This window comes from Vigna umbellata, chromosome 6 (genome assembly GCF_029865625.1).
Source record: "Vigna umbellata cultivar VRB3 chromosome 6, Vumbellata_1.0, whole genome shotgun sequence".
In the NCBI taxonomy this organism is placed as follows: Eukaryota; Viridiplantae; Streptophyta; class Magnoliopsida; order Fabales; family Fabaceae; genus Vigna; species Vigna umbellata.
Window position 1 is genome coordinate 11,432,186 of NC_142170.1, and position 71,303 is coordinate 11,503,488.

The 71,303-nt window shown below is 31.3% G+C and overlaps 7 protein-coding genes and 1 long non-coding RNA gene across 17 annotated transcripts; all 8 read left to right on the forward strand.

Annotated features, from left to right (window-relative positions):
• The first annotated feature begins 684 nt into the window (after positions 1-684).
• LOC148196791 (cytokinin riboside 5'-monophosphate phosphoribohydrolase LOG1-like) lies at positions 685-4,158 on the forward strand. Its single transcript, XM_088092677.1, has 7 exons — positions 685-902; positions 1,346-1,443; positions 1,531-1,561; positions 2,357-2,456; positions 3,380-3,450; positions 3,610-3,753; positions 3,869-4,158. Exons 1-7 carry the CDS (start codon positions 783-785, stop codon positions 3,932-3,934), a joined length of 630 nt encoding a protein of 209 aa, XP_087948803.1. The 5' UTR covers positions 685-782; the 3' UTR covers positions 3,935-4,158.
• Positions 4,159-6,930: 2,772 nt separating this feature from the next.
• LOC124821694 (uncharacterized) lies at positions 6,931-14,096 on the forward strand. Of its 2 annotated transcripts, none has more exons than XM_047293617.2 (15): positions 6,931-7,115; positions 7,942-8,051; positions 8,181-8,289; positions 8,379-8,540; positions 9,544-9,648; positions 10,069-10,152; positions 10,257-10,372; positions 10,465-10,566; positions 10,660-10,773; positions 10,873-10,929; positions 11,044-11,110; positions 11,236-11,289; positions 11,844-11,918; positions 13,550-13,585; positions 13,798-14,096. In XM_047293617.2, the coding sequence occupies exons 2-15, from the start codon at positions 8,041-8,043 to the stop codon at positions 13,897-13,899; spliced, it is 1,194 nt and encodes a 397-aa protein (XP_047149573.1). In that variant the 5' UTR covers positions 6,931-7,115; positions 7,942-8,040; the 3' UTR covers positions 13,900-14,096. The 2 variants fall into 2 exon arrangements, with proteins under 2 accessions (XP_047149573.1, XP_087949041.1); XM_088092915.1 differs by having other exon boundaries at positions 7,980-8,051.
• A 4,202-nt stretch (positions 14,097-18,298) lies between these two features.
• LOC148196792 (UDP-xylose transporter 1-like) lies at positions 18,299-21,211 on the forward strand. Its single transcript, XM_088093050.1, has 9 exons — positions 18,299-18,439; positions 18,651-18,723; positions 19,005-19,130; positions 19,249-19,433; positions 19,587-19,654; positions 19,742-19,874; positions 20,029-20,190; positions 20,331-20,606; positions 20,828-21,211. Exons 3-9 carry the CDS (start codon positions 19,010-19,012, stop codon positions 20,930-20,932), a joined length of 1,050 nt encoding a protein of 349 aa, XP_087949176.1. The 5' UTR covers positions 18,299-18,439; positions 18,651-18,723; positions 19,005-19,009; the 3' UTR covers positions 20,933-21,211.
• An 11,811-nt stretch (positions 21,212-33,022) lies between these two features.
• Positions 33,023-36,916, forward strand: LOC148196793 (E3 ubiquitin-protein ligase WAV3-like; the record flags this gene model as incomplete). Its single annotated transcript, XM_088093516.1, has 2 exons — positions 33,023-33,109; positions 34,674-36,916. Coding segments are annotated over 2 exons (2,007 nt in total), but the record flags the coding sequence as incomplete, so codon positions are not given.
• A 3,038-nt stretch (positions 36,917-39,954) lies between these two features.
• LOC148196794 (receptor-like serine/threonine-protein kinase NCRK) lies at positions 39,955-45,267 on the forward strand. 9 transcript variants are annotated; one of them, XM_088093439.1, is made up of 11 exons: positions 39,955-40,043; positions 40,610-40,705; positions 41,107-41,186; positions 41,389-41,499; positions 42,043-42,156; positions 42,538-42,780; positions 42,904-43,145; positions 43,254-43,550; positions 43,823-44,056; positions 44,274-44,504; positions 44,682-45,267. In XM_088093439.1, exons 2-11 carry the CDS (start codon positions 40,677-40,679, stop codon positions 44,940-44,942), a joined length of 1,842 nt encoding a protein of 613 aa, XP_087949565.1. In that variant the 5' UTR covers positions 39,955-40,043; positions 40,610-40,676; the 3' UTR covers positions 44,943-45,267. The 9 variants fall into 9 exon arrangements, with proteins under 9 accessions (XP_087949565.1, XP_087949566.1, XP_087949568.1 ...); XM_088093440.1 differs by having other exon boundaries at positions 40,028-40,043; positions 40,610-40,761; XM_088093437.1 differs by lacking the exon at positions 39,955-40,043 and adding an exon at positions 40,072-40,398.
• A 607-nt stretch (positions 45,268-45,874) lies between these two features.
• Positions 45,875-46,532, forward strand: LOC148196795 (uncharacterized). The gene is made up of 2 exons (XR_015780036.1): positions 45,875-46,152; positions 46,276-46,532. It is a non-coding gene; the product is annotated as an uncharacterized LOC148196795 (long non-coding RNA).
• Positions 46,533-48,522: 1,990 nt separating this feature from the next.
• LOC124821699 (protein CNGC15c-like) lies at positions 48,523-52,180 on the forward strand. The gene is made up of 7 exons (XM_047293625.2): positions 48,523-48,935; positions 49,126-49,672; positions 49,786-49,998; positions 50,222-50,520; positions 50,828-50,939; positions 51,024-51,260; positions 51,404-52,180. The coding sequence occupies exons 1-7, from the start codon at positions 48,745-48,747 to the stop codon at positions 52,055-52,057; spliced, it is 2,253 nt and encodes a 750-aa protein (XP_047149581.1). The 5' UTR covers positions 48,523-48,744; the 3' UTR covers positions 52,058-52,180.
• A 12,587-nt stretch (positions 52,181-64,767) lies between these two features.
• LOC124821696 (cytokinin riboside 5'-monophosphate phosphoribohydrolase LOG1-like) lies at positions 64,768-68,267 on the forward strand. Its single transcript, XM_047293619.2, has 7 exons — positions 64,768-64,987; positions 65,431-65,528; positions 65,616-65,646; positions 66,442-66,541; positions 67,465-67,535; positions 67,695-67,838; positions 67,954-68,267. Exons 1-7 carry the CDS (start codon positions 64,868-64,870, stop codon positions 68,017-68,019), a joined length of 630 nt encoding a protein of 209 aa, XP_047149575.1. The 5' UTR covers positions 64,768-64,867; the 3' UTR covers positions 68,020-68,267.
• Positions 68,268-71,303: the final 3,036 nt, after the last annotated feature.

The following is a 71,303-nucleotide window of genomic DNA, read 5'->3' on the forward strand; positions in this document are numbered from 1 at the left end:
GTGATAAAGTACTAGATTACAAGTCAACCCAGATGAAGATGCTCTGATTTGGCTACTCACAAGACAGTGTGAAGAAGCAAGAACGGTGGAGGAGCGGGAAAGGGTTTTTTTCACGAGCTCATCAGAAACAGTGCATTCCAAACTCTGTGTTAAGAATTAAAAGAATCAACATATCTATTAGATTTATGACAACGTTGAACCAATATTTGGTCAACTTTCTATGTCCAAGTTACATCTCAAGGTACTAGACAGGCCGGCAATGCCTCTATTGAATGGCCTCGGATAATTATGTGTGTTTCTCTTCAAACTGACATTTGAAAATTCTAGGATATCCTTAACGGCTTGGTGCTGTCATTAGTCATTGAAATTTGAATCGCAACGCAACAGGGCATCCATTTCCATGCCATCAAAATTAATAAAAATAAACCCACAAGCTACCACAATCATCTCATCTTCACATAGGATAGGACCACGGGTTGTTTTTATTTTTATTTTTCATTTTTTGATTTTGTTTTTGGTTTTTTTTTTCTCATTGGTGGTAGAGAGGGGACCATGGTAAAGTAGAAAGAAAATACACACATCATTGGATGAAGTCTCCCTCAGTCTCTACGTACAAGTTGTGTGAGTCAGCGTCATCATCGGTGATGAGTGAAGACGTGTGCGAGCCTTTGCCTGTGTTGCTGTTATATATAGCATAGGCGCGCGTTTACACCATCAAGCGCTCATCCATTCTGTCCAGTGTGGAACATAGAACCTGTTCCCTCTGTGTGAGAAAAAGAGAGATGGAGAAAGAAACAGAGATGAAACAATCCAAGTTCAAGAGGATTTGTGTCTTCTGTGGTAGTAGTCCAGGGAACAAAACCACTTACAAGGACGCTGCTATTGAGCTTGGAAGAGAATTGGTAAATGCCCCTTCTCACTCTCCTATTTCTTCTCTTTCCTTTTCCACCAACTCTCCTCAAACATATCCTATTCTTTTCTATTACCATCTAACTTTTCTTCCCATCTTTTGGATTTCTTCTCATCTCCTGCTTTAACATTCTTTTTCCTTATTTTATCTTTGAATTACGTCAACCTCTCTCTTTTGCTTAATTTGTCTTATTTTTCTTTCCATTTTTCAATTTTTCTAAGCTTACAACTTTTTACTACAATACTAAGATTTACAATCCGACAAACAGTAAACCCGTGTCTTCTAAGCTAGTTTTCACATCAACTTCTCTGCCTTTCATGAATTCTCCAGTTTTATATTTCTTTGCTGTTTATATCAAGCACGTATCTTTCCTAGTTTCACAGAACTAGAGCTATTCTATTCACACATATACTTGTATTGTTTGGTATTGAAAAGGTGTCAAGAAATATCGATCTAGTATATGGAGGGGGCAGCATTGGTTTGATGGGGTTGATTTCTCAGGCTGTCTACGAAGGTGGTCGCCATGTAATCGGGTGAGCATCTCCTTGGTCTGGTCTAATGATGTTATATATATTTAATTTGTTGAAGTCAACTGATTTTTGTCCTGCTTTTGCGCGCAGAGTTATTCCCAAGACACTTATGCCAAGAGAGGTAATGTTAAGGAGTTTTGGAAGCATTTCCTTGGAAATAAAAAAGAAAATGACCGAACACATATGCAGGGGGGACACAGAGAATTATCTCCTTCTTTTCCCTATCTTACCACAATATATATGTTCTTGTTCTAATTCCTTGGCACACACCCTATTTCAAGTGAATTTCCACCATACTTTTGTTATCCCAATATCTGAGCTTTCACTTGTCCTTTTTTGTGATTCATGTGCGGTTCTCAGTGAGAGGAACTAGAACTAGTGTATTATTTGAGTTTCACTCACAACATTTACTTATTTATTTATTTATTATAAGATTCGGTTTATTCATCACATGAATATTGAATATTGAATAGGAATACATACACCTGGCAATCTGGGGTCTTTCCCCTCTGAACCATTTTGTCCTTCTCTCCTAGTCCCATATACCCCTTTAGATTCTCATGGCATTTGTGGTTCTGTTGGCACCCCATCTTAATTGGTATCATAGAGAAAGTAAGTGACTTTCTTGGTTGATCTGGTTCTCTATTCTGACTCTTATTTGTTGGTTGCCCGATAGCAAAAGGGTGGCCGTATGATTTTGAACTGAGCCCACTTCTCTGCCAACACTGCAACACTCATCATTGCACCGCTCCCCTTCTCCAGCTTCCTCATATTCCGTGGCATGCATTGTTTCTTGTAGTATTGAATTGTATTGTAGCCTAGCAACCCTCTCTCTCTCACGCGCAAAAGCTGTTTCCACTTTACATTTCTATGAACCTGTTTCAGTGATAATTTGGATTCATTCGTTTGGTTGCAGCTCACTGGAGAAACAGTGGGGGAAGTGAAGGCAGTAGCAGACATGCATCAAAGAAAAGCAGAGATGGCCAAACGTTCTGATGCCTTTATTGCCTTACCTGGTTGGTACAACATTCATTATCTTATGCCATTATCTTTTCTTAATCACATTAACAATTCATTAACACCACCTGCCATGTCACCCTGATTCAATATCAGTAAGATACTTGCTTGTTTTTTAGATTTCACTCATTTTTTAATGAAAACAAGCAATACATTAAATGCATAAACCTAGACACCTAAGTTACTCACGTGCGTAGCCATATCTCTAATCATAAATATCATGCTTTAAATATATTTTTTATTTTAAATTGTTAATTCGTTATAATTAATAAAAGCATTATTTACATAAAAGAATTATGCTCATATTAAACATTATGACGTCCGTACGATTATTTATTTGCTCTCACCGGTGTTACACACTACAAAATTTGTACATATGTCTGGTCAATTCGAAATCATAGTGTATGGGAAAACAAAAACCTTTTCATTGGCGGAAAAAAGAAACTTTTTATTTATTGTATTGGGACGACTCTGCAACACCGCGAATCATTTATTTTATTTTAAGTACTTTCAATTTTTAAAATACTTAAAAATGATCACTTTTTTTAAAAAAATAAACTTTGGCAAACATTTATTCATAAAATAAAACTTATGCGAGAATTGAAATAAAAAAAAACTCCAAACCTTATCAGCAGAGTTTTTAACTTAAGTGTATCACATGAGAAATTTCCAAGATTCTGGAATATCCTGTACTCCAAACGTAGGACGTGTCCAAAAACAATATATGTAACCAGAATTGTCCCTGTTTTTAAAGTACATGTTTAAAATATAATTAGTTCAGGTTTTGGCTGTCATCTTAAAAAATATTGAATGCACTCACATCTATTGCACTTGTATATTTCCTTTTCTAGACAGTATTTTGACCATAAAAGAAAAAGCAGAGACCAGTATGGTATAATGTTATCATTTTTTTATCATAAAGGTGGTTATGGGACACTTGAGGAACTCCTTGAGGTGATAACATGGGCTCAACTTGGCATCCATGATAAACCGGTACATGCTCCAAAGTTGTTGAATTTTTATCTTACAGAAAAGCTAAATTAAATTTCTATTACATCCTAGAAGAATTACTATAGTAATATTAATCATGAAAATTTTGCCTATTAACTCTTGTGTGTAGATATAAAATTAACAATGTTTTGATTTTTGAAGGTGGGGTTGCTGAATGTTGATGGATACTACAATACCTTTTTGTCTTTCATTGACAAAGCAGTGGAAGAAGGGTTCATCAGCCCCACTGCACGCCATATAATTGTATCAGCACCAACACCAAAAGAACTTGTCAAAGAGATGGAGGTGATTGTTGCATAGTTCTTCCATTAACTTAGTTATTTTTATCAGTATTTTTTCTTTCCATAACTAGCTTCCATTCTTTCGATAAAACTAATGAAATTTGGTTTCATCCTTGTAGGAATATTTCCCACAACATGAAAGAGTTGTCTCCAAGGTAAGCTGGGAGAGGGAACAGCTACATTAGTCTTCACATTGTAGAATTTAATGGAGTTTTAGACTATGATGTTGATGGAAGTTTGTGTAGATGATAGTTGTTAGTTAGAATTTCAAAGTGGAAGAGACTATTATGGTAGCCTATGACCACAATTTCCTAGAGCCGAATTCTTTGTGCTCTTCTACATTTCGTTGCTAGTGTAAACATTTGACTGAAATCTAGTTCTGAAGGTTAACTACCATCTTCAATTTCAATCCTTTTTTTTTTCTTGCTTTTAAGATTCTGTCTGTTGATTAAAATTGAAACACATGTGCTTAGAAAAATTGTGCAGAAAGAGATCATAAGATTTCTATTTTATTTTTCTTCATTTTTCCATGCATTGTAGCCTACATGTGGTCTATCATACTCAAAGGAGACAAGTGTTGATAATCAGAAATCAACAAATCACTAACATTAATATTTATTAAGCAGGTAATTTTAGTAAGAATTATTTGCATGAGTTTCTTTTTAAATAAAATAATAATTATTTTGATATAAATTGTTTAAAATAAAATATAATGTTTTTCAATTTAAAAGAATTTATATTAGTAAGACCCGCTTTAAATACTATTTTTATTAGTGAAAAACTCATAACAGTTACTAGTGTTTTACTAAATTCTCAATTTTTTTAAAATTTAATAAGGTAAATGATTAAAAGATAGTTAAAATTAAACAACTGAAATTGAGCTATTCCAAAATTAAACTACTGTCCATCCTCTAACACTAGTTGCATAATTTTGGATTTGCAAATTTTACTCTTACAATAGACAAAGTTACCAACTGTGAGATTATTGTCTTGTTGTTGATTTGTTGTTCATTATTCTTAATATTTTTTTCTAAACTGCAACTATCACCTTCAGAAAAAAAAAATCTCTAACAAGCCAACAAAATTTGTCCAATGAATTGTAAGTCCATGATGCTTGTGCCACTGCACCGTTCTGGACTTATAAGATGCATTTTGTTTCCCATTATTCTTTTATTCTATAAACATGAACAAAATAGATATTATCATATTTTTATTAAAAAAAGTTGTGAAAATAATTTATAATATGATATATTTTCATAAAAAAAAAGGCTAAACATTTTTGTTTTTCTTAGAGAGAATATCACACTTTTTTACAAATAATGAAAGCTACTTTTTAGAATAACTATCTAATTCTACTTGTACTTTTGCAATAGAATAAGTTTAAGTTTTATTTACAAAATTACTAACTGTCTATCAAAAATATTTATGAGTATAATATTTTGATCATCAAAATATGAAAATATACATTAAAAATAGTAATTTAGATAAAAAGTTGTTCGGTTTATTTAATTATTCGCCCTTATCCTTCACAATTTTTTATTTATTTTCTTTACCTTTGAATTAAATGAAAATTAGATCACTAATTATTGATACTTGTTATATTTTATAATAAAGTGATTCAATTCAAGAATCTATTTTTTTAATATTACTTTAGTGGTGATAACTTATAATAGTGTTAAGATCAGCCCAAGATAAATATGGGAATTGGGTCCACGATTTATTTATTTATTTATTCGGCTTCGAAGTGAGATAATGGGAAGTACTTGCACTCATGACACGGAATACATATAATATTCTTATTTACTATCAATTTAGAATAGTCCATATTTTTTTAGATACAATGGGTAAAGCCCAAGTTAAAAAAATAAATGAAGTGGGCCTATAACACAACTTGAACTAATTAAGATTAATATTTCATACATTTATAAGAAAATAAAATAAAACTATAAGGAAGATAATTTTTCTCACAGATTAAGAAAAAAATTATTTCTATAAATTTAAATCAATTGTTTTTATGATCTGAATGATAGAGTATCTTTAAATTAGTTATATGTCAGTTAATTTAATATTATTTTTGAATAAATATTTATTGAGAAGTTTGTTTAAATATGGTCATAAACTGTTGATTCTCTAGCAAGAGTGAATAACAATGGAATTTTGTTTTTTTATGTTGGCTTAGAAGTACAAACATGAAAGAAGAAAGTTATCTAGTGGATTAATATTTTAACATAAGCTTATATTTAAATATGAAAGACTTGAGCTGGTTTCCAAGACAAGCTTGTTGGTCAAGTGTTATTGAAATTCGAAATAGCAAAATATTGTCTATTTGTATTAAAGACTAAGATAAGAAAATGACAGAATTTATAAATTATAATTATATTACAATTTGATGATGGATTATATTATATCCAAACTACAAATACTAAGCTACAAATACAGTGCCTCAATGATACTCTTTTGTTCTTTGTTTCTGAAAGACAAGCTCAATTTGGAGTATAACTGTTGTCACCTTTGTCTTTGAACTTCAGTCTAAAACTATGATAGGTTGGTGATGCTTTAACAATGCAGTCATAAATTTGTTGAGAAAATGACAGGTTAACAGACCAAACAAATCAACTTTCATGTTATGTCGCAGTAATAAAAACTTTTATGTCATGTTTTGTTGTTATTATCATTATTGTTTGGTATACTTTTTTTTGGATAAAATTTTTAATTATGTATTATTAAATATAATTATAATTTAAGGAAGAATAAGATGTCACACAATTAAATATCTATAAATAGTTTGATTGAGAAGGAAAACTAAAGTAACTTCAATCTATTTATTGAAACATCATTAATTTAAGGAATTATAAGATGTTACACAATAAAAAGAAAATGTAAGACTGATAAGGAAAATACTATTAATTTTAATTAATATAATTAATAAGAGAAGAGGTGTTGCTGATCAATTCAAAAGAAACAATAAAGAAAAGGAGAGGTGAGCCTATAGATGCTTCTGAACCGTCTGATGGGTGGCTGGAATCCAATCCAACGGAACGAGTTGACCAGTCAAAATCAAACTCATCATGTCACGCACACGTGTCCACCATCTGGCACGCTCTCATAGGCTATTAGAAAAAATAAGCACGAGGAATAGAAAAACTTAGTCAGGGGTAGTTTCGTCAGACGAAATTGTGAGAGCGGAAATTTCAGTTTAGGCTACAGAACACAGACTCAACATCATTGACATTGAGAATGGCAGTGTCTCCATTTGCTTGCTTATGTATGATTATTCGCACCAAATAAACCGATCGCGTTTTGTTCTTTTGATCAGTATCGAATAAGAAAGCGAGCTTCAACCCTAGCGTTTCTACAGTCGATTCTGTAAGCTCTTTTTTTTCTTATTAGTGAAGGACCAGTTGTGAAATCTGTATTCCGTTCTAGTGTTTGTGGAAGCTCTTGAATTCAGTTTTTGTGTTTTCGCTGTCGTTTTACGAACACGGCAGTGTGAATAAATATTGTTTCTGGTTTTTGTTTTTGTGAGATTCAGTGACGTAGATCAATGAAGCGATTCTGATATTGCGCATTTGATATATTCTGTGGATATTTACCGCTACCTTAGTTTCATTCTGTTAGTTTAGTGGATTTTGCTTTTCGTTTTGGGGGAAACCTGCGCTGTGGTAGGTTGTGGCGTATGCTAGGCTTGTGTTTGAAAGTTTGATAGACAACGAGAATTCTGAAAATACAAATGCTCACTAATCGGTAATGCGTGCAGTGAACTAGTGACGCTAAAACCGCATTTAGGTTTTTCTTTGTTCTTTAAACTGCGTGATCTATTTGTATTTGTCTTTTTGAATGATACTGTTAGTAATAACGAGGTTTAAACTTGTGGCATCATGCAAAGTTCCTGACCACTAGTACTATCGTCGTGGTTCTAAATGCTTGATGCTGTCTGTTGGTCTCAATGTCTTCAACATGCTGCTGAAAATCTATGTTGTTTTGCATATTTATCGTCTCTATCTCTCTCAGATACTCACGTACTCCCTCACACTCATTCTGAGAATGTAATTTGGGTTTATGCGAGTGCCTCCACTTGGATGGAAAGTCTGGCAGATAGATACATGTATAGGAAATAAATAGAAAATGCACACTCAACCGGACTATTACTCTACTTGTGCCTTATACTTGGTCTCATTGTTGGTTGTTGAAGGATGTTATATTTGTGTCGGTGTTTGCTTGAGGATTTAGGGCTTTTCCGGGGGATACATACCTTCACTTGATTGTGGTCGATACTAACTGGACTGCAATAATGTATCGAAGGTAAGGATAAATTTATTTATTAGAGTAACTATTGGTATTGCCTGTCTTTACCTGGTATCTTAAACATCTTATATGTCCTGTATATGTTCTACCAAAATTTCTGAATTTAGTTTACAATATCTTTTTTAGCACATTTAAAAGATCAAATGAAAGTACCCGGATTCTCATCACAGCTATCATGGGAATTGCCTTTGGATTTTTTGTTGGTATTTCTATTTCATCTGTGCATTTGAGGAAGGTAATAAATACAACAGTAGTTTTTTTCAATATTGTGTCTCACACTTATCATCCTATTAATTTTTTTTGTTCTCTTGTTATATTTTGCAGATTAGCTTACTTTCATCACCTGTAGGGAATTCTTTTGATGTACCTGTAGCCGAAGCTGAAATAGACAGATTTTCAGCTGAAGTAGAAAAATCTCCAGCTGTTATTGATGAGTCTTCTGGAACCAAAAATCTTGAAGTGTTAGGGTCCATTAAAGTACCAAAGGTATTTCAATTCTTGTTCTTTAGAAGGATGTCAATGCTTTTATATTCCCAGAAAAGAAAAGCTGAAGCTTTAGGTCAATTAATACCTTCTAAGGGATTATCCTTTGACTGTTACTTGTTTGTTAGCACTGATATATTATGTCAAACTGTTCCTTAGAAAGGTTTGGTTAATCTATGTGTGTCATTACCATTTCCCAGCCATGGTTAATCTTAGAATATTTTGTGTTTCTAAGCTTTCTTTCACGGCTAACTGTTGGAGTTGAAAATATCATGAACTAAGCGCTTTAAATCCTATTCTATCAAAAAATTTAAGAAGTATTAATCGAAAGTCTATTTATATATAATTTAATAATATTTGTAATTTTAATTGATTTATATTTTAAAATTTATTTTTCGACGATTATTGAAGTTCGTGTTCCATAATTAGATAAAACATACCCGCAGAAATTTTGTCCCAACCTTTAATAATTCCATCAAGGAAGTAAAAATATGCTTGCTCGTTGGAAAAAATGAAAGTAAGCCTTTATTCAAATTATCTAAGCTTATATATTGCTTATAAAACAATTATTAGGTGGTAGCATTCTTGAACATATCAACATAACTAGTGAAACTGGTGCACAATTTATATAATCAGGTGACATGGTCTATTATGTGAACTATAATTTTTTTGTACTTGTTTCTAGAACAAGGAGCTGGGTGCTAGTGTTTTGAGTCAGGAGCTTATCAACTTTGGAAGTAGTCTTTTTATAATCATTGCTTAAGAAATTTAATAAACATTGAAGTTGAATGTGCTTTTACCTACGTCTCGTCCATAAGGCACTGTCAAGTTTGTTTTTTTTTTATATGATTAAACTACTCTCTAGAATTATTTTCTGCCAGATATGATTCTTGCAGCATCATGGCTATGCATTTTAGACATTATTTTATAATTGTACTTGTTTTAGATCGGTAGCATACTATTTATCAAACAAATAAAGTTTGATTCAAAGCTGCCACTTTCACAGATATTTGTTTCATCAAATCCTCGTGGAGCTGAATCACTTCCCCCCGGAATTGTTGTATCAGAATCTGATTTTTATTTACGCAGATTATGGGGTGAACCTAGTGAGGTATGTTGATAAGCAGTTATTTCTGATGCAAGAATTTATCTGTAGCTTGTAGTTGTTAAGTCTCATAGTTTTACAATTTACAAATATGAAATTTGATCAAACCCCAAAGTTCATCTATTGTTGTGGTGGTGGGTGTATTGTTGTAAAACAGAGAGCGACATGTAACAATATCTGTTTTATTCTTCAATATAAGTTTCACATGATATAAGAGGCAAAATAAAAACTATTATATTGGCTAGAAACGTGCACTTTTATCAATTGTGTATTTATGCAGCTTTATTCATGCATGAAAACATTGCATGCTAGTGTGTCAGCAGGTTTGCATGTTGATAAGCCAGTGTGGATAGGGAAGACATGTTACGTGTCTATTTCTTTGATATATTTCTTGCAAATCTTCCAATGAAACCATGAATGGTGCAGGATCTGAAGAAAAAGCCAAAGTATTTAGTTACATTCACTGTTGGTTATGAACAGAGGCATAATATCAATGCTGCAGTGGAAAAGGTTATAGAGATTTACTACTTTCAAATATTCATATAAACGTTTTTATTTGTATATTTACCATTTCATATTTTTTCCAAATTGCTGACTATCAAATTGTTCTGTAGTTTTCTGATGATTTTGCAATTTTGCTCTTTCATTATGATGGTTGGACTAGTAAATGGGATCAATTTGAGTGGTCAAAGAATGCAATCCATGTTAGCGCAAGGAAACAAACTAAATGGTATAATTAGAGACCTTATCATTCTTTGGAGTGTATCTTGTTGCTTTACTCTTTTTCTCTTATACAATTTTCTCATACTTGATGTTGTACAGGTGGTATGCTAAAAGATTTTTGCACCCTGATATAGTGGCAGCTTATGAGTATATTTTTATTTGGGATGAAGATCTTGGAGTAGAGCACTTCAATGCAGACAGGTATTATTTTCATCTGTCTAGTTTGCTCAAATTTTACATTAATGCAGTTTTTAGTTTGATTAACTAACTGTATTCTATTCACCTATTCACTAGGTATATTCGTTTAGTGAAAAAATATGGTTTGGAGATCTCTCAACCGGGTCTAGAGCCCAATAAGGGATTGACATGGGAGATGACAAAAAGGAGGGGTGACAAAGAAGTTCACATGTATTCCTTTGCTGTTCTTTTCTTTCTAAATTTACTACCTTAGTCATTGATCTAATAAGGCTCTCTTTGTCTTGACACGTTTTTGTATGTGTTGCCTAGGGTTACAGAAGAGAAACCAGGCTGGTGTAGTGATCCACATTTGCCTCCTTGTGCTGCGTATGCCCTTTCTTCCACCCTGCTTCAAAGTTGAATGTTGTATTGCAATCATATACCTAGTTTTTCTTTCCTTTGTCTACTTAGTTAATTTTATTATATCTTATGTTATTTTAGATTTGTGGAAATTATGGCACCTGTCTTTTCTCGTGAAGCTTGGCGTTGTGTGTGGCACATGATTCAGGTATATTTTATTTTCACATTTATTGGTTATAGTAACATTGCTGGATGAACAGGTAAATCTTCTCTTGCACGATAGATGCATAATCTTAGTAATTATAGTGATGGCTTTCCAATTGTCTTCCGTAGAATGATCTAGTGCATGGATGGGGGCTGGACTTTGCTCTCAGAAGATGTGTAGAGGTCGGTAATTCTATCTATTTAATTTTAACCCTCCCTATTGAAGAGTGTTTGAATCCTTTTTGTTAGCCTTGTTGGAAGATGCGTATGCTTTAGTTGGTCAAGTATGCATTCAGGTGCCAAACTGAAAAGAAAGCTATGTGAATACATCATACAATTAAAAAATCTATTTAAAGCATAAACTATTTTTTGCCTTTAGAACTTATTTAACACAGTGATCCTGGTTTTGTAAGCTTACTGTGTTTGTGTTTCTGTTCATATTAATGAATTTTGGCTTATCTTTTTTCTTAAGTTACTATATGGATTAATTTATCAGGACTATGGGCAATTGTAGCTCTTGAAATTGAAATGCATTTCATTATATTTCTGTTCTTGAATTAATTGAAGAGGCTTCCTCAGTACCACCGTTTGTTTTGTCCTAGCTTATTTTTTGAGTGTGAAGCCCGTCTAGTTTATACTGAATAGAAAATATGGGGCTACAATCTCTCTGCCCAGATATAATATTTTTAGAACAAGCTATTTGATTTACTTGGCTTTAATTTGAATCCTTTTTGCAGCCAGCACACGAAAAAATTGGAGTAATTGATTCAGAATGGATTGTTCATCAAGGAATTCCTTCTCTCGGGAGGCAGGTTAGCTCACGAGCTTACAATAGATTCAGGGCCACTTATTTTCTTTGATTATATAATTTCAATTGAGTTTGTTTTTATAAATGCATCTACATACTGCGAGTATGTGTAGGCTGCAAATGCTTTGCTTGGCCAGGCAGAAAATACAAATATACTTATTTTAATAACAAAATACGTGTGAAAAACTATACTAACCTCGTATAGTTTGGTGTTTTGTGTCATAGAAGTTGATTTGGATAAGGTTTCAATAACGAGGAGTTCCTATTGGAAAGAGATTAAACTAAGATAAAAGGTTTTTTTCTTTTATTTTAATTTTTTTTCGGAGGAGAGGGGAGAAGATGTGTTATAATTTTGAAGGGGCTTATGTAAAATTAAAAAATAACTGAAGTTGAAAATTTGAAATTCCGAGAAATAGAGTATTTCTACACTTGATGCTGACAATTCTTCTGAATCTGATGGCCAGTATTTTATCACAAGTTTTTGTGTTTTACATCTTGTTATGTTGATTATAGTGCCGGGTTTGGGTAGTACGTACAAAATTTTAGGTTCAAAATTTTTTGTTGCCATTGTACGCTTTTAAAACATGGGGAGATGTATTCAGGATAAACAGTGTAGCCATGAATTTTCCTTAATATCCTCTGCACGATTCCTTTTGGGGGGAGGGGTGGTAGAGAGATTCCTAGAAGTTGTCCCGAAATCTTATGTTGGGAATATTACATTCCCATGTTTGGTATGGAATTTTGGTAAAGGGTTCTCAGAATTTTAACATGTTTTGAAATTTGTTTTAACCGTGTTTCCAACAAAGCATTCTCATGAGAGGTATGGGAAGCCAAGATTTCATGAAAGGGCGAAAGTTTAGAGCATACTCATGAAACATTGCCAAAGATTCCCAATAATCTTTGAGAATATGAACTACATTTATAACATTCACAAAAATTGATATTTTCAAGTAACACAATTCTTAGGAAACATAATTTCTTAAAATGAAAATGATTATGCATATTAAATGCTCTCTTAAAACATCCAATTGGTATCCATGGAACCCCAATGCTTCCATCAAGCAGTTACATTTGCAAGTTTTCTTTCTTTCTTGGTGAGGAGTATTACATATACAAGGCTTTATTGTGTTAAACTTTCTGTCACTTTTCTCAGAAAGAAAAGGAATAATGAGCCTTGACGATATAGTATGGTGTTGTTGCCTTGTGACTTGGGAAGTCCGTAGTTCAAATTCTGGAAACAAGCTCTCCGAATTGTGGGAGCCTCTTGGCATTGAATTGTACTAACGTTAGAGAGAATAATAGGAAAATTTTTCCATTTATTATTACTTTTTACTTTTATACACATGATGGCATTTTCTTTCATTCTTGTTTTCTTTCTGCTTTTCACTTTTTATTTTCGAGAGGGGGGCGGGGGTTGTGGTTGCAATTGTTTCATAATTATTAAAGGTAAACGAAAAGATGAAGGTAAAAGACGTAGGGACATTTTCTAGAGTGATGATTATCTTTTTCCATAATTATTCTATTGTTGCCAAGTCCTTCTACTCCCGATGAATTAACATATGGTCTTTTACTTGTGCAATAAATTTTGTATTAATTTATAAATTTAACTTTTGGGATATTATGCATAATTTTCAGGGAGAGGCTGACAAAGGAAAAAACCCTGGGGATTTGGTACGTATAGTTTCTGTCTAAGAATGTTAGTGAATATATATACTCTATTTTTTGCTTAACATTGTTGGTTCCTCCTTCAAGTTGTTTGAGCGCTACATATGCACTCACCTATTGTAGCAAATGTAATAACAGTTATATTAGTTATATACTTATACTAAGATCCAACATTTTGCTCCCTACTGCAATAACCTTTTTCTTGAATACTCTTTCAGGTCCGAGCCAGATGCAAAAGTGAATGGGCCCAGTTTCAAGTTCGCCTAACCAATTCTGATAAGGCCTATCTTGAAGGACTTAAACGTAATGGGAAGAATTGATATATGGATCCATCTTCCTGTTGTACATTTTTTATGTACACTCTAAATGGTAGTATTTGTTTTGTTTTGTATTGTTTTCTCCCTCAGGTGCGTGCGTATTTTTCTGATCCATCTTTTTTGAGGAATTAATTTGTACCAGATGTAATTCAATCAGTTTTATGTTATTGATTAACTTTCTAATAGCCGTTAGATCGAAATCTGTTGGCTGTACATATATAATTGTATATTATTCTAAATGTTCCTTAATATGAACGTAATGTTTTCTAGTATTACAAAAAAAAAAAAGTATAAGTTCTTTCAACCTCGATAATATTTGATAAAACAATACTGTTAGATCAATAAAAATAAAAACGTATTTTATGTCAAATTATTGAAAGATGTCAAATAGTTATATTTTCCCAATTTGTACCTTTTTATTCTCTCAAAATGTTATAGTGGCTAGTTTTCTTTTTTGGTCTTTTCCATTTAGTACTTTTAGTGCAAATAAAATTGAATGAGAAGAAAATTAAAATGAAGAATACTTTGATAACGAAAACGTGACTTCATAAGAATTAATGACTTGAGTAATGCGTTCATATTTTACGTTCGATTTATGGTTAAAGGTAAGAAATATCCGAAAGTTACAAAATTGACAAGGTTGTTTACCAGTTTGCTTTTAAAAGTAAAAAGAGTCTTGAACTGTGCAAATAGTTTAAGTGTAAAACAATTTAAATTTTGAGTTATGGTGAAAATAAGTTTGATTACGTATAGTTATTATGCAATTTTTTTAACCGAATGATTGAAATGTTTTCAAAAAGTGTTTATAGTTAAATAAAAATAAATTAGACACTTTTAGTTATACGTTTGAATCTATTAGAGATTATTTTAGTGGATAACGATATTTGAAGAAAAAAAAAAGATTTTTAAACACCTAATTAACATTCGTTATTTGCCTATATATCTCTTTTTATATCGCTACAATATTTATACATAATTTTTTACTTGTTCAATATGTTCTAATATTGGGTGTGTTTTTCACATGTTACTCTATATCTTCAAAATTCACTCTTAAAGTTTTTTTAAAAGATTAATTCATTGTTGCTCTAATCATATAATAATATTTTTTTCAATTCATTATAAATTTAGTACTTTCTCTGATTTAATAAAATAGTGTATTTATCAAAAATATCATTATTTTAATATAATTATTTCAAAAATAACATTTATTTAAAAAATATAAAAACAAGTATTTGCTATTATGGTCAAATTACTTACATAAGTAAACAAGCAAACAACGTGGCCTAGTAGTTTTTGTATCGGGAACACTGTTTAGTGTCTACTACACACTGAACAAACAACATGCGACAGCTTACCCACCAAAGTTGACGAGTTGCGTTGAATTCAGATTCAACATGAGTATTCAGAGTATATAACCATTTTACTTATTAACTTAATCAAATAGATTATTCATATTAACATGGATAAGTTAATTAGATATAGGTTATTGCAATTTAACACGGTAGGTTATTCGAAATCAAATTTTATTTTGAAAGAAAATTAAGATTAATTTTGTTTTAATTTTAAGTAAATGAAATACATATATTAGAACTTTAGTAAAAATAAACTTATATTTGGTTTTGATAATTATTTTTAATAAATTATGGTTTTCTAATGTTTATTATTAAGTTTCAAATCAAATCGGTCGTATTAAAAATAAATTAAAAATTTAAATACAAGTGTTATTAAGATTGAATATAGATAAGTTTCAAAAATTAAATTCAAACGACACTATTTTGGTTCGTATAAACCTAATTTTGTTGATTCTGAAATACGGTTACCTCGTTTAATTCATTTGTTTATAACACATGCTCGCATATTTGTATAGTCATACAACACGTATTCACGGCTAATTGTCACGGTGTAGTGTTTTTGTTAGAAATAGTGAAAATTCAAACTAATATACAATGGAAAATGAGGTAGCCAGCATTTACTGTCAGTGTTTCTCTTAATTTTATTAATCTTTATCTTTTCAAGTAAAACTATAAACTAATTTCAATTTATAAAATTGTTCTTTTATTTTTCTTTTTTCTTACTCTTATTAGGTTTTATGAAAAATCTTGTGTACTTACGCTTAACATGACATGATATGTTATTTAACCATTCTTTTTTTAATATTTTTAAAATATTTGTGTATGATTAACTCAATTTTTATTTAGTACATTAAAAACAATTAAGTCTTAAACCAATATGTGACTTAATAATAAAGTCTAACTTTTGGAAAAAATATTTTGGTTGCATTCCTCTCTTGCTTGCCATGGGTACATAAAAATTTCAGTTAATAAAAGCATATACCTTTTTATTTTCTCAATTTCATTCAATAATAAAAATAAGTTAAAAAATGATACAATTGTAAAATTGAAAATATAAAGAGTTGTAAGATGTAAAAATAGAATAAATTCACTGATATGGAAACTCATTAGAAAATAAGGAATAACACTTCATTATACACGAACTGTATCAATTAAAGTTAAACATGAAAAACTTAAATATATAATATCCAATCAAACACTTTGTTTATATATTATATCTTGTTGGAATATGAAGTATTATTGGATAAATAGTTTGAAATAAATTGTTCCTTTTGTAGATGGATATTTAAGGAATGAATAGGCAGAGAGATTGCCTGAATAGTGAATGAAGATGAGCCTACGGAAGATTATCTACCATTTAAGTTAATAAGAGATTAAAAAGTAATAAAAATATTGTAAAGAGTCATTTGGTGGAGAGATATTATCATTTAAACTTTAAGGCTTTGTTCACTAGAATGGATTGGATTTGGGGAGAGTAATTGAGGGAATTTGAGAGGATTTGAAAATAATTTTTTTGTTGTTTATTTGAGTGAATTTGGAAGTAAATGAGGCTGGATTTAGGAGTAAATTTTTTTAATTTGTCACGTCAATCAAATCCTACACTAATTTCTCACAAACTTTACTTCCAAACTCACTCTCACTTATCTTCAAATCCACTCAAATAAGCAACAACAAAATTTACTTTCAAATCTTCTCAAATCCATTCAAGTGAATAAGGCCTAATAGACTCCTAATTAATATAATAAAAGATATATAATATTCCTTTTATAAATTTGTTATCATTCATCCTAGGATATAAAGAAAGAAAAAATAGAGGTACAGTGAAATTGTTATAACTCTTTTATAGATTATTACTAAAACTTAATTGTCTTTCATTGTTATACTGTAAAGTCCTGTTAGTTTAAGACTATATGTTTTAGATATATAGAAACATTGATTAAACCATTTCCAAAGTTAGAATAGTGGAATCCTATACATAGTTTTTAAATAATAATTTTATTACTAGTTGTACCGGAGTGGTGATAATCTAAAAATCATTCTGAAATCTATGAATATTTGAGGTAACAAAGTAGATGATTGAATTTAGGTTTAATATCCTATTTTGTCCACAGTTTCGTTTGACAATGTCAAATTAGTCCATCCTTTAAAACGTGCGTCAATTACGTCCTTACTTAATAAAATTTATATCAATGAAATCCCTTCCGTTAAATCCGTACAAACGGCGTTAATAGAAGAGAGAGAAAAATAATTAACGCCCGTTTGTACGGATTTAACGGAAGGGATTTCATTGATATAAATTTTATTAAGTAAGGGCGTAATTGACGCACGTTTTAAAGGATGAACTAATTTGACATTTTCGAGCGAGGGGACAAAATAGAGTATTAAGCCTTGAATTTATTTTGCAACTTATCAAATCGTTTTAAAGTATTTCTACAAATAATTTAAGAAGAGTGGATTAAACTGAGTAAAAGACTAACATGAGTGAACACAACATTAAAAACGTACAAGACTTAAAATATTCATAACCTAAAATCCATAATTGAAACAATTATTATTATAATTTATCTTTGAATGTAGTAAGAGAAGATAGAAAGAAAGAGAAAGAAAGAAAGAAAAAGAAATTGAAAGTGTGGTATAGGTTAATTAGGAGTGGGGTTGAAGTCTCTTGAAGATGATTGGAGAGTGTTGCTTCAAATGGCAGACATGTAAGCTGAGCTGAGTTGGCCTAAAAGGAAATGTTGGTTTCACTCACCTTCCTCACTTCTGAGTCAAGACTCGTTAGGCCTACAATTTTTGAAATCGATGTGGGACAAATGAGTTTGGTAATCGCATTAGCTATATACCTATACAACAATATGCATAACATAACACACGTGATGGCCGTTAAACACATAACTATGCAGCAGTTCAAATGTCCAAATCCCTTTTTCATTCCACAATACTTATATTCTTGCTTCAAATGGCCGTTAAACTCCCGCCATCCCATGAACTTAACGCCGTTAATTAGGCACCACCAACAACCCATAAAAAATATAAATCCCACAAAACCTTCATTCTCATACATACAACCTTACACTTCCACAATACACCTCTCCCTCCCTATAAACGCTGCCGTTTAGACTAACAACTTGGCTCATCTTTTGGAGTTGGAGGAGCCCTTGCATCTTGCAATTTCATTTCACCATTCCAAGGTATGCCATGAATCATCACCATTTTCATTCCATTCTTTCCTGCAATAGCTTCTGCTTGTAATGTTTTTCAATCACTATTATAATTTCACTTCAGTAATGTATATGAATTCTACTAACAAAATATCATAAACAACATCTCTATGTAAGTTTTGTCCATTCTTGTCATACAAAAGTTTGTTGATCATGGTTTCCATTTCTGTGATCCTGTCAGGCTCCTACCAGGAAATAGCTTCAAACTCGATCTCAGATTGATATATCATTTATTTCTCTTCATATTGGATAAGGTATTATGTGTTAATTAATTTGATTTTGGTACCAACCATTGAGTAAAAGCTAAGGAACACATTGCTGATTACTGAACCATTGTGCTTTTTGGTATCTGATAATAAGTTGATAGATGACGTTGTACTTGTATGACAGAAAACTGTGAAGGTGACATTGAAACAGTAAAGGAAAAAAGTTAAATTAAATAGCTAGGTAGATATTTTAAGAAAAGTGTATGTTTAATTTAATGATTTCAGAAAACTAAACTTCAAATTCTGCACTTTGATGAATCTTTTGACAGAAAATATGGGAGAGATGTCAAACTTTCAATTGGGGGTGATTGGTGCACTATTTCTCTCGGTGGCTTCTTCTGTTTCCATTGTCATCTGCAACAAAGCCTTGATGAGCAATCTTGGCTTTCCTTTTGGTGATAATCATTTAGTCCCCTCTTTAGAAATCATTTAATTTTGGCTATCAATGCTCAAATTTATCAACATTTACATATCTCATCGCTCTAAGTTTGAATTATGTTTCCTTTGGATCAGCCACAACACTTACTAGTTGGCATCTGATGGTAACCTTTTGCACCCTTCATGCGGCTCAACGCTTGAATCTGTTTGTGGCCAAATCCATTGACTTCAAAACGGTGATGCTTTTCGGTATTCTGAATGGCATCTCCATTGGATTTCTCAACTTAAGTCTTGGCTTCAATTCCATTGGATTCTACCAGGTTTCACCTCGATATTTTACTGCTACACAACAGTATCATGTTAAACTTTATGATATACATATATACAGATATGTTATGTTCATACTTATGTTGTCTTCTGAATCATTCATTCTACGTGTATTAATTTTTCCTTATGGAATGATTACTCTGCAGATGACAAAACTTGCGATCATACCATTCACTGTATTGTTAGAAACTATTTTCCTAAAGAAGCAGTTCAGGTAACAAGTTATTGAAAGAACTGATTGAAAATTTTAAATTACCCAGTGTTCATGTGTTAATGTAAAGTCTTGTGCTAACACATGCAGCTCTAAAATAAAATTCTCTTTATTCCTATTACTTGTGGGAGTTGGCATTGCCTCAATCACAGACCTTCAGCTCAATTTTGTGGGAACTGTTCTTTCACTTCTAGCAATCATAACTACTTGTGTTGGCCAAATTGTATCCTTCATTGCTCAATGCTTACTCTTCCAGTTGCAGCATGTAATTATTGTCATCAATTGATTAAGATGGCTTAAACTTGATCATTAATTATCTTCATTAAAGCTTAGGAAGATCTGATATATTTGGATTCTTAACTCAGTGCTCAATTTAGCTGACCAACACAATACAAAAGAAGCTCAATGTCTCTTCCACACAGCTGCTCTACCAATCTGCTCCATTCCAAGCAGCAATTCTTTTTGTTTCAGGCCCTGTTGTGGATCAAATGCTCACCAAGAAAAATGTTTTTGCCTACAAATATTCTCCTATTGTGTTGGTAATGTTAAATCCTCACCTTCTGTTATATTTAATATATGTATAGTAGTAGTTAAAGATCATATATGTCAGAAACCATAATATGTAAACATTTTTTCTTCTGACACTTTTTTTTTACATAAATTTCAATGATTAATTCAGGCATTCATCATCTTGTCCTGCTTGATAGCTGTTTCTGTGAACTTCAGCACATTTCTGGTCATAGGAAAAACATCTCCTGTAACTTACCAAGTACTAGGACACCTCAAGACATGCCTTGTTCTTGGATTTGGGTACACATTACTGCATGACCCATTCACTGGAAGAAACATTCTTGGAATACTCATTGCAGTTTTTGGAATGGGATTGTACTCTTATTTCTGCACTGAGGACAACAAAAAGAAACAGTTAGCTAGTGACCTCCCATTGTCTTCTCAGGTTTCTTTCTTCCCTTTTCTCTTTCTAAATCTTTATGACAAGTTTCTCAAAATTTAATTTTTATTCAATCTCCTTATAATGTTTATAATCAAAACTAATAAACGAAAAAGGGGATAAATGATAAATACTTTTGCATCTTGTGAAGTTCATAAAATATTCAGTACTTCATTTTTGCCATAACTATTGTAAGATTTTATTCATTTTTTACTCTTTAACTATAGGTGAAGGACAAAGACAGTGCAGCAGTTTTGGCAGGAAAAAACGTGGGAAACCAAAAGGAGGAAAATGATGAAGTTAAGAAATTAAGCAAGGATTCTGTGATTTGAATGAACAGGGTCCATGTCTTTTTCAGATTTGGTATATTTTGGGTTTCTTCAATTTCTTGTAGGGAACTTGTAACGAGTATAAATCAAATTTGTTTTGATAAGTTTTTCGTACCAACCGTATATTCCTTCAACTACAGGAAATTCAAATTTCATAAAATTGTAATTCCTTTTTTCTTCAATAGAAAGGTAGACATCAATCATTTTTTGTGATTCACAATAACTATGTATGTTCTTCTCAATAACAATCACAGAAGGAAGCTGTTGCTTTCTATTTTATTATCTTCAGTGTTTCTTAATCACACGTCTGTCATCAATATTTAAACGTTGAGTGCTTCGTTATAGTGCTTAGAACCACATTAATTATAGAGAGAAATTAATGTTTATTTTATATGATTAAAATTTATAATAAATAAACAAATTGTATAATAATAACTCTTTAAAATATTATTCAAGATAATTATTTTAATTTATATGCACAAATGTTTTAAGTTCTGCTGAAAAAATAGAATTAAAATGTGAAAACATGACATTCTTTACACGGTTTAAATCAAACACGTTCAAACTTGGAGTATATAGGAATTTTCTTATTGAGTCTATGAAAAAAAAACTAAATTAAATATTCTTTTTCAAAATAAAAACCAATTTGAATATGCGTTGAAGTTTTCTCAACTTATGATAACGTACACTTATAGCCATTGTAATTTGTTTTTTTTTTTGTCGGTAAATACTACCTCAGTATGTGAAAGATGTGGTGAAACACATTATCGTTTTTTTTTCATGACCGTCATTCAAAAATAGTGTTATAAAATTTGATTTACAAGTGTTTGAAAGTTTAACTTACACTGATTTAACTTAAACCGAAATATAAATAAAGTTTGAATAAGAATTGTTTTTATACTAAACTAATGCCTAGTACTAGTATTTTTTATTGTTTTTAATTTAAACATGTTTTTTTTAATTAAAGGAAACGGATATTTGAAATTAGAAAAAAAATAGATATTTTTTAAATAATTAAAGTTGACACTCTTTTTCAGAAATGCCTTAAACTGAAAAGAATTATAAACGATTATTATCTTAATGGTAATAAAAATAATAAAAATAAATACTAAATTGACGAAATCACTTGCTGGTAGGATAAACAAAATATAGTAACAATTTTTTATCTCATGTACCAGAGTCAGTAGTAAAATAACATAAAAAATAGCCTTTTTTAACAAGCTACAAAAATTATTTATTGTTTAGAACATAATTGGTTATATCTCTTCCTTAAATGTTCTCTTCATATTTGACCGTTTTTTACTTAAATGTTTTTGTAAGGCTTGAACAATATATTTATTATATTAAAAAACATAAGATACATTGTTTCATCATCGCTTAAATAATCGCTTAATTGTTAGTATGTAATTTCTATAAACCTATTTTTAAGCCATCATGTTGTCCCTTAAGTGTCATTTATCTAGAGAGAAAAAAATTGTTTTGACCTTTTTCTTGCTTGATCAATTAATTATTAAGATTGACAAATAAACGATTATCTTCTAGGTATTGTTCAGATTTGATTTGAAGAAAATCCTCACATTAATTTAACACGAATATGGATATTGATAATACCGAATGAAAAATAAAATTGATATATATTATAACATGGTTCTTGTATCAAGTTTATTTTAAATTATTAAAATATTTTTAGTTTAGTAACCTAAAAGAACTTTATTTTCATTATTCTTTTGATTATTTGTTTTATTTTATTTTCCCAACCTTTCTTTTGCTACACAATTTTTAATTTCTTTTAACTGTTCAACTTATTTCATGAAAAACTTATATTTTACATTATTTTTAATTATATTTATATTGAAGATGAGATTTACATTCTAAATTTGAGAATGTTTTAAAATAATAATTTTAAGTTAATTAAAATGTGATATATATATATATATATATATATATCATTTCCCAAACATTATTACTTTTGTGTTTATATTTAAGCCTAAACAGTAATGTTGATACCACAACATATCTTTGAAAAAGAAAATTAATGGAGAAAAAAAAGATTTCTTTGTTATCGAAATTAAAATATTTAATTTAGTACTGTAGCATTTTTCGTGAAAACCCCCAAATATATGTAAACACATTTTGCTGCACTTTTTAAAAATAAAAAAAATGTAAAACATAAGTGAAAAATAAGAGACGTTATTTGTCGAAAAATAAAATATATGATTTTGTTTGTAATATATATATATATATATATATATATATATATATATATACTAATTTACAATATTATTTTCTTGCGTTAAGTATTATGTTTACTCATGTTTAACATATAATTTTGAATGTATATATATATTTACTTTTTATATAATATTTCGTATTTACTTTATTTCTTTCTTTTCTATCGTACAAAGATGGTGTTTTTTAAATATTAATTTAAAAAGAAAATGAAGTAAAAGATGAAAAAATGGCGGATAATTTTTTAAATTATTTATAAAATAAATTGATGTCTCCTTAAGACAAACAGTATAATGTCTTTCTGATTTTATTGTAACTATGATTTCGTATTTTATTAATAAATGTGCATTATTTGCTATTTTTCATTTTTGTTCTATCATTTATCTCAAAATTTATTATAATATTATTAAAAACTGACACTGCAAAAGATGGAAGGACACACTCTTTCTCTTTTTCTAAAAAAAGACATTTATAAGATATTGAAGAGTAGGAAAATGTCAAATCATGACTGGCTAGTTGACCAAATAAAAAAAATACCCTAAAATTATTGTATCGTGGAGTCATTACTTGCAAACTACATTCATTTATTTGTAGAGTAGCTGTTAGTTGTTCATTTATTTGTTGTAATAAATTGATTGATTAATGGACTATTCAATATTCTTATCATGTTCTATAAGTTAAGAGTAGAATGCATCCCATTTTCTATCAGTTGGATTTTGTAAGCAACTTGATAAATAAGTGTTTTAGTAGTTTATATTGATTTTTATTATGTCTTTTCAAATAGCATTTTAGGTTTTCGGATTTTTTTTTAAAACAATATATCCTTAATTAAATTGTCAAAATTTTGAGTTGAAAGTGTAACTTTGAATTTTAATTTTTAATAATTTTTTGGAAATCGTAATACTCTTGCTATTTAGTGAAATTTACATTATTATATCAGAGCAAAATTCATAAGATATATTTTATAATATTAAATACAATTTTTTATAACTAAAACTAAACACTCAAAATAAAACTACTACAAGTGAAATATACATACGTAATATCATAAACTATATGTATAAAACTCTAGACTTCTTTTCACTATTCAATATTTTTTAATAATTTAACGATGTTTTTCTAAATCCATATAATATGATTGGATAAATTATATATCTAACAAATTTGACTACCACCAACATTTAGACAAGAATCTTCTTTGACTCTCACAACTAATTTCTTTTTATCTACTTGAATTTAAGTATTAATAAAGTCAAGATAATCTTACTTTAATCTTTATCATTAATACACCTCACATTAAACAAAACTAATTTTTTTTTATCTACTTGAATTTAAGTATTAATAAAGTCAAGATAATCTCACTTTAATCTTTATCATTAGTATACCTCACATTAAACCAACTCATCATAGTATTTTCATCCTAAGAATAACTACCTCATCATTCCATTCATATACATCTTAATTCACACTAAACATTACCAATATTATAAGCATAGTCATAATAAAGCTATCAAACAAAATATATCACACTTAGTTCATATTCTCATAAAATCTTAAATCATCATATCATAACATAACATTCAAATACTATATTTTCAATAATTACATCAAAACAGTGAAAAGAAATTTTATAATCATAGACATCTAACCAAATATGTCAACGTTGAAAGTAAAGATTCATATGCTTAGGAATAGATTTTCAAAATTTCAGCTAGATCCAACGGTTAACAAAGTAGAATTCTCAATTTTCCCAAGATTGCTTAAGACTAGAAATAGGGTGGCGCCTAAAGTTGAGTAAGTGGAGCCTAATGCTAAACTCTTGGAAAGACATTGCTTTGAGAGAGCACTATAGTCCATAAGTAGCACCCAACACTTCCCAAATCAATGACCATTGTCTAAGTGACATCTATCGACACTACGATGATGCCTGAAAACATACAAGATCCAAAAACTTCATCTTTAAGTTTTAATTAAGCAAATTGACTCTTTTTGAACTATTCCCCGCTTAATAAACTTTGTAAAATCATAGTATCACTATGTCTTAAGCTCAAGAAGTTTCAATTTAATCAATTAAAGGTCTCATAGAGAAACTTAGATCAACAAACATCAAAACTCATATTCACAAGATCAAAAACCCTATAGTACAAATTGAATCATACTCACCTATTTAAAGAAATCCTACCACAATAGACATATTACACGCTCATTAGTGTCTTTTTATAAATATATTTAATTAATCTTTTAACTAATCAACTCATCTCATTCATCAATTCAATTAAATAAATCAACTCAACAGAGACTAAAACACTATTTCACATATTCATTTTTCAACTTCACAATTCAATTATGAAGCTCAACATATACAACACAATTTTGTCACTCAGCCCCTCATTACACATCAACCAAATTAATCAAGTGTCACGCATGCCAATTAAAATCAAAATTTACAGTTCAATCAAATCATGTAACAAATTCACAACTTAAGCATCAATTCAAATAATTATTTCAATCATATACAATTATCACTGTAAAACATATTCATCCATTATATTCATCATAAATCATTGACTTTAAGATATTTTATATGACATGCATGATCTTATAACCATATGTGCCTCAAAATGTTAAACTAACTAAAAAGAAGAACTTATTTTGTTTGATATCCTAATAGGTCGAAATGATAGATTTTACTGTTGTGAATTTACTAATGGTCTTTGATCGTTAAATGAGAAACAAATTCAAAAACTTACTTAACAAAAAGACAAAGGAAATTCTAGAAATTTTTTTTAGATAAATACGATTCAACTATCATAAATCTATTTATAATTTAAATTTTTTATTATTAATTTTTTTTATGAAAACCATCACCTTTTACATTGACACAAAGATAATATTGACGGACATAAAAAATTAATAGTTTAGTTTATGTAGATAATAACAAAGAAACAAAAATTACTTAACTTTAAGAATAAAATAATATGATTTATCTAAAAAGAACTCGAAAAACCAAAATTATAAATAGTTTAAAAGAAGACTAAAAGAGCAAGCAAAACATTCAAGATAAACATGATATAATTTTAGAATTCACGATGTATTTATCCAGAAGAAAAAGAAAACCACTATATGTGCATCAGCATAAAGTAAAACCCATTGTATTTCAATTAATTATAATAATAAAAGTTTGAAGAGAACGTTGATTTAAAGAAAAAGAGAATATTGAATCATTAAAAAAGCATGACATGACCTTGTTTGGAAACTTTAAACAATTAATTAGTCGAGTATAGTAACCATAACACTATGACTAAGGAAAGTAATTTATAATAGATCAAGTCACGGTAATACCTAAACGTCTTAATCTCATCGTTTCAACATGGTGTCGTTAAGGTGGAAAAATATTGTTACTAAAATATTTTATTTTAAGTACGATATTTTCTTAAAGACAAGTGAGAAGATGATATTATATTGATAAAAGTGATATAAATAAAATAATAATATACATAGTTGTCGGATGAATATATTATGATTTTTTGGTCGTTTCAATTTGATTAAATTTTCCATTAGAGACTTATATATAAATTAAACATTAGTGTATCTTATTAATAAAATTAAGCTGCAGTTTTGTCCTTCAAGAAAATATGGAGCATGTTAAAAAAGTTCATGTTTATTCTTATTTCTTATAAAAACATAAAGTATATAGGGTATATGTATAATTATGAAGGTTGTTAGTACTATTTAAGTGTGATATTAGAACTATTATTGAATCCATACATTCTCAAACATGCTTTTATCTTGTACATTATAATTACTTTTTTCTAGCTATAAATTCAATCATTTTGAGTATACACTTTAATCATAGCATTTTATTTGTTAGTCTTTAGTGTATTTGAAAGCATTTACTGTGTTATTGTTTTTCTTGTTTATTATGATTTTTTAAACCCTTTCATTATCATATTTTTAGAAATTGGAAGATTTTAAAAAAATGTATAAAGGCGCATTAAAAAGTTATCGGGGATATTTCTCTTTCTAAACCTTTTTTAATAGGCACGTTAAGTATATTGATTAACCTTTGTCATTCATAATACCTACATGTTGGTGTTAATTATGACGTTGGGATAAATAAAGACGAAATGCTAAATGCATCTTTGATTAATCGGATGTATATATTAGGACATTTTTAATAGAAAATAATTTACAGGATTTAAACTATGTATTAAAAAATGTAATTTATAGTTTTTATAGTGTCATGTTTTTGTTATACGATTTCTCTTTATTGCTTTAATACAAAACATTTATATTTTTAAAGCAACTCATATAATTTTATATTATTAACTTAAATTTAATTGCTATACATAATGATACTTATTATTTAAAATGAAAATAAAAATAACAATAACATATATCTTCTATTTGTATGGTTAAATGCTTGGATAGATAACTTTGAATTTTTTAAACAACTTTTGAATGTCACTTAAAACCTATAGAGTAGAAGAGTTGTTTAAAACAACTCCTAAACATATTTCAATAAGAATGTTATAAGTGTGGTAGATATATAAGTAGGTATTCGTAGTACATGGGGATGTAATTAAAATTTATATAATTTAAAAATATAATAGAAAACATATTTTCATGTAAGATTTTAAACACTTTTAAAATATTTAAAATTATAAATGATAATAATCGATTTCAAATTTGGTCTACTAATTTATTACAAAGTTGGGATGTTCCTAACACGTGTTTAATGAAAATTCTTATTAAGTACACTATAAAAATAAACTAATTTTAAATAAATTATGTTATTCATTATTTTCTTGGACAATAGTAGCCAACAAATATTGAAAAATAATTATTTTAAGATTATTGGAAAACAGAGAAGAAATATCTTAATAAAAGTTGCCAATCTTAAAAGCAAATTTCAAGAAAACATTTATTAATTGATTTACTTTCCGAGTATTTAAATAATGCACAAAACTTAACGTGTGCACTTAATATTGAAAACAAGTTAAAACCTCAAAATAATAATAAAAAGAAAAGACGACGCATACTTGATTGTTCCATGCATTTGGTTTAAATCATGTTTGTTTCGTTCAGGACATATTTATCTACAACTGCGAGCTACAAATAGGACTGAGAATAGAGGAATAGGAATTTTTGCATGCCAGACAAATGACTGGTTGCATTTCAAATGCTTATATAATTTACATACCAACACTGGGCTCCATTACGACAGTGGTAAGACTAAGAGAGATATAATTTAAACATTGAAGAAAAATTAAAAAACAAGAAAAAATTTGTTAAAGGAATGTAAAAAAATGTAATTTTTAAAGAATATGATTAAGAATTTAAGTGTGAGTCTAAGTTTTATATTGGATAAAATAAAAAATAAAATATTATATAAAAATGAAAATCTATTAATTTATTGTTTTATAATTTTAGGTAATGTCAATTTTGTAGGAAGATTTGACACACACATACACATAGATCTCCATAACCTCTCATAATTAATATGATTATCGGTCCATTGGTTGCCTGTCAAGGCTTCACCTACACTGGAATTAATTACGAAAGTGTTAAGATCAAAAGAGATATAATTTGAACATTAAAAAAAATTAAAAGACAAGAAAATATTTGTTGAAGGAATGTAAAAAAAAAGTAATTTTAAAGAATAAATGATTAGGAATCTAAGTTTTATATTGAATAAAAATAAAAAAATAAAATATTATATAAAAATAAAAATATATTAATTTAGGTAATGTCAATAATAATGTATTTTTAAACCGATAAAATATAATTTGCTTTAAGTTAAGTCTTCACGGATTTATTTTTGATACTACTTGAAAAGATTTCAATGGAAGAGTTTTATGTGTATATAAACTCGTATTTTATTTTACTTGGATTTTGTTTCTACCTAATAAATTTCTTGCACTGAAGTCTGTTGATGTTATATTTTTTCACAATATTAAGTAAAAACAACTATTGTAGAGATGACGGTCTTGGTTAAAATGTTGCATGTGGAAACACGAATAATAAAGTTGAAGGCCTTGGTGACAGAGCTTGACAGAGCTTGGATCTCGGCACGAGTACTAGATCGACATATGCCAGTGTTTCAAAACTTATGTCCTCTTCCATAAATTCTACACCTAACAGAAGAAAAAGTCATTGCAATTGTAAACAATGCATTGGTCTCTTTTTCGCAACGCAAATATTAATGATGATGAGATAAATAATTCATGCATTCCAACTATCAACAACATCGTCAACTAACCAACCTCTGCTGGATGAAGACCATCATGATGTTTCTTTACTAGCTCGGGTTTATTATATATTTGCATTTTCTTTTTGAAACATATTCAACCTTATGGTTTTGTAAGACAAAAGTTGGTTTTTCAATACATTGAATGGTTTGATTGCAAGTTTTATTTTTTATTAAAATTTTATTTACATTTTATAGTTTTCAAATAAATATAGATATCAAATATAAAACTAGATATTGGTGAATGGTACCATAATTGACATTTTTAATCAACTTCAATTCTATATTTAAGTTCATTACATAATTGACATTTAGTTTAATACGGTAAATTTGGTAGAAAATTTAATATAGTTTTGGCAAAATTAATGATTACTTATGAGGGCACATAAATTAGTTGGACATATTGGAAAGAAATTTACAAGGGATTAACTAAGAAATGCATTCAGCACATGCGGAGGATTCACCAAAAACTTTATATAGCGAGAAAATGTTAAAGACATTATAAGAGGTCAGTGTAAGCAATCGGTGGTAGATTTTGCAGCAAGCAGCGAGGGAAAACTAAGGAACTAAAATAAAACAATAATGTGCAGGAATACCGACAAACTGAGGAGAGATATCTTGTGAAATTATGACAAATTATCAAACAAATATCGATGGAGACATGACAGCTTTTATGCCCTATTCACAAATTTATGCATGAATTTTTATAAGAAAAGTAAAATTAATTTTAATTTATAACATATATATATTTATAATTTTTTTATGAGATTAATATAATATTAGATATAAGATAAATTCTGATACAATTTTAAAATTTTAAGTAAAAATCAAACTTAACTCTACAAGCCATCCTGTGAGGTAAACTTTTACTTAATTATATAAACTACTTAATTATTGGCGTTTGAACAATAATCTAATGCGATTTCACCTTTCTTGAAAAAGTTGAAAAAGTAAGTACTCCATACTCAAACATCTATAGAAGCATGCATTAAAAAATCACAAAAGAGCCTTAGTAATGTTATCAATACCTTCCTTAGTCCTTACACGTCTATTAATACTGCATACTTTACTTGAGTATAAAGTGTACTTAACCTTCTCAATTTATCCTAGTAAAAAAATAGTATTAGAGTCAATTATTTATCTTGATATCTAATTAAAATATATCTCCTTGGTTTATCCCAATAAAAGATTCTAAAGAATTATGATCTAATATTATATTAATTTAATATTAAAAAAAATAACTTAGGTAAGTTCTTGTTAGTGATTTATGTTAATCATGTAATTAAGATTTAGTAATTAAAACGTTTTAGTCTTATTATAAGATAATTGTAATATGTGGTTTGGATTAAAGGACCGTTTCTTGAAAAAGATTTTTTTTAACTTTCACGAAAAGTTGATTGTTTAAATTAGTAAAATGCTCAACACAACAAAACATAAGCAAAGACTAATAAAATGGGTCAACAAAATGCCTATTACCATAAAATAGACAATCTTGTTTTGTATAGGAAAAAAAATCTTTCGAAATTATATATATATATATATATATATATATATATATATATATATATATATATATATATATATATATATATATATATATATATATTAACAATTCAGCTAAATATATAATAGAATTGCTTTAACATATTTAAGACTTAAGATTTTCAGCAGATAAGTTTAAGAGAGTTAAAGTTAACACAATAATAACGCATTATTAATAAAAAATCAAATTTAACCCTTTGAGTAATTTGCATTGATTCAATTATAATGTGGGTAGGACCAGTCATAATGAAATCATCTTAAAAATTTACGTACTTGTTTAGATATTGGGATAAGTAAACATTTTTACTTTATTTTTGGTGAAAATATTGGGATTTGGATACGAAGAAAAACTATGTAAAAGGTACATAAAATTATATAATTAGAAAGAAAAAGAGAATATTATAATGATAAGAAATTGAATGCATGTCTGTATTATATATTTTATAGGCTTGGTTTGGAATTATTGGAATCTTATATTTATATTTTAGATATGAAAAATAAAAGTTATTTAATTTTTTTTTGAATGTGAATTATAAATTCACGTTTGACTTAATAAATTAAATATCTACTTAAAGTCAATTTTATTGGTCTTTTCTATATTTAAGTATTCTCCATCTAAGGTTTCAGTCATACATAATTTCTTATTACTTCATCTTTAATTAAGGTGCACTCACTTATTTGATTACCAAGCTCTCTAAGCTCTCTATATAGTCAATAGTTTAAACAAAGATGTATAATTAATATAAGAAAAACAAGGTGAAAATAAAATGAATACATATTTATATAATAATTCTTCTGGACTCTTCTAGTTTATGCTAAAAAAAATTAACCTGTAAAAGTATAGTTCTTTTTTACCACTCTTTTATATGCATGAGAAGAGAATCATTGATCCCAAAACTAAGAATTATAAGTTTGTTATGTTATTAGAACATTTTATTAAAACATATATTTAGTAAATTTAATAATTCAATATTAAAGTATTAATTGTTTCCTTTATTATTGTATTTGTTCGTAAAATTTTACCAGATAATAATTTCTAACACGTCATTTATACTTAGTACTTTAAATTTCCAGGCACCACAAAAATAAAAAAATCACTCGTTAACGTATAAAACACGAACACCTTTTGTAACCATTAGGATAAAACATAAACAACCTGCATTTTCGTATCTGGTTTATATATATATATATATTGGTCACATTGTTCTTTTATTCTAGCATAATAAATCACTATAACAAAGCATAGTTGTTATGGTGGATCAATTTGGCTCATAGCATAACTCAAAGGATATGTACCTTTTGAAACACAGCTTGCATTTTAAATATAATAAACGGTAGAAATTACCCGAGTTCAACTAACCCATTCGCAACGATGACAAAAATTGCCTTTGTAATATATTTAAAATTAAAATCAGTATAAATATTATTTTTTTAATTATTAAAATAAATAGCGTGATAAAAAAATATAAAAACATTTTGTTTTCCCTGCTGGATACGTATATAGTGTATGTGATTTATCACTATAAGCTATCATCCGATATAGGCTACAGCTGTAAAAGAAAGCGTTGAAAAGAATAATCCCTACCATTAAAGTTCCCAAACGAAGAAGGAAGAAATTTCCCCGTTGACGAAGTCAAATGGCTATATTTAAACATGTATTTTTTAATTATTTCACACTTTAACTATTCTTTTTTAAAGTTACCTAACTTTAAAATAAACGGTCGGGAACCCTTCGTCAGTAGATTAACCTGTTTCCTATTTTCCTTGTTTAAATATCTTTTTCATTTAAAATACAAAAACTGATTATATTCCATATTAAAATAAAAAATTGAAGCTTGAAAAGGACTATTTAGAAATCACTTTTGCTTTTTGTGGTGAACAAAGCACTTTTTAGAAAAAAGAAAGTAAGAGTGTAAGTATTAATTGAACAAATTCTTTCGTAGCATCCGGCTACAAAACTATTAAATTTATTAATTTTATCATAATTTATATTGACTATAATTTTTCTTAAATAGGATCACGAGACGATTTTGCCAACCTCCAACCCAAAAATACCAATGAAATAACTNTTTTTCCCCTCACCCGAACACCGCTCCTCCGCCTCCCCCACCTCCACATCCAGTCCCCGCCTCTCCAGATCTAAGTCCAAATCCTCCAAGGTTAGCATTGCCCTTTAACCTTTTCCATCTTCACAGGGAAAGTTGGAGTCTTTTTTCCGACCCATCTTTTAAATTTCCTGTTTTGCATGTTGTAGATTCGGATTAGTGTTGTTTTTTTCTACTTTCGTCGTTGTTCATTCATTGCATTTCTTTTATTTTTTCTGTTTCAATTTAGCATTCTGGGATTGCAGAGGAAATTACACCAAATGTTTATAGTATATTGACATAGATATCTGCTACTAATCACTGATATTATTTTTATAAATTTTTTGGCCTTTGTATTTGGCTAAATTAATCGAAGTATAAACAAACGATTTATTATTCATTGCTTTGGTGTTGTTTTTATCTCATTTTCCATGTGTAGTACCTCTAAGGACAAATGCATGTTCGAAAATTATTTGGATCCACACAATAAATTTAAGAGACCCTGTACACATAATAGGTTGTATCTTGTTTTCTTATTTTCTTATTTTTCTTATTTTTCTTATTTGTGTTAACTTTAATAGTATGACGTTAAAAAAGACGATGACAACCTATAAACCAATATGGTAAAAGGGTTGTGTTGAATTTGCTGCCTTTAAACTCTTTTCGTATTGTTTTCACTCATTCAACTTCTTTCTTTTTTAAGTGCCATGAATATGAAGAGTCAAACACCCCTTAATCGTTGATTGTGAAAATCTCAGCTGCTAATTAAAAAAAACACGCACTGGAGCAATGAATGACCAAATCTTCTTTGATTGCTTCTTATTTTGATGCCTTTTATATTTTTCGAAAAGTTCAATATTGGAGTTTCAATTTGCGTTCGCCCTTAGGAACGTCTAACGCTGACTTTTTAGATTAAAAAATGAGCTTTTTACAGTATTGTTGATTTTCACGGGAATCTTCGATTTTTGGTAATTAGGCAACAAAATAGTAACTGTCGTCTCTTGTTGTGAAGATGGGTAGCATTTTATTCATTTTTCTATGCACTAGTCGTAGTAGTGGATCTGGGTGGATCCAAACAGAACGGGTAGAGTTAGGCAAAATAATTTAATAGCGACTTTTCCAAATTTTGCATTTATTTATGAATACTTATATACTTTATCGAGACATTGCTCAGATTCGTGGATTTTAAAACCAGTAAATGATAATAATGCAAATTTTAATAATATGATTTTTAGAAAATTTAAATAGTTTAATAAAAATTACAAATACTTCTGTTAAACCCTGACGTGCTTTCTGTTTTTACCCTTCAAAATTGTTGGTCAAATCTCCTATATGCTTTTCAACTATACCCTTTTTCCAGTTTTTCCCCTCCAACCATGATTAATGATTAGGTATATTCATAATCACTTTGTTATGAGAAGTGTTATCAAATTGCATTGCTGACAATGTTTTTACTAGATTGTGAGATTTACGTGGTGAAGAAGTGTTCGGATGTTGCTAAGTCTCAACCATATTTTGTGTTGTTTTTTAGATGATATCAACATGTTTATTTTCCTTTCTCCATCTTGGTTTTAAGGAAGGTTTGTAGAGTCTTGTTTGATATCACCTTCGGTTACATTTTGTTCTGCATTATCTGCAGGGGACATGTGCAATTTGCCTGAATTCCGTGAAACCAGGGCAGGGACATGCCATATTTACTGCAGAATGTTCTCACTCATTTCATTTCCAATGCATCACATCCAATGTGAAACACGGGAACCGGATTTGCCCCGTTTGCAGAGCAAAATGGAAAGAGGTTCCTTTTCAGAGTCGTTCTTCAAAGGTCTCCCATGAGATCAACCGAGTAAATTCATCGCAAAATTATTCGTGGACAACTCTTACAGGGAGGTTTCCTTCCCCACAAGCTGATACAGGACCACAACATGCATATTCTAATGATGTTACTGAACCGGATATCTTTGATGATGATGATGAAGTCTTGGTTCAAGAAGCTTCAGTTACCGATGATTTCAACGAGGCTGATTACAATGCAATAGACCCAATGGAGATCAGAACATATCCTGAATTTTCAGCTGTTGCAAAGACGGATTCTCATGATCACTTTGCTGTATTAATTAATCTCAAAGCTCCTCCTCGTTCAGGGAGACCCGAAAACAATACTGAATCTTCATCACCATCATCATCATATTTATCATTACTAAATTCTCGTGCTCCAATTGACCTAGTCACGGTTCTTGATGTGAGTGGTAGCATGTCAGGCACAAAGATTGCACTACTAAAACGAGCTATGGGGTTTGTCATAGAGAATCTGAGTTCATCAGACAGGCTTTCTGTGATTGCCTTCTCTTCCACAGCCTGGCGCGTCTTTCCTCTTCGGAGGATGACCGATGCTGGAAAACTTGAGGCACTGCAGGCAGTTAATTCATTGGTTGCGGGTGGTGCGACAAGCATTGAAGAAGGCTTGATGAAAGGTGCCAAAGTGTTTGCTGACAGCAGGTGGAAGAACCCAGTTGGCAGTATCATACTGCTCTCCGACGGACAGGATTCGTCCATAAACAGTAGCAGGCTCAATCTTAGAGCCGATTACGGGTCTCTTGTCCCAGACTCCCTGCATCGGAGCAGTTTTATGGCCCAGCACATACCCGTGCATGCATTTGGCTTTGGTGTTGACCATGATGCTACAGCAATGCACACAATCTCTGAGATCTCTGGGGGTACTTTTTCCTTCATTGAAGATGAGGATGTGATTCAGGATGCATTTGCACAGTGTATTGGGGGACTATTGAGTGTGGTGGTTCAGGAATTACAGGTAGAAGTTCAGTGTGTTCACCCCCGTCTCCAATTTGGTGCAGTAAAAGCAGGAAGTTACCAATTTAGCCTGAGTGACAGTGCAAAAAAGGCAACTATCAAGGTAGGAGAACTGTATGCTGAAGAAGAAAGAGACTTTTTGGTGACAGTGAATGTTCCGGTGGAGAAGTCCAGTGATGAGATGCCTCTGGTGGTAGTTAGAGGTGTTTATAGGGATCCCATCACAAAAGCAATGAAGGGTATGGGAGTAAAAAATGAAGTAAAGATTGAGAGACCTGATGTAGCTAGAGATGTAGTTGAATCGATGGAAGTAGACAGGCAGAAAAACAGGCTTCGAGCTGCTAAGTCAATGGCTGAGGCTAGAGTTAGTGCAGAATGTGGGGATTTGACTGCTGCTGTTGAAGTTCTACAGAGATGTCAGGAGGTGATGTCTGGCACCATCTCTGCCAAAGCTGGTGATGAACTATGTATTGCTCTTTCTGCTGAACTAAAGGAAATGCAGGGAAGGATGGCAAACCAACGTGTGTATGAGTATTCTGGAAGGGCTTATGTTCTCTCAGGATTGAGTGCTCATTCAGGGCAAAGGGCAACTGCACGAGGAGACTCTACAGACAACAGCAGTTCTCTCAATGCATACCGAACCCCTTCCATGGTAGACATGGTTTCACGTTCTCAAAATTTGAGGCCTGAACCTGTAAATCTCCTCAAACCTGCTAGATCCTCTTCTAGCAGGCACCAGGGCAGAAAATAGTAATGCGTATTTCAATTTTCTACTCAGAAACCTTAATACCTGTGGAGATCTTTTAAGTTTCTTCTTTTACCTTTTTTCTTTCCCTTATGGTTTTGGTAAGGTGGCTGGAATTATGGAAAGTGGAATGGAATGAGTTCCTTTTATGCACAATTTTTTGCTTTTAGTTGAATTGTACATGTTTAGGAGAAGTGGGGGTATATATAGCAACGTAACAGTGGGGATAATTCGTGAGAATTTCTTCATGGAGTTACATATATGGTATACTTCTGATTGAATATACTTCTTATTCTTTTTTATGGTATTACTTCTCTAGCTTTTCCTTCTCTCGATGTATCAATGGTTTTACAGGCTTCAAAATTTGTTTATTACATGTCATTATGTAATATATAAATCCTTTTCACTCCTAGTTGACACCAAAAGATAAGTTCCTTCTTCCACCTTCATCGTATGACCATGAATTAATAATTGCATTTCAAGAAACAATTCACGGATAGAACTTAATATTACAATTTTCCTGATCTCTCAATTTTGGTAAGGATAATATGAATGTTTTGAAGGTTGAATGAATTATAAAACAGAAAGGGCAAAGTGAGCATTTTCTATTTAAAAAATGGGACGAATGAAAATGAATTTTTGATGTGTACTTAAAAAGGGGGTGAGAATAGTAGCCCAATATTTTTTTATTACCTTGATTGTACTGATGTGGACTTGTATTTTCACAAAGGAATGGAGAAGGGAGAGGAGAGGGGTGTTGCTCCCTCCACCACCCCAAGTGTTCCTTCATCTCTCAATTATTTTTTTTATTCCAAAAATATTTTACATTTTTTCACTATTTTTTTTTATTCCAAATATACCTTACACCTCCCCACTATATTTAACAATCTTTCTCTCTCTCCACATTAATAGATATATTTTTTTTCTTCAAATTACTTAATAAATGGTAAAATTTTGTTCCAAAATTCTAGAAAAATGTTTATATATGTGTTTTTTTTTACATTTAATATTTATAAAAGAAAAGTTATTTGTTAAAGATTTGAAATTTATTTAGTTCTTTCGTCATTATAAAGTTAGTATATAATAATAATATATTATTTACTATTAATATTATTATGTTTATTATTTTGTATTTGCATCTAACTTTTAAGTTTATAAAAGTATTTTTGGAATAAAAGAAAATAATAGGGAGGTGTAGAGTATTTTTAGAATAAAAGAAAATAATGAAGAAGTACAGAAACACTTGGAGTGGTGGAGAGAGTAACACCTTAATATTATAAAGTGTATAATCTAAAATATAATTTGTAATCCAAGTTTTATTTTAAATTTGTATTACAGATTATACAATTCAAATTATAAATTTATATTATAAACTATATAATTTAGAATGTAATTTACATTTTTTTTCTAAATTTGTATTATAAATTATATAATCTAAATTTAAATTACAGATTATGTAATTTAAAATATAAATTTACAGATTGTATAATCTAAAAATATAAATTTGCTAATTAAATTTATATTGCATGTATAAAATTAATATTTTGAATTCCAAATGTAATCTAAATATCTACATATTTTACAATCCAAAGCTATAATTAAAGTAAATAAAAAATCTTAAACTATCTTTTTCTCTATTAATTTCAACAAAGATATAATCGGAATTTTTGAAAATATGGAATAGAGAAGAAATTCTCCGCAATTAATCAGAAATGGGTCCCAAGCGACAGACAAGCAGATCGTTAGATCTATCAGCTTAATTTTAATTAAAATTTATTAGCCGTCATCTTTTTTCAGATTTTTTTACTGCTGATATAATCATGGTTGTTTTTAAATTAAAATTGGTTAAATATTTTTTAATACTAAATTTATCTTTTGTTAATGTCAAATAAGATTTTGTAATATTAATAAACATAATTGATTAATTTAATCCATTTTTGTCTTTACAATTGCCAAACAAAACTACAAAAGAGATTACTAACAAAAAAGGGGAAAATGTAATTTTTTTAATAATTATAATATTTTTCTTTAAATCAAATGCCTATACCTATATATTTTCTATTTTCTATTCTATATTTGTACTATCTTTCATTTTAATTAAATAACTTTACTTTGCATTTGTTTTTCGTTGTTTACTTTCTAAATTTTTGTCCTCACATCCGAACAAAGACTTGCTCTTTAATATCAACTCAACATTGGAGATAAGTTAAACTAAGGTTAAGTGTTAATTAAGGCTGAGTCGTAAAACGAAATAAATTTATTTATGTATTTACATGTTTCAACGATAAAATACATTAAAAATAGTTCTATCATATCATAATGTATATAATTTTATTAAAGTTCCTCCTCAAGAGCATTTGCAATGGAAATTTAGTTAGCTATATTACACCAGCTACCATTGTTTTTTATGTGTCGCATGTGATTTTTATATTACTTAAAATTGAAAATAATTACTTATATGTATTTGGTGATAATTTTCTATTCGAGCTGAAACATTTATGATTAAGCACATAGTTTAAATGAAAGGAATTCCTTTCATATATATGATTTTCCTATTCTCAGTTTTTCTCATGGAATAAACCAGTGAAGACAATTGACAAAGGCCTTAGATAATTAGTTACGTACACATTTTCACACATAATGTTACACCAATAAAAAGAAATGATGTAAACATAACGCAACGATGATGTCTGCTTGTTACCTTGTATGTTTTCGTGATTATTGACCTCGGAAATATGTTCAATAAGGAGCATATGGTTTCATTTTAGTTAAAATCAACATAATAGGAAGGCGTTAAAGGGTCCCTGTCGGTAAGCAAAAGGGTCGCTTTCCAAGAGGTGATACTTTTCCAAGACTCACTTTGTTTCCATTTTTTGTGTTGATCAAGTTCTAAAAGGATAACCCCATTGGAGCAGATCTCTATTTGGTGCCATTTTCTGTTCAGCCATTCTCTTTCTTAGTTCTCAATATCATTTATAATCTGTGTATACTGCATTGATAGCTGAGGAGTTAATAATTTATTTTTTCCATTCATGGAAGTGAAAGTGAACAAGAAGTTAGATGATGGAAACATTAAACATGCAGCTTGGAAAAAGACGAATTCCCTACCATTTTCTGTAAAAATTAACCTGTTTTTCTTTACTTCAGCCCATTATTGCAATGTCTGTTATCAAATGAAATTTTATTATGACCCCACTATTAACGGAGTGGACTAAGTTTTATCGAAGCCTTTGAGAGTGATGATGATAATCATAATTGCACTCCTACAGTGAAAGTAGCACTCGCTCATCACAGACTTTGGTAGATGCACCAGCCTTGCTTTGACTTTCTTACTTCAACATGATTTTTCTAAAACAACTTCAAACTTTTACCTTTTGTCACTACACTTTCAGAGGAAACTCCTGATACTCAACTAGAGTTTGCTGGTGGAGTTAACAAGGACGTGTTGCTATTTTGGTAATTGTCAAGTTCATTCTGTTTTCAAGAGTTAAATACCATTTTGGAGGCTAATTCTCAAACCATCCGCAAAGGGAGTTTCTTGCAGTTCACTGTCTATATTTATTGCATGACGTAACAGTCCATCGGTTGATTTTGCATGAGTCCTTCTTCAATTGAACGTGTTATGTTTAGACATATATCAGTTGTGGATTGATATTCAAATATGGATTCGCGTTATCCTGATCTTCAATCTATTGTAACTTTACTATGCTACTTAGTTAATCTAGTCCCAACTAGGGTCACTTCATCTTTGATTTTTCAGTACTTGGGTGGATAGGATAACCTCAACTGCGAGGCGTTTTGTCGGCTAAACGTTCATTTCTTCTTTCTTACTACTTTTTTACTTATTTCATACACGGCCCACAAATATTGAGATCAGATAGGAAGTTCACATCTTTTTATTCAATATGAAATGATAGTCATTCATTTTTTGCTGTAGCATATGGGTATATGAGACTCAAAGGCTTTTGCTACTGTTGCTTGTTTCTGAATTGCCTGCCTTTTTTTATCTGATTTGATCACAGATGATGATTGGAACCAGCAAGAGAATTTGAAGATTAAGTTTATCTCCTTTAACAGGTTCACCCATTGATGCTATTTCATACACACACAATGGAAAAGTAAGTTCCAGTACAAATATTCAAGATCATGATAAGTTCTTGATGGTGAAGGACTGGTATATGCTTTTGAAGTTACTTAGATACACTTTTTGTATTGTTTGAGGGTGCGGGTCGGTGTCAAATTTTGAACCCTTAACATATACAAATGTTATGGATTGGTGGTATTTAGTCCTAAGATTGAAACTAACATAGCTCTTGTGTATTCATACCTTGAAATTAGAAACATTAATGGGGTAAATCTCTCTCTCTCTCAATCTATATATCTATCTATCCATGTCAACATGTAGCATCATGGTGCTTCAGCTTCTCATGAATTTATCTTGGTTCATACTGCACTCTTAGCATGAGGGAAATTCTACCTCAAGATTTGTGTAAAAGGTTCCTCTCCTTTTTTTGTATAGGTTGGAATTGATGAAGCCTCAATTAAATGTTGCTGTGGCTCTAGTTATTAGCTTGCTCTGTATTCAGCATTCATTTTGTGGTCAGTATCACCTTTTATGATACATTTAGTATTTGACCTTCCAGCTGTCACCATTAGTATTCCATGTGTACTTATAATTAGGTGCTTGCCTGCTTAAATAAGATTTAAGCTTTTCAATTTTCCTCTCAGTCATAGATTGAATCCAAGTGAACCGTTATACATTCTGTTTTTCTCTTTTTCACCCTTTGTTTTTTACCTACAGATGAACTTTCTGATACTGGACCAAACAAGTGGAAATGTAGATGCTCTTTATTACAAGGGAACCATACATACTCTCGTGCTAATTGTTCCAAATCATGTGATTGTCATTCAGGTATAACGATTATTTTTCATTGGCACAACGAACACAAGCTTTTTGAACCCCTCTCCCCTTCTATGGTCTTCTATCTTCTTCAGTTGAGTATTTAGCTTGAGATATTAGGTAGTGAAATGTATTTTTGCAGAAGATTCCTGCTAACTAGGATTCACTTAAATTCATAAAGGTTTCCTTTACTAATAAATTTCAGCTTGTATTTATGGAAGACAGAATTCAAGGAAATTGCCAAAGACAAATTGAGTAAAACGTGCAAGTAGGTAAAGGCCAAGCCTCATTCTCCCAATGTAATGTTGTAAAATATAAAGCTTAAAACATGGGTACTCTAACATGGAAAGAACTCTACTCAACCATTGTTGATGATATGCTTAAGGAATGGTCTACGTCTTCACCACTTGAGTGAAATAGGGAGTTGGTAGTTATTAGTTTATATGCTTATGTTATGACAAGAGTGCAGTATAGACTCACTATTTTAGGAGAAAGAGGGAGACTTTGTGGTCACATTCTGAATATTGTTTGGTAACTGCTTTACCTTCCATGTAGATGCTGAACAGAGTGCATCCATATGGACATGCTTATGTGATTCGAATGGGTTTCCTGAAGTGTCAGCAGATGGCCATAACCTTAACTGTTTTGATGCCTGCAATTGCACATGGGGTATTTTATTTTCTCCCTCTTTGTCTTCCATCTCTTTTGTTTACTGATTTTTGGTTTCTATAACTGAGTTTGATGGACTATGCTAAATCGGTTATTCTTATGCAAAGAACAAAAATGCATACCTCCATATGCAAAAATTAGAATTGGTTTATATTGTGGACTACTGTGGAAACTTCCAAAACCACAAGATTTTGAGATTGCTTTAAAGCCCTTTTCAACTATCAATTATGAAGATTTAAAACAGGGTTTCCATAGCGCACGAATTCTTACTTTGAAGAATGATTTTCTCTTCAGTGTTTCTTTGTTCTTATTGATGATGGTCTAACCTGTACATTGCACAAACTCAATGGCTTTTTCTCAGATCATTTGAGTGTTCTGCAGGATCTCTCAGGATGCCACTTGGTTCAAAGAAGCAAATTTCGAGCAAGATTGTAGTAGTTATTCTATCAGTATGTGCTACATGCACAACTATTGCATTTCTTGCCTCGGTTGTATGTCAGGTCTGCCGAAGGGAGAGATGTTCTATTCAATCACCAATGATCTCATCAGATAAAGAAACAAGTTACAGTAGCACCACCAACTTATTCAGTCATAAGACTTCTTCGCCTGTTAGTCATATTACAGGTAACCCAGTTTTGTGTTCACTGTTGTTGGAGTCTATATATCAGTTTAAATGTTATTTGTTTTACACTGTCCAATATTTTTTGCCATTATATTTTCGTTCGTAATTGTCCTCTTCTTTTTTAGGATGCTTTCAGAAGTCCTCTTTGTTGTTTGGTAGCCAAAGACAAACCTTTTATGGAAATATTATTCAATTTTCATTTGCTGAACTGGAAAATGCCACCGAAAACTTTTCAACTTCCAATCTAACTGGACTAGGTGGAAGCAGTTATGTATACCGTGGTCGGCTGAAAGATGGCAGTAATGTGGCAGTCAAGAGACTGAAAGATCAAAGAGGGCCTGAGGCAGACTCTGAATTTTTTACAGAGGTTGTGCCTAATTTTGCTTCTGTTTTCTATGATTGGTCTTTGTCACGTTAAATTACAGTGTCCCATAAAAAAAGGATGAGCCTAAAACAAGTTTTTTGGTTTGTTTAGATTGAACTATTGTCTAGACTTCATCATTGTCATCTGGTGCCATTAGTGGGATACTGCTCAGAACTAAAAGGAAAAAATGTTCAAAGGTTGCTAGTGTTTGAATACATGACTAATGGAAATTTGAGGGACCGCTTAGACGGAGTTTTTGGAAAGAAAATGGACTGGTCAACTCGAGTTAGAATTGCATTAGGAGCTGCAAGGGGCTTGGAGTATCTTCATGAAGCAGCTGCTCCTAGAATTCTGCACAGAGATGTCAAATCAACAAACATTCTTCTGGACAAAAATTGGCAAGCAAAAGTATGAGTCTTGGTTGTTCTCTATGGTACTTCTAACCTCTATCTAGCAAATGGGTAATTACTTGAGAAAAGACAATGGAATTTAAAAAGGGTAATAAGATACCGAAAGCAGATTCTAATTTTACTGGTTTTTCACATCTTTTGCCTGTCAAGTTTATTTTTCAAATCCATAGAACTACTTTTTCTGAAAAATTAGAGTAACTGAAGTGTAGGTGGAAGCTGCAACTTAAATGATCGCACCTTTTACAGTCCATTCAAATAATGAATTTGCAGATAACTGATCTCGGTATGGCTAAAAGCTTGAGAGCTGATGACCACCCCAGTCGTTCAGATTCTCCAGCAAGAATGCAGGGAACATTTGGTTATTTTGCACCTGAGTATGCAATTGTTGGGAGAGCCTCTCTTGAGTCTGATGTCTTCAGTTTTGGAGTGGTTCTTCTTGAGCTTATCAGTGGTCGGCAACCCATCCACAAATCTGCAGGCAAAGAACAAAGTCTTGTTATATGGGTATTGTAAATTAATGATTCCTTATTACAGTAACTTAAACTTGCTTTATTTGGAGGATTTTTCATGAGAAGGATGATCTTTGTAAAATGTCTCAGATATACTAACATGTAGTTTCATTTTCCATTTACAATCACCAACTTGGACGATTAAGTTTATTGATAATCACCATCTTCAGTTTGAACTTCTTGTATAGCGTGCTTAATCAATTCTATTTTAGGCAAGTCCTCGCTTAAAGGATAGCAGGCGAGTAATAACCGAGTTGGCTGATCCACAGTTGAAAGGAAACTTCCCAGAAGAAGAGCTGCATATAATGGCATACTTAGCTAAGGAGTGCTTGCTGTTGGATCCTGACACTCGGCCAACTATGACTGAAGTTGTTCAAATTCTTTCCAGTATCTCCCCGGACAGATCTAGAAGGAGAAGAAACATTCCAGTGAGATTTTTTCAGGTGCTATACAGTCCTCCGTTCTTAACTTAAGTGTTCTAGTTTGGACATGTTTCTTAATTTTCAGAACTTCTGTGTGATGTATATTTTATATTTTGCTTGTCTGATAGTTACACTTAAATCAAACATTGTAATAAGAATAAACAATATCCTGAGTTTTCTTTTGCTGGACATGTAAAGGAACCGGAGGACTTGGAGAATCAAAGGCAAGCTCCACCAAGTATATTTCCAACTTGTAATTTATTGCCGTTAGGTGTTGACCACAATCTTAATGTTGGCAATGAAGATAAAGATGCACATACAGTTTCAAGTGGGGATATGGAGAGTTTGATCCTCTTTAGTCCAAAGGGTGAGAACTGGCATGCATCAGAGGAGGAAATGGTAGATTTAACTGAGCCTCGTTTCGAATCATTTTTCATGACAAACCCCAATTTCTCTTGATGAAAGCATAGAGCAGAAGAAGTCTAATGCATTAATGTTGTGTACTATGTTACAACTCTTATACTACACTATACTGTGTATGGTTCAGTGGGATATCTAGGAGGATGCACTTTTCTTCAGAGTATGCTCATCTAATTTATGTATTTTTCACTTTCCTTTAAAGGGTCTTGTGCATAGTTTTATACATGACATAAAAGAATTTGATGGAGTGTTGTACAGAAAAGGGATATGTAATTCTGGTTGTACTTTATTTGAAGAAGAATTCGAATGTGATAGTTTTGTACAGTCATATAATTGTAATTGGCAATAAACATATTGACACCGACCTTTGAACTAATTGAATTGAACTTATTATGGCTCAGTTGACAACAAGCTTGGATCCCTAAGGGGACAGTGATTTTCAAGTGTGATAAAACTCTTGGGACCAAAAATTAGTTCATAGTTGGTTCAAATGAATGGAATTTTTACAGATGATTTAAGATCCCACCAAGAACCAAAAGACCTACAGTGGCTGAATTTCTTTTATATAAATGTAGTTGCCCTGTTGATTGACACATCATAAATTACATCAAATTTAGGTTTGTTAGGATGTCATATTTCAATAAGTCAATTCTTGGTAGAATTCAGAGATTTCTTCTTTGAGGGTTACATTCTTATGAGTTTTTTTATTATCATTTATTGTTTTGTAAAATTAAAATAATCTGTTTAGTAATAACGAGAAGATATATTGTACCTACGTATTAAATGTGAGCACCTTAGGTCTACAAAAGGAATTCTTAGGTTATATTTGTATTATATGAGTTACATTCACCTCCCATTTTTTCTAATGAGAACTTTTATATGCAAAGATGAAAGCTTACTTAAGAGGTGAAATAACCCAGGACACTGCGTACATTACTGCATTCTATGTCCTGAGTCAAATAAATCGGAATGGTCGCTTGTGAGCAACTTTTATAAATTAGGACTGGCTTGACAAAGGTAATGTGTTAGCTGAGGTAACATATGTGATTTTGAATGGTAGATGAGAGTGTGACTTGAGGAATGTATGGTTTGGATCTTGGATTAGTACATAAGTAACCCACATCCTTATTCATTGAACCGTAGAAGTAACCTTTGTATGCATAGTTTATGTGATGGATCCACCACCTCCTCTTCCAACCACACCGTTGCTAAGACCAGCTCCCAATGGAGGAGGATTCTTAGATACATGGTAAGGGACTTGAATTTCTCTTTGCTTAAGTTCTGCAACTGCATATTAATCATTAAACTAAACTATATGAATGTAACATGTGAAAGTGAAATTGACAGTGTAATGGTTTTACATGATTTCCAGCTTATGGTTTCTGTGCTGCTGCGGTCTATTTAGGTGCTGTTTTCCTCCCCTCTTCGAGTCAGGCCCTCCTCCACTCTAGACTCCAAAAAATGTACTTTAGGATTTTCATTGTTACTGGCTATGTATTTAACTTTTTCAAGAGACAATGTTGCTACTTGCTTTGTAAGAAGGCATAAACTAAATTTGTTTCAGGCAAAGTCTATTTACTGTAATATATCCAACAATAAGAGTCAACGATGATCATGAAACTCTGAGCATGTATAAGTGCATGAACTATACATAACTTTACAAAATCGCTTTATATTTAAAAAAGTGCATGGTTGAGTGAGGGAAAGGCTCCTCCAAACATGTAATTAATGAGAGTATACCAAGAACAAGATTATGGCAGTTGGTGCAGAGAGTGTTGTTTATAATATATGAAGATAGAAATGGAAACACGTGGGGTCACGACACTCGTGCATAAAAAATCTTGCAAATCCTTGGGATGAGTCTTCCAGCATGGTTCCAGTCTGTACTTGAGCTTAACTAACAATTTGATACACCTACCCTTTGGAAGGTACAACCAATTGCAATTCTATTTAATGTTCTGACCAGAAGGGTAGCTTTTAAAAAGCACAATACTAAACTCAGTTTCATTATTACATGATAAAGTGGGGTGATTTATCTACACTGTGGAGGCTCAAATGCAACAAAAAGAGGCTGAAGGGACTAAAAAACGTTGAAAAAGCATCAAACTTGATCTTAAGGCGTGATGAAAAGGCTCCAAGACATTGGAAAGAAGTTGAAATGAGAGCATTTGAAGAAAGTGTTTTGAAATAGATCAAGGGGCATGAAAAGAAAGAGGACATTTTGAAAGAGAACTTGTGTAGTGTGCAAACGATTGAATGTGGAGAAATTGAAGAGATAAAATGATTCAGAAAAAAGCCAATTATTATTATGCACGATTTAATTATAAAAACATCATTAAACTCTAAATGAAAATTAAACAATATTTATGATAATAGAACTATCTTTGTGATTGAGTTTGTGTGTTTAGTAAGTATAGAAATATTCTATATATTTTGCTTCAAATTGCACCTAAGTTTTTTTTTCACAGAAATGATAAAACATCACATATTATCACATTCAGACTTACTTTCTGCAAGGATTGAATTTAGATATATCATCTTTTCTCTCTTCTGAATATATTTTTGTTAAATGGAATTGAACTTATTTCCAGTTCATTTTGAACACATATAACATCGTTTAACCGCACTTATATTTTCCAATGAACAGAAAAGTGAAAAGTGGGAGAGTAGTGATTCAGATACATTTATGGCAATGTTGGGAACCTGAGCTGGGTCTGGGAGTGCGTGAGACTTACAAGGATTCAACACGTGTCCAGATTCCATAGCAGCGTATCTAACGCAGTCAACTCTTCCTCGGATCATTCGCACGTTAAAATATGTTAGCAATTCACCTTTCCCTATCCAACCAAAGAGTCTCGTACCACTGTTGGGTCTATCAAGAAGGAGGAGATGACTTATACCACTCTTGAGTTTATCAAGAAGGAGATCACTTATACCACTGGGTCTAGCAAGGAGCAGGTCAATAGGGAGATACAAACACAATGAGATATGAGCTCAACCATATAAGGGATCGACACCACTCTTTACCCAAAACATTGAACTCACACTTGATTCCCAACAGTTTTATCCCACTTGGATTAGATTGGATTGAACAATATATAATCATTGAATAAACATGTAGATGATGAAGATCACATAAATCCAAAGCAACAAATGGAATAAAATTCATTCATTGACGATGAAAAGCGCGTCAGTGTTATAATAAAGCATAGTTCTTCCATGAGTATGGATCCTTCCTAATTGCCACCATATCAAACATCAAAGTAAACTAAAACAAAAAAACAAAAAACTTGCACTCCTTCTTTGGGTTTTACTTGTCTAAATGTCAACTTCCAACAGCATAAGGTGTACTTCTCTCTCAACAAAGTCTGACATAATTGATATATAATCATCTGTCAATTGTATTTTCGGTAATGCATGTGAAAAATACTTAATGAATGAAGTAAAACCCAGTAAGCCATTTCTACTGTTCAAATGAATTAATCTTTCCGCACACACAAAGCTATTTCCTCTCTGATTTCTTTTATAGTTTAATATTTTTCTTCAGGATTGTATATGCATTTGTTTATAAATAAATCTCTGTTTGACATGTTCCCCCACTTTTAAGGGGAGGGTGACAGCTACAAGCAAATGAATATACTACTCTTCTCACTCTGCATTGCTCGAATGATCCATTTGTTTTTGAATACTCAAAGTGGTTTCTAGTTGGTAGGGGGCAAATCAATAAGCAAGGTGGAAGAGCTGCAGATGTGAGAAGCTGGTTTACAAGTGCCATGGGTTTGCTTGTAGCAGAGGGAAATGCTCGGGAATCTGCCTCACTTTTTGTTGGCATCTCCTTTTTATGCTTTTGACGATTTGCACTTTCTTGATGCAATCATTGTTGGTGCTTTTGGATAATCAACAAACATTTGATAGAAAGAAAAAACATCAAGTTTCAGTTTTTAAATTGCTCCCAGATTCATATTTTTTATTGAAGAGGGCTTCATACTTCTGGAATATCGAAATGGCTTTTGGTAATTCTAGATCTGCAAGGTTCGTTTTCTTCGTTGTATTTTTGGAGTTTCAATCTATTTAGTACTACTGCTATTACTACTTCTGAGCTTAGGCTATAAACAGATTACTAAACTTCAACTCTACCCTTCAACAATAAAAACGTGCTTTGAGATTGAGCTGTTTGTTAAATGGATTTTCATTTATATTAAAGTTTCATTGCATATTTTAGGTCTGAAGATGATCCGGAGCTAGCTAAATTTCCTGCAAGTATCGGTGACAACGGTTTCAAGATCAAATACCACATTGATGGGACACAAATACCTGAGCCTAGTTCCAAAATGGCTAAGAAAAAGGTGACGGGGAAGTTCTTGAAAGCTAGAATGTTGTCAAGAGTGTTCTCGGAAGACTATGACAGAGTCAAACGAAGAGTATTAGATCCCAGGGGACAAATCATACACCGATGGAACAAGATTTTCTTGGTAGCATGTTTAGTGTCTTTGTTTGTGGACCCTTTGTTCTTTTATCTGCCAGTGGTTCGAGATGAAGTGTGCATTGATATTGGAATAACTCCTGAGGTTATCCTCACTCTGGTAAGATCAGTGGGGGACGTCTTCTACGTGATTCAGATTTTGTTGAAGTTTCGTACGGCTTTTGTTGCTCCCTCTTCAAGGGTTTTTGGGAGAGGAGAACTTGTTGTAGGATATTCTAAGATTGCAGTTAGGTACCTTAAAAAGAGTTTCTGGTTAGACTTTGTTGCTGCCCTGCCCCTTCCTCAGGTACTATGCTGAAAAGTTTCTTTCTCGTTACAAAAAATTGTTGGAATACATATTCTGGACAAAATTTTGTGCTGTGACATGTTAAATATGCCTTTTTGCTACATTGATTCCAGGTGTTAATTTGGATTATTATCCCAACTCTTAAGGGTTCAACCATGGGCAACACAAAAAATGTCCTTCGCTTCATTATCGTTTTCCAATATTTTCCGAGGCTAGTTTTGATTTTCCCACTCTCATCACAAATTGTAAAAGCTACAGGGGTGGTGACAGAAACAGCATGGGCAGGAGCTGCTTACAACCTAATGCTTTATATGTTGGCTAGCCATGTAAGTAGCTGAAATTAAAACTACTTTTCTTGATTGCTCATGCAGTTGAAGCTATTCCTTATGCTATCGTGTTCATTACAGAAAATTAAGTCTCGCGTTAAGAGAAAATAGTTAATACGAATCAAACAAAACCAAACTACAGTGGTTTATATTTCATCACATGTCAACATTATGCAACCTCTTTTTATTATCTTGGTTTTTGAATGGAAAATATTCCAAAAAGATTTTAGGGGCTTGCTGGTATCTTCTATCAATCGAGCGACAAGAAGCGTGTTGGAGAAGTGTATGCGATTTGGAGAAGTCATTTTGTGAATATGGATTCTTTGACTGCCACAGGGTTAAAGATGCCCATAGGGTGTCCTGGTTTATAGCAAGTAATATCACAAATTTATGCTCACCAAATGCAAAAGATGAATTCTATCAGTTTGGTATATACGCTGATGCCGTGACTTCTGAAGTTACATCCTCATCATTCTTCAACAAGTACTTCTTCTGCCTGTGGTGGGGTCTAAGGAATTTGAGGTAATTGTTATGCAGTCGTTCTACCTTATCATCTTTTACACCTTAGTCAAGCTTCTATGACAATTATGTCACCCCCTTCTCTCTTCAAAACAATTTAATTTTAATCCTAATTCAATCAGCACGATTCATTCAAAATATCCCAAAAGTGCAACTCCTCTATTTCATTTCTTTTCATCTTGTTGAGGAAAGGATAATGTGATCCACATTCTCTGATCCTCTTCCCTAGCAAATGGAATAAATTCTGCATGACTTACTAAAGCTCTTTTACCCTCGTGGACCCTAATGCTTTTCTGATTGGAGGATGCAGTTCTCTGGGACAAGGCCTTCTTACCAGCACATATGTTGGAGAGATAATGGTCGCCATTGTTATTGCAACTCTTGGATTGGTTCTCTTTGCGTTACTAATCGGTAACATGCAGGTAATTAAACAGTGCAAGACGCTTGCTTTACCTGTGTTTTCCCCATATGAAAATTTAATACACAACAGAACTTGAATTTTGCAGACATATCTCCAATCAACTACTGTTCGCTTAGAAGAGTGGAGGGTGAAAAGAACTGATACAGAACAATGGATGCATCACAGACAACTACCTCCAGAACTAAGAGAATCTGTGCGTAAATACGACCAATACAAATGGCTGGCCACACGAGGAGTAGATGAAGAATCTCTTCTCAAAGGACTCCCAGTGGATCTTCAGAGAGACATCAAACGCCACCTTTGTCTCGATCTAGTTCGAGGAGTAAGTCCCAGCTTTACAACATAATCTTGCAGTAACACATTTAACTAATAGAAAAGCACCCACTTGTAAAAATTAATTCTTTTTATCATAACTAAAGGTACAGTGAAAAGGTAACATATTTTTTTTATCTTGGTTATGAAAAGGTGCCATTATTTGATCAAATGGATGAGAGAATGTTGGATGCAATCTGTGAAAGGCTGAAGCCTGCACTGTGCACAGAGGGAACTTTCCTTGTGCGAGAGGGTGATCCTGTCAATGAGATGCTCTTCATAATCAGGGGCCATCTTGATTCCTACACCACCAACGGGGGAAGGGCCGGGTTCTTCAACTCGTGCCGCATTGGGCCGGGCGATTTCTGCGGCGAGGAGCTTCTAACTTGGGCCTTGGACCCACGGCCCAGTGTGATCCTCCCTTCGTCCACTCGAACAGTGAAAGCCATATCGGAAGTGGAGGCCTTTGCACTGATAGCGGAAGACCTGAAATTCGTGGCGTCACAGTTCAGAAGACTGCACAGCAAACAACTGAGACACAAATTCAGGTTTTACTCACACCAGTGGAGAACCTGGGCCGCGTGTTTCGTTCAAGCCGCGTGGAGAAGGCATAAGAAGAGGAAGGAACTTGCTGAACTAAGGGCCAGAGCCATTAACAATGCAGAGCCTGAGACACCAACGTATGCCAAAAGGGTCGCTAGGAGTACTAGGAAAGCTGTTCATGTCTCTTCTCCCACAAATTCTGGAGTTGTGTCCTCTTTGCCGAAGCCAGCAGAACCAGATTTCTCAGTGGATGAACGATATTAACTATTCAATGTAATATAAAAAAAATAAAACTTAAAATTGTAATATAAACTTTTTGTTCTAGTAACAATAATATTGGCCGTACTAATTACTACTTAAAAATAGTGTTGGCCTAATTACTCAACTATTTTGACAATAGTGTTTTTTTTAATATCTTCCTCTTTTTTTTTCTTTATTTTATTCAATCACGGAATTGAAATTTAAAATACGCATAATTATGGATAATAATATTTTGATAACATTTTTTTATAACATTTTAACATCATCTACGTGTCATTCTTTGATTGGTTCATGTTGGTGTTTATAATTATTACTATTATTGATTATGGAGTAATTTATGACTAATTTTAAAATGTTGTCAAATTATCATTATCCCATAATTATAGATTAAAGATGAAGTATAGGTTGAGAATCCAAAGGTGAGTCTAAATTTCACGTTAAATAGAATTGAGAAAGTAGAGTATTATTTAAAGATGAAAGACTCATCAACTTAAAGTTTTGGATATAGATGAGTGTCAATCTCTTATTGATTGGGCTCAGATCTGATTTGGTATTTATATCCTTAGAAAGAGCTATTCCTAGTTGTGAGAGGAGAAATTGTTCGGAATCCAAGTGTAGAAAGTGTGTTTGATTGAGATGAAAAAAAATAAAGAGATACAAGCTAAACAAAATAATTAGTTTAATTATGTTTCTAATCTCTAAAATTTAAGATAATTTTGAGTTTCCTTTCAAATTAAAAAAAATAGTTATTTAAAATTAAAAAATATATAGTATTAGTCTTTAAACACTAAATAAAGGAACTAAAAACAGATTAACAGTTACTCTAAACTCTGAAAAAACACCTAAGTTAACTCCTCAAAATTAGTATTTAAAAATTAAATATAATTTTTTTTTAATTTTGATTTTGAAAACCAAAACTATAATTCCCTAAATTTCAGGAAACTAAAAATATTATTAACCTAAACAGTTTTAGTATCAACATATGAGTTTCTTTGACTTTATACAAAATCAAATTACGTAGTTTATTGGGTGACGATTAAACTAAATTCACTGAAAACTAATTTCAAAAAACATCTTGATATTTTAATAAATTTGTAAACTAAATTGACAATTGTCTTCTTTCCGTTTATGATTTATATGATGATGATATTTGTGCTTTTCCCAGGAAAAGGGATGGTTGATATAAAAGTAGCAATAAGTATTAAAAAATTATTGGGCTATTTTGTTGTGTTGTGAGACTTATGTAGCTTTCGTACCAACGAATGGATTCACAGTGTATTCCACCAAGAACACCTGACTCTGCATGAACATACACAGTTTCGTGGTAATTCATGAATATGAATGCATCCACCAAACACTTATCATCATATGCATCCCACGAAGGTAATAGTGCCACTTCAAATTCATTTCAGAATTTTTATATTATAAGATAATTAAGAGAAAACGCGTTGAAAGATGGTATGTCCTATTACACTGCCATATATGCCAAACTCAGAATATCTGTGACCTTTTTTTGGGTAATTAGAATTTATCTCTTACAGTATTTCAAAATATTATATTCTATATTCCTCATTATATATTTTTCCATCTTCATCCAATAAAGCCACTGATGTTGTAAAGACAAATTCTTTGAATGTGAGTTTTATCGTTGACCATAGGCATTGGCTTAAGCTTAACCGACGGGACAGGGAAGAAAATAGAAAGAAAAAAACGAAAAAGAAAAAAAACAAGAGTTGTTAAAACCTAAACTCTATTAGTTCATGATACGATAAATCCATCCTTAAAGGTCGCTAATGATTCCAGGTGTCCTTCCATTCGTAACCAGAGAAAGGAAGAATAAGACTATAAACTGTGACTTAGTTTGAATTGTACACTTTAATAGTTTAATCATTTTGTCTGCTTGCATTTTCTGTATGCACTCACCGAGTTCTTATTAAACAGAGTAAAAATCAATGTATATATTCTCCACTTACAAAGCAGATATTACATGAATTATTGAGTTGGATGATGCTTTCTTTTAATGCTGTCTTGTTTTAGATTTGTGCATACTTATGATGTTAGTGTCAGCAAAAACACTTCATCCCTTCACCCAAAGCCTTCCTACTTACAAGAATTATTCCAGCAACATGGAACTAGAAAAATTACTACTGAAAACTTATATTGGCTACACTTACTATTATGCTTCAACAATACCTGATTGGTCTCTACTTCTCTTATATTTTTATAATAATTCCAAAAAATTTAGTTACGTTTGGTTTTTGAAATAATATTGTTAGGCAGATTGGTTGGTCTGAAATCCATATTAATTTTCTGGGTGTTGGAAATTAATTACTTAACTTGTATCTTAGAAAAATTCTTATTAATTTTATTTCTATATTTAAGTATATAATTCACTTGCTTTCTATAATTTTGTTTATTCAATATTTATTAAATAGAGTTAATTTAATACTTTTGTTAAATTAACAAATAGTTTAGATTTTGATATATGACATTTTTCAATTCACTTTAGGTCAATTGAATAAAAAAATATCAAATTAACTTTCTTTTGAATAAAATAAAATATAAAAACCAAATTAGTAATTAAGGAAAACATATTTGGTCATATATAAACTAAATTATTAGTTAAAAAATATTCAAATATTTATTATATTGTTAAAAATATAAGTGTAAGTTTAAATATTATATTAAGTAAATATATAGAAAAAAAACTCATAAATTTATTATATTTGAGTTGAATTTAAGTTTCATTAATAATTAATTATATATTCTGAGTAAAAAAAAAATTAACCCATTTTATAATTCATTGTAGTCTTACAACTTTTTTTGTTTGTTTTGCTTTCACTTGAAGTTAAAAATATTAATTTTGAGAAAACAATTTCTCATTTACCTGTTTGATTATAATTGTACCATATGATTGAATTCTCAAAAGATTTAACACCACCATGTTGATCACCAAGTCGACTACTAGATCGACTATGAGGCTGACCAGGTTGACTATCTAAGCCAACCAACCGAACAATATAGTCAAACAACATGGCTGATCAGGCACAATTATTGACAGTAATGACTTATTAAACCCTTAAGACAAATTAAGGTATGATTGAGTTGTCATTAGGCTGACAGAATGTAAAGGTCCATCACAACTACTATATATAAAAGTCTCAGGTATGACTTTGCACATCATACACACAATATTCATCTTTAGTCATCTCACCTACTAATTTAAGCATCAGAGTGTTGCAGAGACTCTTCCACATGCTCTGGATGAGCGGAACAAAATGTAACCGAACTTTCCGATAGCTCGACAGGTCTCCTCAATAGTCAATTTGGTTTGTTACAGTGATCGATTAGTCTCCTACACGTCTTGTCTAGTATGTTACAGTATCGATAAGTTTCTTGCACATCCTACTTGATATATTACAATACTCAATTAGTCTCCTACACGTCCTGTCCAGTAAACTAAAGTGTTTCTCAGCCATCTCTAACTTCAAATTCAGTCTAAAACCACCACACCCCGAAACAATAATTATATTAGTGGATTACTTAAGGAATGAATACAAGTTGGTACTACGTAGCGATAGAAGTATATACATTCATATTTATTGATTGGGATACGTGTTGTTGTTTGATTGAAACGCGTGTTATTAGTCAAATAAGTAATTAGTTAATATAGATGAAACCAACAAAAAGAAGAGCACAAGGAAAAAAGAAGAATGATAACAAGCAGACAAGTGCCTCAAAGTGGCAAACCATGTTGGCCTCCACGGAAGCTGACTCACCAAAAGTTATCATCAATCTCAACTTTCAACACTCTGTGCGCAACGCTTACAATGTTTTATTGGGTTCTTCTCATACTTTTGTCTTATGTGGGAAGCTTTCATCAACAATTCAACTTCAATGCCACATCAATTATTTATATCCAACTTCTTAGTTATTGGCTTCTACATTTTCACGCATTTTCAGTTTTATTGCTTCCCAAACAAACACTTTGTGTTGTCCAAGCTAGGAAGAAAACCCCTCTTCACAAAAGGAATCAATTATCATAACTAGAAGCTATGGGAACAATGTCTGCAACTCTATCTTCATATCCGGCAACAACTAACACATAGATCTCCCTTAGTATCACTTTTCTATTGCTTTTTTGCGTCACGTCACTATTGGATGACAATCTGATAATCTGATAATGTATGGTGATAAAATGTTGATCTTAGGTTTAATTTCAAGAGTAATAGAAAGATATTGCTGAAAGGAATCATCAATTCAACACTTTGAATGTAGAATTCCTTTTCGCGTAAATAAATGATATTCAAACAAATGAACGTATCCTATAAATGTCAAGTCACCACATCAGCACCTGAAGGATATCAAAGTCCAGTGGTACTTCGCATCCCATGGATAATGTGGTGGTCTGTCGAAGAAAATGGACAAAAAAGAAGAATGAAACTAACAGTAGTTTCCACTTTTTTCCAATAGTCTTATTGGTTGTTACTTTTGAAAAAAAAGAAGAGAGAAAATAAAAGAAACTAATGTCCTTATTGGTTTTTATATGCTTTTTTTGTTCTATTGCTTTATTGGTCGTTAATTAGTAATTACTTTCTCTGATACCCTTATTGGGTGTTACTTAACAGTGCTCACAATGGATTAATTACGAGTTAATTAGTGCATGCACCATGCATAACTATGATTCGGCTCGTTTGGAGTTTAAAATAAAAATATGATGCTCAAAAAGAGTTGAATTTGCTTTTGAATTTCCATAGAAAATTATTTTTTTAGCACACTATTTCCTTCGTAACCCTCTTAGCTTCTGATCTTTTTAAACCTAACAAAACAATGAATAGAGAATAACCGGAGGAGGGGACCATGGGAGTAAATCTATACTATACCTTAAGTGGATATTAATGCATTGATGCTTAGAGCTTATTAGGTTAGAAGTGATATAGAGATAAATTGAATAAGAAGGAAAACAGACAAAATAAATAAATAAAATGTGGTTTAGATTAATATAAGAGGACATTAGCACCAAAAAAAAAATAAACAAATAGTTAACTGAAGTTGGAGTCAAAACTTGAAACATCTTAATTATTTGAAAGATATTTAAGATCTTAATACTCGAACAAATTTTGTACCCGCTAAAATTTTGATTTTGGTGACAATAAATTGTGTCAAAAAAATTGTTAGAGATTGATTTTAACTCTTACAATACTAAAATAATTATTGAAGTTTATGAGAACAGTGAATAATTTTAGGATTTAGTCAATTAAAAAAGAAAGAACAAATTGTGAATTATTTTTATTGATTTAAGCATTTAATTAGCATAAATAGTTATTCGACAAAATTATAATATAAATTAACGATTCTGGCTTGTAAAATTTTTCAAATATTTGACCGTTAAGGTAACTCGTAATTCACATGTCACGGAGATTGACACACCATATAAAATAGAAGTTTGTGTTATTGAGGTTTTCAAACTTTTTTTTCATTAGATCACACAAACTCATTTTGGAAAGTAATATTTGAGTAATCTTGAAAAACAGTTTTTGCAAACCATGTTTTTAATAAACATGGTTGGAAATCTGAGTTTCAGTTTAGGTTAGTGAACAACTAAAGAGAAATTGTCAAAAAATCTAATGCTTTGTTTATTTTTTTTCTTGTTCATTCTTATCATGATGATTCTAAAATGATGAACATAAAATAAGAGATTCAAATAGTAAATAAAATTTGCAGAATAGTTTGAGAAATTGCGTTGATAATAGCCAGTGTAAGGATATGTATAGGGCTGAAAGACATATCTGTCTGATGTAGCCTTCCTATCTTTCAATGCTTGGATCCCTTATTTCGCTTGCTTTCATTCTTGATCAGGGGGAGGAACCTGCAAAAGACACTCTGACATTCAAATTAAGCGTAGTTCAGTGAACTGTTACAACCCAGTATATGGAATTTAGTAAAGATTATCTGCCTTTTGGACTTAACCTTCTATTTATAAGTTATCCCACACTTAGCACAGATCCAATAGAATAAAAACAAACTTACCTTTAGATTTGATCAGTTACTCATAAATAACTTATAAGTAATGTACTCACTAAAGATATTGATAAGCTGTTTATGAATAACTAACTAAATCTAAAGGTAAGTTTGTTTTTATTCTATTGGATCCGTGCTAAGTGTGGGATAACTTATAAATAGAAGGTTAAGTCCAAAAGGCAGATACGCTTTGCTAAATTTCATATACTGGATTGTAACAGTTCACTGAACTACGCCTAACTTGAGTGTCGGAGTGTCTTTTGCAGATACTTTCCCTCCAGTTAAAAGTGAAAGCAAGCGGAGCAAGGGATCCAAGCATGGAAAGACAGGAAGACTACATCAAAAAGATATGTCTCTTAGTCTTACACATACCCATACAGAACCAGTCAGTAATACACATATGCCAACTATAATCCTAATTTGTGTTAAAACTAAAGATTGATACTAGTTATATCTAATAACACTTTGCTGTCAACTCTAAATGCTATTATAATTTTCCGACATAAAAAAATAGCTTTGAACATCTAGTTTTAATCCTTTTGTTGACTAAAATGTTGTCGTATCATCACCCTTAAATACAGTGTATTGTGAACAGTTCTATCATTCTTAAATTTTGTAACATGAGGCGAAAAGGATATCCCATTCGAAAAATGATTTTCCTAAAGTTGTCATCCCAACCATAAAGCACCATTTAGAAAAGCATAACCAATAAATGCAATTGATGAGGCTCATTCACAACGAAGACTGGAATTAAAGTGAGTTTAAATCACTTTTTTTAAAAGCAACACGTGTAGACATTGTTGACCAAGAGTGGAGAATTTGGCTAAAAAGTTGTATATATTTTGGACAAACCTATGGAAGATGTCACCATGATCCTTAAAGTATGAAATTATATTTGTTAATTAAAAAAGAAACCAAACTTTAAACAATTGCATATTCTCAAATTTTTCAATAAGCTGATGTGACAAACTGCGTGAGCTTATAAATTCTTTCTTTATAATACATATAAATTAATGGATTTTTCACGTTTATATATTACTTTAATTTTTTATTTTTATTTAATATGAGATTTGTACTCGCGGTTAAATACTTATGATTGAACCCTTGTAAAAAAAGTAAAATATATTCGATTTAATAAGAAAAGAAGACGAAGAAAATGGAATAGAAGTTGAGAAGGCAGGTTTAATTACGTATACGAGTTGGTTTGTTGCAGCATGTGTCGAGTAAATGGTGAAAATAATTTAATTAATATATGTGACACACATTCTTCCAAGGACAGATGGGAAGTCGGTGGTTGTCGGAGCACTCTTTGTTTATTCACGAAGTTGACAACCACTATGCTCCCTCATCAATCATCCTATCTATGCTACTCTTACAACCACCTCCAACTTCTTTTAATTATTCAAATTAACCACATCATCAACTTTACATTATTCAATACTAGAAATTTAATTAAGACCAAATCCCTCCATTTATATACAACATACTATGTCAATTTCGACTTTTATACCTCACCAACTAAATTCAAGTTTACTCTTCAAATTAAATTACTCAAATATTAAAATTTACTATCATTTCTTAAGTGTATGGTAAGTAATACATACCTTAATGCTTATGATAATTTTTTTAGTGCATCTTTTTATTAAATATGTTTATAAGATTTCATTAACTGCTAAATTTGTAAGATTATTTTTAAAAATATAAATAAAGTAATTATATATTTACATATTTTAAAGGTTGATTTGGAGATGAGAGAGTGGTGTTTGAGTTAATTTAAACGGTTTAATATATAAGATTTATAAAAGTGAAAAAAATTTAGGTAAATAAACTACTTAGAAATAACAATTTTTTATTTGAAAAATATTATTCTAAAATGTTGAGATGTCTTTATTGGTTTTTATTTGATTTGGTGTTGACTTTCTATTTTTCAATCAAAATGTTTTTTTATCCCTTAGTCGAAATGTGAAATGGATGTATTCAAAGACACTATACCGTTTAAGTAAAAAAATTGGTCAAATATAATAAATATAACAATAAATATGTGAACAATAGTATTTTTATAGTTATTTTACGGGTTTTACATGAATATCTCATGTAAGATAAATTAGACATAATCAAGATTGTTTAGAATACGATGTTAATCATATGATTATCTTTTCATGATAATATCTTTGTGTTATGTTGAAGAGTTATATAGGGTGTTGTTTTATTTAACTAGGTTGAGACTTTGTCTTTTAGAAAAGAAGAATTTTCTTCTTTTAATCTAGATTCAATTAAAATATGTCATGTTTAATAATTTGATATTTCTTTTCAATTAAAATATGTCATGTGTAATAATTTGATATTTCTTTTGAAAGTCAATACACAAATTATTTATTTGTTATTGTGCTGATTTATTAAAATCAATAAAAAAAAATGATATTTGTAGTGTTTCAAAATGTTATAAAAAAAATCTATCTTATCATTGTTATTTGCCAAAACATTCGGATCAAGAAGTTTCTCATTCAGGTAGCCTTCTTCACGCTCACCGATGCCACCGCCGCCGTCCTGAAGTCCTGCGCAACCTCCTCTCCCCTACGTTGACAACATCAACATTGTGAAACGTTGCATCGAGATCATCAGCGCTAAGGCCTGCAGGGAGTCCACTGTTCAGCAGAGTCATGGTCGCCATGAAGCAATGTGGCACAAAGACTTTAACCTTCATAGCCACGCTCATCACACATGGTATGATTTAATTGATCTATGTGGAAGGCCAGCAAAAGTCCTTATTTTAAAAGGCCACGAAGGAACGCCCGTTTAAGGAATAATATGCATATTTCATTTAACAATCTCACAAAATTAATCACTAAAGATCACGCTATAGTGTCTCAAAAGTTAATATAGACTTAATTTGAGTTGAAAAGTTAACTCATAAAATTAAAGGTTGTCCTTCATTCATCGGATCTCTTACCAACACGGCAAGATTAGTGGTAGTAGGAAAAATAAAGTAAGAAATAGAAATGTTTTAGTTAGGCATACTTTGGCATCAGAGAAGCAAGACTTTCTTACAAATAGACAACTTCTGTTTGATTAACAAAGGAAGTGGCCCCATTTTCTCACACATGTTCATGACAGGGTTGCAGTATATGCATGGGTTAGCTGAACTGAACAGTATTCATATACTTGCGTTGCCTGAACGATATGATGAAAGAGATGTCTGCCTTATCCGAAAAGGCAACTCTTGGACAAATCTTTTAATCTCTTACGAATATGACACCATGCTGACTTAAACGCAACTTACCACTGCAATCATATTTTCCAATATTCTGTTTGTGGGAGTGCTGACCAAAAGCTATGTTTTCTGGAGAATTAGCATTTACTTTTGTTATTTAATACAGTTTTTGTATAAAGTATAAATAAGGAGTGTATTATAGGAATATGGCATGTGCCATTATTACTGTTTTATTTATCTGTGACACAACCGCAGAAGCCAAGCAACTAGGGACTGTGTCCTTATGAGTGAACAATCTTGGACCCAGCATGGATACCTTGTACATTAGTGTACTTTAAAGAAATGGAATTTCATAAAACTGCACCGACAAATCTACGAGGCATGAGGAGAAATAGCATGACATGAATAAAGAGAACGGAAAGGGGATGCATTTGGGTTACTAACTAGCCATAGTACGTGGATGATTATCTGAGTAGGATTCCCACCATTTAGTTGCTGAAGGAACTCAATCATTCATTTGCTTCCAAATGCACGCGATGATGTCTCCTTCAATTCAAATTCCAGCAAAGAACACCAAAGAGGAGTGTGTTAACACAGCTTTCCTCCACCAAAGAAATTTTTGGAACATATAGCAATTAGGATTAAACATGGGTTGCATTAGATGATATTTTCTAAAACTTGACTAAATCTTTAACAAAATGTTGGACATTCTATACGAGTCAAAGTCAATTAATCAATATTTGATACTAAGAACACGATGATGTTGAATAAAAAGGATAAAGTTAAGAATTACCATGTAAAAAAAATATCCATAATTTCATGTTAAAGGTGGTGTGAATTTGTTATGTAAGTTAAAATTCTTACGTCTCTTAAGTTACTCGAAAGACTTTTCACACTTAAAAAGAAAAAAACCAGAGGACTAACTTAATTTTCAAATTAAAAGGTCCGAAATTAATTTATTAACCATTTAAAAAAAAGTCTAGTTAACATGATTTGAGAGGTTTAGTAGAATAAACAATTCATAATAAAATAGGTTAATACATCTAAACTTAAATTTATGAAGGAAAAAAAAGGCTTCTTTCATTTTAATTTGAATGCATTAGACTAATAATAGTTACTTCAAAATATTGGACGATTAATTTGAAGTTTGATTTTCCAATTACATAAAATTTTAAAGAGTTGTGTATGATTTAGTCATACATTCTAAATTTAGTCTCCATTAACAAAAGCTATACATCAAATTAACATTTTTTTTACGTTTAAAAAACTAAATTGAGAATATATTGGATTGGATGTATAAAAATAATGTTTGGCATAAAATTGAGTAAGTGGGGTTAGAATAGGTGTTTATTTACAAATAGTTTTGCGTGGTTGTTGTTAGATCACTTATTGTGATGAAAAGACAGGTTGAATTCGGAAACAGAGAGCATAAAATTAACGAGGAGGCAATTTTATAAAAACAGAGTGCTATGCTTTCCCCAACAAAGGATAAAGAAAGTGAAGGGTAATCACAATTGTTTGCCAACATAATGCCACACATCTTATCTGAGAAGAGATGGGATACGTACTTTATTATTGGTAGTTGATTAACATAGTCAAAAAATTTGGCTGGTTGTAATATAAGAGGGAGACAGAAAGGGTGGCATCAAACCAGAGTGTGTGACAGATTAAACGTTTCCAAATTTGGTGAAACCAATTTGATGATGGGTGTTAGAGGCGTCAAGTTCTTATTGGTCTTTGATATGTTTCTTTCCAATAGGACTCTGACCGATTATCCCAATTTTCTTCTCAAAGAATGGCTGGGAGCGAATGGCACATGCTTGCTCTTTGCCTATCCTCTATAGCAATGCTATATTGGTGTCAGTCAGGTACACATTCACTATTTGTCCTCTCTTTAAACTCTTCTCAACTTCCATTATTGCACGGATCATTTCACCAAAACCATCCAAACTTTACGTTTTCTACTCCATCTAGAGGCTAATAAACCATTTTAATTATAAATGTTGTGTCTATGCTAATGTGGGAATAATTTTGGAGGCAGTGTATCATCCCTGCTGTTAGATCTATCTATTGAAGAGGAGGTTCATAAAAAAAATACAACATCAATGAGACCAATGAGACCCTGAGTCCAATTTATCATTTATATTTAATGTGGGACTTAGAGTCACACTTACAGTTCTAACGTCGGCAACATATTAACGGTTAAAAATCTAATAATAAATTCAAGTCTCATATTAAATAAAATAAAATAAAATATCATAGTAAAAATTTATTAACCTAGTTTAAGATTTTGAATAGAAAGTAGTATTAATCATTTATATCATAACTTTCTATAAGAATGCGAGAGGTAAGAGATGTAACTATCAAGGCAAAATTCACTTTTACAATCACTAGGAAGAAATTTTGTTTTAATATTTAAATTAAAAATGTGAAGTAATTTATTTAAAAGAAAAAAAAGAAGCTTATGTTTATATATAAGCAATCTTCGAGAAGTTCTTTCATATTATTACAATGTGAATTATATGCTACTTTTATGGAACCATGGTATTAATGGAGATGGGCCAGCATGAGAATGAGAATGAAACGTGTGTGTATAAGAAAAGCTTGGGAAAGTCGAACATGTTACACGTTCGAAGGTATGGCATAATGTAATGATGTAGATGTTGTGTAATGGGGGAAGGGCAGCACTGTGTTAAAATAATGAGGTGATTGTTATAACAGAAATAGAAGGAAGTGTTTGTGAGAGGGATAGATTGTAATAGGAGTGGGTGGGTGGACAGGATTAGTTGGATGCCGAATGTGATAAAGTACTAGATTACAAGTCAACCCAGATGAAGATGCTCTGATTTGGCTACTCACAAGACAGTGTGAAGAAGCAAGAACGGTGGAGGAGCGGGAAAGGGTTTTTTTCACGAGCTCATCAGAAACAGTGCATTCCAAACTCTGTGTTAAGAATTAAAAGAATCAACATATCTATTAGATTTATGACAACGTTGAACCAATATTTGGTCAACTTTCTATGTCCAAGTTACATCTCAAGGTACTAGACAGGCCGGCAATGCCTCTATTGAATGGCCTCGGATAATTATGTGTGTTTCTCTTCAAACTGACATTTGAAAATTCTAGGATATCCTTAACGGCTTGGTGCTGTCATTAGTCATTGAAATTTGAATCGCAACGCAACAGGGCATCCATTTCCATGCCATCAAAATTAATAAAAATAAACCCACAAGCTACCACAATCATCTCATCTTCACATAGGATAGGACCACGGGTTGTTTTTATTTTTATTTTTCATTTTTTGATTTTGTTTTTGGTTTTTTTTTTCTCATTGGTGGTAGAGAGGGGACCATGGTAAAGTAGAAAGAAAATACACACATCATTGGATGAAGTCTCCCTCAGTCTCTACGTACAAGTTGTGTGAGTCAGCGTCATCATCGGTGATGAGTGAAGACGTGTGCGAGCCTTTGCCTGTGTTGCTGTTATATATAGCATAGGCGCGCGTTTACACCATCAAGCGCTCATCCATTCTGTCCAGTGTGGAACATAGAACCTGTTCCCTCTGTGTGAGAAAAAGAGAGATGGAGAAAGAAACAGAGATGAAACAATCCAAGTTCAAGAGGATTTGTGTCTTCTGTGGTAGTAGTCCAGGGAACAAAACCACTTACAAGGACGCTGCTATTGAGCTTGGAAGAGAATTGGTAAATGCCCCTTCTCACTCTCCTATTTCTTCTCTTTCCTTTTCCACCAACTCTCCTCAAACATATCCTATTCTTTTCTATTACCATCTAACTTTTCTTCCCATCTTTTGGATTTCTTCTCATCTCCTGCTTTAACATTCTTTTTCCTTATTTTATCTTTGAATTACGTCAACCTCTCTCTTTTGCTTAATTTGTCTTATTTTTCTTTCCATTTTTCAATTTTTCTAAGCTTACAACTTTTTACTACAATACTAAGATTTACAATCCGACAAACAGTAAACCCGTGTCTTCTAAGCTAGTTTTCACATCAACTTCTCTGCCTTTCATGAATTCTCCAGTTTTATATTTCTTTGCTGTTTATATCAAGCACGTATCTTTCCTAGTTTCACAGAACTAGAGCTATTCTATTCACACATATACTTGTATTGTTTGGTATTGAAAAGGTGTCAAGAAATATCGATCTAGTATATGGAGGGGGCAGCATTGGTTTGATGGGGTTGATTTCTCAGGCTGTCTACGAAGGTGGTCGCCATGTAATCGGGTGAGCATCTCCTTGGTCTGGTCTAATGATGTTATATATATTTAATTTGTTGAAGTCAACTGATTTTTGTCCTGCTTTTGCGCGCAGAGTTATTCCCAAGACACTTATGCCAAGAGAGGTAATGTTAAGGAGTTTTGGAAGCATTTCCTTGGAAATAAAAAAGAAAATGACCGAACACATATGCAGGGGGGACACAGAGAATTATCTCCTTCTTTTCCCTATCTTACCACAATATATATGTTCTTGTTCTAATTCCTTGGCACACACCCTATTTCAAGTGAATTTCCACCATACTTTTGTTATCCCAATATCTGAGCTTTCACTTGTCCTTTTTTGTGATTCATGTGCGGTTCTCAGTGAGAGGAACTAGAACTAGTGTATTATTTGAGTTTCACTCACAACATTTACTTATTTATTTATTTATTATAAGATTCGGTTTATTCATCACATGAATATTGAATATTGAATAGGAATACATACACCTGGCAATCTGGGGTCTTTCCCCTCTGAACCATTTTGTCCTTCTCTCCTAGTCCCATATACCCCTTTAGATTCTCATGGCATTTGTGGTTCTGTTGGCACCCCATCTTAATTGGTATCATAGAGAAAGTAAGTGACTTTCTTGGTTGATCTGGTTCTCTATTCTGACTCTTATTTGTTGGTTGCCCGATAGCAAAAGGGTGGCCGTATGATTTTGAACTGAGCCCACTTCTCTGCCAACACTGCAACACTCATCATTGCACCGCTCCCCTTCTCCAGCTTCCTCATATTCCGTGGCATGCATTGTTTCTTGTAGTATTGAATTGTATTGTAGCCTAGCAACCCTCTCTCTCTCACGCGCAAAAGCTGTTTCCACTTTACATTTCTATGAACCTGTTTCAGTGATAATTTGGATTCATTCGTTTGGTTGCAGCTCACTGGAGAAACAGTGGGGGAAGTGAAGGCAGTAGCAGACATGCATCAAAGAAAAGCAGAGATGGCCAAACGTTCTGATGCCTTTATTGCCTTACCTGGTTGGTACAACATTCATTATCTTATGCCATTATCTTTTCTTAATCACATTAACAATTCATTAACACCACCTGCCATGTCACCCTGATTCAATATCAGTAAGATACTTGCTTGTTTTTTAGATTTCACTCATTTTTTAATGAAAACAAGCAATACATTAAATGCATAAACCTAGACACCTAAGTTACTCACGTGCGTAGCCATATCTCTAATCATAAATATCATGCTTTAAATATATTTTTTATTTTAAATTGTTAATTCGTTATAATTAATAAAAGCATTATTTACATAAAAGAATTATGCTCATATTAAACATTATGACGTCCGTACGATTATTTATTTGCTCTCACCTGTGTTACACACTACAAAATTTGTACATATGTCTGGTCAATTCGAAATCATAGTGTATGGGAAAACAAAAACCTTTTCATTGGCGGAAAAAAGAAACTTTTTATTTATTGTATTGGGACGACTCTGCAACACCGCGAATCATTTATTTTATTTTAAGTACTTTCAATTTTTAAAATACTTAAAAATGATCACTTTTTTTAAAAAAATAAACTTTGGCAAACATTTATTTATAAAATAAAACTTATGCGAGAATTGAAATAAAAAAAAACTCCAAACCTTATCAGCAGAGTTTTTAACTTAAGTGTATCACATGAGAAATTTCCAAGATTCTGGAATATCCTGTACTCCAAACGTAGGACGTGTCCAAAAACAATATATGTAACCAGAATTGTCCCTGTTTTTAAAGTACATGTTTAAAATATAATTAGTTCAGGTTTTGGCTGTCATCTTAAAAAATATTGAATGCACTCACATCTATTGCACTTGTATATTTCCTTTTCTAGACAGTATTTTGACCATAAAAGAAAAAGCAGAGACCAGTATGGTATAATGTTATCATTTTTTTATCATAAAGGTGGTTATGGGACACTTGAGGAACTCCTTGAGGTGATAACATGGGCTCAACTTGGCATCCATGATAAACCGGTACATGCTCCAAAGTTGTTGAATTTTTATCTTACAGAAAAGCTAAATTAAATTTCTATTACATCCTAGAAGAATTACTATAGTAATATTAATCATGAAAATTTTGCCTATTAACTCTTGTGTGTAGATATAAAATTAACAATGTTTTGATTTTTGAAGGTGGGGTTGCTGAATGTTGATGGATACTACAATACCTTTTTGTCTTTCATTGACAAAGCAGTGGAAGAAGGGTTCATCAGCCCCACTGCACGCCATATAATTGTATCAGCACCAACACCAAAAGAACTTGTCAAAGAGATGGAGGTGATTGTTGCATAGTTCTTCCATTAACTTAGTTATTTTTATCAGTATTTTTTCTTTCCATAACTAGCTTCCATTCTTTCGATAAAACTAATGAAATTTGGTTTCATCCTTGTAGGAATATTTCCCACAACATGAAAGAGTTGTCTCCAAGGTAAGCTGGGAGAGGGAACAACTACATTAGTCTTCACATTGTAGAATTTAATGGAGTTTTAGACTATGATGTTGATGGAAGTTTGTGTAGATGATAGTTGTTAGTTAGAATTTCAAAGTGGAAGAGACTATTATGGTAGCCTATGACCACAATTTCCTAGAGCCGAATTCTTTGTGCTCTTCTACATTTCGTTGCTAGTGTAAACATTTGACTGAAATCTAGTTCTGAAGGTTAACTACCATCTTCAATTTCAATCCTTTTTTTTTTCTTGCTTTTAAGATTCTGTCTGTTGATTAAAATTGAAACACATGTGCTTAGAAAAATTGTGCAGAAAGAGATCATAAGATTTCTATTTTATTTTTCTTCATTTTTCCATGCATTGTAGCCTACATGTGGTCTATCATACTCAAAGGAGACAAGTGTTGATAATCAGAAATCAACAAATCACTAACATTAATATTTATTAAGCAGGTAATTTTAGTAAGAATTATTTGCATGAGTTTCTTTTTAAATAAAATAATAATTATTTTGATATAAATTGTTTAAAATAAAATATAATGTTTTTCAATTTAAAAGAATTTATATTAGTAAGACCCGCTTTAAATACTATTTTTATTAGTGAAAAACTCATAACAGTTACTAGTGTTTTACTAAATTCTCAATTTTTTTAAAATTTAATAAGGTAAATGATTAAAAGATAGTTAAAATTAAACAACTGAAATTGAGCTATTCCAAAATTAAACTACTGTCCATCCTCTAACACTAGTTGCATAATTTTGGATTTGCAAATTTTACTCTTACAATAGACAAAGTTACCAACTGTGAGATTATTGTCTTGTTGTTGATTTGTTGTTCATTATTCTTAATATTTTTTTCTAAACTGCAACTATCACCTTCAGAAAAAAAAATCTCTAACAAGCCAACAAAATTTGTCCAATGAATTGTAAGTCCATGATGCTTGTGCCACTGCACCGTTCTGGACTTATAAGATGCATTTTGTTTCCCATTATTCTTTTATTCTATAAACATGAACAAAATAGATATTATCATATTTTTATTAAAAAAAGTTGTGAAAATAATTTATAATATGATATATTTTCATAAAAAAAAAGGCTAAATGTAACATCCCAATATCTCACATTGGATAATTCATATTATTACATTTACGGTAACATCCCGTAATCTCACACTTAAAAATTCACAGTTGATATACATATTTTAAACTCAAATTTCAACTATAAACTCCTAAGTATAACTTGAATCCTTCTAACTTATCTTCGATCTCTTTCTTCATTGGTATTGCTTCAGACGACATTCCTTCATCTGCTCCCGTATAATATCACGCATTATACGATCATCGCATTCACATGCACACACATGTAAGGGTGAGCTAACAATTCAATACAATAAACATACCTCGATATCAAACCATACTATGCTCACTATACCAGATCAAATTACATAAACAAATATGAGTTACACACTAAACCACATTGCATGCATCAATATATATCAAACACCAAATCAGAATGCATACACCAATATGCATCATGCATACACCAATATGCATCATGCATACACCAATATGCATCATGCATACACCAATATGCATCAAACACCAAATCAGAATGCATACACCAATATGCATCACGTCCATCCATCCCAAAAGTCATACAAATTGACTATATCGCATACATTCACATACTCTCCACATAAATCACATCATTATAATTCACAATCATATTCAGATGCATAAATTCAAATCTAATAAAGTCCAATTATTTCAAAAATCATACAAACTGAATATATTCCAACAAGATATATTACACAATAATTTAACAGTACATAATCTGTTCAATAGGATTTAAGTTAAAAACTCGTCGAGTATACTTCCAGGAAAGAGAGGTGCGTCACAATGGACAACTTAAGTACCAAATCTTTCCTTAGCCAAAGCGTTCCTCTACTAGTTTTTAACAAATTTCTTATTTACAGATTTAAAACAATAGCATATAATATTAACACCGAAAGTTAATATAGATATCAAAAAATAGAAATTAAGCAATATTGAGATCCCTGAGAAGATACGAAATTAATATCTATAAATCTGTAACTCCGATTTCAAATCTGAATGGTCACAATAATTCACTATTTGTTATAAATTACATATTAAAATTTCAGGTTGATCCAACGGTTAACTAGATAGATATTGAGGTTTTCCCGAGGTAACTCAGGTGCAGAATTTTAAGTGGTTTTTTGTTATACTCAAAATGCGGAACTAATTTCCCTAATCACAGACATTTAATTTCAAATCTGAACGGTCAAAATGACTTAATATGTCTTATGAATTACATACTAAATTTTGGGCTCAATCTAACGGTAAATGAAATATATATAAAATTTTTACCATGATAACTTAAGAACAGAAATATAGTGTTCATCAGATTTTTCAAAACTTAAAACTTATTTTCTCCAACCATAGACTTTCAATTAAAAATCCGATCGGTCAAAGTGTATTAATATATCTTAGGAATCATATATAAAATTTTCAAGTTGATCTAACGGTCAAATAAGTCGTAATATATATTTTACCGAGATGACTCAGTAATAGATCTACAGGGGTAATTAATTTACTCAAACATGCAGGATTTATTTCTCTAAGTACAGACTTCTAATTACAAATCCCAACGGTCAAAGTGAAGAAATAGGTCTTAAGATTCATATATTAAAATTTTAGCTAAATCCAACGGTCAAAATAATTAAAAGAAAATTTTTTACCATACTAACTTGAAAATAAGAAAATTATAATCATGAAAACTAAATTTATATAAGTGAATAGATAACTACCATTACCAAAATTTTAACATACTCATAACTCATATTCATTATCATAACATGGATAAAAATCATATACAAGAAAGATTAGCTCCCCTTACCTCTATGCCAGACTTAATCTCCTGCTCCGAATTTGTTTCCCCGAAACCCTTCAGAACCTCTACTCTTCTTACAACTAAAAAATTTCTCCCTAACTCTTTCTTCTCTATTTCTCAAGCTCTCACTTGATTCCTCTTTTCTTGGTGCCAAATACCCTTCCCTCCTATGGCTATTTATAGTAAAAAAAAATTTACTATTCATTAATATTTTAATATTATTTATTATTTTAATATTATTTAAAAATAATATTTTAATCATTTACTCACCAAATCTGATCCTAGTTTCTACCTACTAATTTCTTCCATGCTAAGGAATCTTAATGCTGGAAATTTATTTTTACTATTTACTTTTTACTATTTAATATTTACTTTTTACTATTCAAT

What these genes read in the sequence shown, in the direction of transcription:
- LOC124821696 (XM_047293619.2), top strand. Translation starts at nt 64,868, where the DNA reads ATGGAGAAAGAAACAGAGATGAAACAATCCAAGTTCAAGAGGATTTGT. An exon ending in TTGAGCTTGGAAGAGAATTG is followed by an intron (nt 64,988 to 65,430) that starts GTAAATGCCCCT and finishes GGTATTGAAAAG; the next exon opens with GTGTCAAGAAATATCGATCT. An exon ending in AACTTGTCAAAGAGATGGAG is followed by an intron (nt 67,839 to 67,953) that starts GTGATTGTTGCA and finishes TCATCCTTGTAG; the next exon opens with GAATATTTCCCACAACATGA.
- LOC148196792 (XM_088093050.1), top strand. Translation starts at nt 19,010, where the DNA reads ATGGGAGAGATGTCAAACTTTCAATTGGGGGTGATTGGTGCACTATTT. An exon ending in ATTCCATTGGATTCTACCAG is followed by an intron (nt 19,434 to 19,586) that starts GTTTCACCTCGA and finishes ATTACTCTGCAG; the next exon opens with ATGACAAAACTTGCGATCAT. An exon ending in ACCTCCCATTGTCTTCTCAG is followed by an intron (nt 20,607 to 20,827) that starts GTTTCTTTCTTC and finishes CTTTAACTATAG; the next exon opens with GTGAAGGACAAAGACAGTGC.
- LOC124821699 (XM_047293625.2), top strand. Translation starts at nt 48,745, where the DNA reads ATGCTTTTGACGATTTGCACTTTCTTGATGCAATCATTGTTGGTGCTT. An exon ending in TTTATATGTTGGCTAGCCAT is followed by an intron (nt 49,999 to 50,221) that starts GTAAGTAGCTGA and finishes TATTCCAAAAAG; the next exon opens with ATTTTAGGGGCTTGCTGGTA. An exon ending in TGGGGTCTAAGGAATTTGAG is followed by an intron (nt 50,521 to 50,827) that starts GTAATTGTTATG and finishes TGGAGGATGCAG; the next exon opens with TTCTCTGGGACAAGGCCTTC.
- LOC148196791 (XM_088092677.1), top strand. Translation starts at nt 783, where the DNA reads ATGGAGAAAGAAACAGAGATGAAACAATCCAAGTTCAAGAGGATTTGT. An exon ending in AGACACTTATGCCAAGAGAG is followed by an intron (nt 1,562 to 2,356) that starts GTAATGTTAAGG and finishes GTTTGGTTGCAG; the next exon opens with CTCACTGGAGAAACAGTGGG. An exon ending in TGCCTTTATTGCCTTACCTG is followed by an intron (nt 2,457 to 3,379) that starts GTTGGTACAACA and finishes TTTATCATAAAG; the next exon opens with GTGGTTATGGGACACTTGAG.
- LOC124821694 (XM_047293617.2), top strand. An exon ending in GCAAGGAAACAAACTAAATG is followed by an intron (nt 10,373 to 10,464) that starts GTATAATTAGAG and finishes GATGTTGTACAG; the next exon opens with GTGGTATGCTAAAAGATTTT. An exon ending in CTCTCAGAAGATGTGTAGAG is followed by an intron (nt 11,290 to 11,843) that starts GTCGGTAATTCT and finishes TCCTTTTTGCAG; the next exon opens with CCAGCACACGAAAAAATTGG.
- LOC148196794 (XM_088093439.1), top strand. Translation starts at nt 40,677, where the DNA reads ATGCTATTTCATACACACACAATGGAAAA. An exon ending in ACTCTGAATTTTTTACAGAG is followed by an intron (nt 43,146 to 43,253) that starts GTTGTGCCTAAT and finishes TGGTTTGTTTAG; the next exon opens with ATTGAACTATTGTCTAGACT. An exon ending in TTCCAGTGAGATTTTTTCAG is followed by an intron (nt 44,505 to 44,681) that starts GTGCTATACAGT and finishes GGACATGTAAAG; the next exon opens with GAACCGGAGGACTTGGAGAA.